Source organism: Narcine bancroftii, chromosome 7 (genome assembly GCF_036971445.1).
Source record: "Narcine bancroftii isolate sNarBan1 chromosome 7, sNarBan1.hap1, whole genome shotgun sequence".
Taxonomy (NCBI): domain Eukaryota; kingdom Metazoa; phylum Chordata; class Chondrichthyes; order Torpediniformes; family Narcinidae; genus Narcine; species Narcine bancroftii.
In genome coordinates this window covers 87,570,137-87,642,225 of record NC_091475.1, presented here as the reverse complement: position 1 = coordinate 87,642,225, position 72,089 = coordinate 87,570,137, and positions in this window count along the sequence as shown.

The window sequence follows — 72,089 nt, the reverse complement described above, 5'->3', positions numbered from 1 at the left end:
AATTTATCTAGCAAAACACCTCTACATCCTCTGTCCCACCACAGCTTCAAAAGTTGATTATTAAATGTAAAAAGAAAAATCTTATTTTGAAACAGAGTTTTACCCAAAAGTTATAATTTATAATTAAATTTACTTGTAATTTCATTTTTTTCACTCCATAATTTCATTAAATGAATAAACACAGGTAAATTATAATTACTAAATAACTGAGAATTCCATCTATAAATAAACTGATCCAACTTCTCACCAATCTGAAATAATTCAATATTAGCCCATAAAGGTTTATTCACTTCAAACATCCTATTAATAAATTTCAACTGTGCTCATTCATAATAATTTTGAAAATCAGGAAGTTGCAAAGCACCTAATGCATACTTCCAAGTTAATTTCTGTAATGACACTCTTACCATTTTATCTTTCCATAAAAACCTCCTCAAAGTGTTTAGGTCTTTAAAAAAATTTTGAGGAATTTTGCAAGGAATAGATTGAAAAAGATATTAAATTCAAGGAAAGATATTCATTTTACTACAATTTAACACCTTATTAATGTTTATAGGTTTCCGCAAAACAGGCCGTCAAGCGCTGAAGAGCTGGCTCTGAATGGGCAACTAAAGCGGCATCATCTGCAAAGAGTAGTTCACGGACAAGTTTCTCCTATGTCTTGGTGTGAGCTTGCAGGCGCCTCAGATTGAAGAGACTGCCATCCGTGCGGTACCGGATGTAAACAGCATCTTCATTGTTGAGGTCTTTCATGGCTTGGTTCAGCATCATGCTGAAGAAGATTGAAAAGAGTGTTGGTGCGAGAACACAGCCTTGCTTCACGCCATTGTTAATAGAGAAGGGTTCAGAGAACTCATTGCTGTATCTGACCCGACCTTGTTGGTTTTCCTGCAGTTGGATAACCATGTTGAGGAACGTTGGGGGGCATCCGATGTGCTCTAGTATTTGCCAAAGCCCTTTCCTGCTCACGGTGTCGAAGGCTTTGGTGAGGTCAACAAAGGTGATGTAGAGTCCTTTGTTTTGTTCTCTGCACTTTTCTTGGAGCTGTCTGAGGGCAAAGACCATGTCAGTAGTTCCTCTGTTTGCGCGAAAGCCGCACTGTGATTCTGGGAGAATATTCTCGGCGACATTAGGTATTTAGAAGAATCCTAGCGAAGATTTTGCCTGCAATGGAGAGCAGCGTGATTCCCCTGTAGTTTAAGCAGTCTGATTTCTCGCCTTTGTTTTTGTACAGGGTGATGATGGTGGCATCACAAAGGTCCTGAGGCAGTTTTCCTTGGTCCCAACAAAGCTTGAAAAACTCATGCAGTTTGACATGCAGAGTTTTGCCGCCAGCCTTCCATACCTCTGGGGGGATTCCATCCATACCTGCTGTTTTGCCACTTTTCAGTTGTTCAATTGCCTTATAGGTCTCATCCTGGGTGAGGACCTCACCCAGCTCTAGCCTTAGGGGCTGTTGAGGGAGCTGGAGCAGGGCGGAATCTTGGACTGAGCGGTTGGCACTGAAAAGAGATTGGAAGTGTTCTGACCATCGGTTGAGGATGGAGATCTTGTCGCTGAGGAGGACTTTGCCGTCTGAGCTGCACAGCGGGCTTTGGACTTGGGGTGAGGGGCCGTACACAGCCTTTAGAGCCTCGTAGAAACCCCTGAAGTCGCCAATGTCCGCACTGAGCTGGGTTTGCTTGGCGAGGCTAGTCCACCACTCATTTTGGATCTCCCGGAGTTTGCGCTGAAGATGGCTGCATGCGCGACGGAAGGCTTGTTGCTTCTCTGGACAGGATGGCTTTTTAAGGTGAGCCTGGTGGGCAGCTCGCTTCTTTGCCAGAAGCTCCTGGATTTCCTGGCTGTTTTCGTCGAACCAGTCCTTGTTTTTCCTGGAGGAGAAGCCCAGTACCTCTTCAGTGGATTGCAGTATGGTAGTCTTCAGCTGATCCCAGAGGGTTTCAGGGGACGAGTCCGTGAGGCGGATTGCATCGTCGAGCTTTGTTTTGAGGTTTACCTGGAAGTTTCCTCTCACTTTGTCTGACTGCAGGTTTCCAACATTGAACCTCTTTCTGAGGGCTTTACTGTTCCTGGGCTTTGGCTTGAAGTGAAGGTTGAGCTTGCAGCGAACCAGCCGGTGGTCAGTGTGCCAAAATGTTTGGCCTGGAAGTCAGCCTGAAGAAAACTGAGGTCCTCCATCAGCCTGCTCCCCACCATGACTACCAGCCGCCCCACATCTCCATCGGGCACACAAGACTCAAAACGGTCAACCAGTTTACCTATCTCGGCTGCACCATTTCATCAGATGCAAGGATCGACAACGGGATAGACAACAGACTCGCCAAGGCAAACAGCGCCTTTGGAAGACAACACAAGAGTCTGGAAAAACAACCAACTGAAAAACCTCACAAAGATAAGCGTATACAGAGCCGTTGTCATACCCACACTCCTGTTTGGCTCCGAATCATGGGTCCTCTACCGGCATCACCTACAGCTCCTAGAACGCTTCCACCAGCATTGTCTCCGCTCCATCCTCAACATTCATTGGAGCGCTTTCATCCCTAACGTCGAAGTACTCAAGATGGCAGAGGTCGACAGCATCGAGTCCACGCTGCTGAAGATCCAGCTGCACTGGGTGGGTCACGTCTCCAGAATGGAGGACCATCGCCTTCCCAAGATCGTGTTATATGGTGAGCTCTCCACTGGCCACCGTGACAGAGGTGCACCAAAGAAAAGGTAGACTGACTAAAGAAATCTCTTGGTGCCTGCCACATTGACCACCGCCAGTGGGCTGATATTGCCTCAAACCGTGCATCTTGGCGCCTCACAGTTCAGCGGGCAGCAACCTCCTTTGAAGAAGACCGCAGAGCCCACCTCACTGACAAAAGGCAAAGGAGGAAAAACCCAACACCCAATCCCAACCAACCAATTTTCCCCTGCAACCACTGCAACCGTGTCTGCCTGTCCCGCATCGGACTTGTCAGCCACAAACGAGCCTGCAGCTGACGTGGACATTTACCCCCTCCATAAATCTTTGTCCGCGAAGCCAAGCCAAAGAAAAGAAGAATGTTATAGGTAAATCATATTTAATTTCAGACAGTAAAGGTAGGTAATTCAGTTCCAATAAATGAATATAATTACTATCTATCATAATACCTAAATACTTAATCCAATCCGACTACTTAAATTTCACAATATGCCTGAAGAGAGAATAATCCATTTTAGATAAAGACATTATCTCACTCTTTTCCCAATTAATTTTATAACTCGATATTTCACCATACTGCTCCAATCTATTGTGCAGACTCCCCAAAGATTTCAAAGGTTATGTTAAATATATCAGAACATCATCTGTAAACAAATTTATTTTATATTCATCCACTTTTCCTTAATACCTTTAATATTACTATTTTGTCTAATCGATCTAGTTAACATAAAAGGTGACGATACCTGTTCATTTGTCACAACTCGAGCAGGAGGTCTTTTATATAAAGCCTTAATGCAACCAATAAAAAAGGGCCCAAAATTGAATTTCTCCAAAACTTTAAATAAAGAACTCCAATCCACTCTATCAAAGGCCTTCTTTACATCAAAAATAATAACCATTGGTTGGTTAGATGGCACCCGAGAAGCATTAATTAAAGAAATAAATGTTACAATGGTGTCTGCTGAATATCAATTTTTTTATAAAACCTGCTTGGTCTAAATGAATTAAATCTGGTAAATATTTAGCTAAGCTATTAGCTAGAACCTTTGCAACAATTTTATATTCAACATTCAATAAGGAAATAGGTCTATAAGATCTTGCTTTTAATGGGTCCACATCCTTCTTAAGAATAACTATAATAATAGCATTAGGAAAAGAATCCAGAAAAGAACAAACCTCTGTCACCTGTTTCAATACATTCATCAACAAAGGAATTAATAAGTCCTAAAAATCTTTATAAAATTCAGAAGTAAATTCATCATCTCCTGGAGACTTCCCATAGGCATAGATCGAAGTGCTTTCATCACTTCTTTAATGGTAAAGGAAGCAACCATATCCTTAATATCCTTATTCTTCAAAAAAGGTAACAACAAATCAGATAAAACATTATCATTTTAGTTTCATCTCCTAATACTTCAGAAGCATACCATTTTTCATAAAATTTATGAAAAACATCATTAATTTCCTGAGGTTTATATGTAATCATTGAATCATATCTAATAGCATTTATTGTTCTAGAAACTTACTCCATTTTTAACTGCCAAACTAAGACCTTGAGCTCTCTCACCCAACTCATAATATTGCTGCCTTGTTCTCTGTAGTAATTTCTCAAATTTATGTTTGTAACAAATTATACCATAATTACATATTAACGAAGCATGTCTTCTTAACTTCCATAGAATTTTGTTGTAGATCCTTTTCCAAAGTTTCTATCTCCTGCTCCAATTTACTAACCTCAGCTGTTTTTTTCTTAATTTGAACAGTATAACTAATAATTTGTTCCCATAAATACGCTTTTAAGGCATCCCAAAAAAAAACAAATTTACTATCAACTGAACCTATATTTATTTTCAAAGAAAAGCTGTATTTGACACTTTATAAATTTACAAAATTTAGCATTTTTCCAACAGTAAAGAATTAAATCTCCAACATCAGACATTCTCAATGAACCAGTGCACATTATTAATAACAACAAATGATCAGACAAAATAAAATTCATATTCAGCCTCCAAATCTTGACCTTGTAATTGTGCTGATACTAAAAATAGATCTATTGTAGAGTAAGAGTCATGACAAAATGAATAAAATAAAAAATCTTTCACCTTAGGATTTAATTTTCTCCATATATCTTTAAATTAATGTCCTTCATTAACCCAATTAACTGTTCAGCCATTTTAGTTCTAATTACAAATTTTGGAGATTTATCTAATAATGGATCCAAACAACAATTAAAATCACCCCCTACCATAATTTTATCATGTGTCTGATTTAAATTAAAGAAACAGTCCAACATAAATTGCTCATCATCTATATTAGAATTTTAAATATTTGGAAATAAATTGTAATTAAAAATCAAGAGCCTACCAACAGACTCAAAATCTGATTCCAATTTAAAAGGTAACTTTTTATTCATCAAAATAGCAACTCCTCTTGCTTTTGAATTAAAAGAGGACACTAGAACCTGCCCAACCCAATCTCTTTATAATTTCTGATGCTCCTTTTCAGTCAAATGTGTCTCTTGCAAAAAAGCGACATCAACCTTCAATTTTTTTAGTATACACCAAAACCCTTTGTCTATTAATCAGATTATTAAGCCCATTAATGTAAAAAGCAGAAAAATTTTAATTAGCTATTAAGACATATCTATAAATACCCCACCAGGAATGGTGACACACTTTGCCAAGGCAACAGCACAAACAAAGCCAACGATCTCTTCAAAGAAATACCCAATAAAAACCCTCAAAAATAAAAAAATACTATAATAGCATTACCCACCTCAATTATACAGGCGTGAACAATGCCACAAGTTGGCTGATGACTTCAGAATGATCAGTAACTGAACCACCTCCCATGAACAGAACAGCAAAAAGTAATATATAAAAATCATTTCAAGCATGAAATGCTTCTTACAAATCTCAATTAACCTGATCATCAATTCCAATATCAATCAACTGTTGAGATTCCATTTCTCGCTTACCATTCTTCCCTTTTGGAACCAAAACAAGCTGTTGAGGAAACCTTTCTTGACTTTGCACCTGCTTATTATCAGGTAAAGATTTAGCAAATGTAAAAGCTTCAGTATCATCGCTAAAAAAAACTGAGATTGATAACAAAAAGTAAATTTGTATCCTTTCTTCCACAAAACATCTTTAACTGAATTAAATTCTTTACAGCTTCACTCGAATAAATATTTTTTAAAATTATATTTACCATTAATGGGCCCTGATTACTTCTCACATTTTGAACCACAAGTCTTAAAATGAACTCTCTATCTTGATAGAGCCAACATCTATTCAAAATAGAATATGGAGCTTGACCAGAAAGTGGTTTCCTTCTTATTGTTCTGTCCAGTTCCAGACCATTGGGAAATATTCTGTTCCCAAAACATCAGGAATCCACTTCTGAAAAAACTGAACCAGGTCCGGACCTTCAAAATCTTCCAGAAGACCAACAATTTTAACATTATTTCTCTGACTTTGATTCTCCAAAGCATCATTCTTCTCCATTAAATCACTTTTCTGTATTTCCCAGCAGTAAACAAATCCTCCACCTGCCCCATCGTTTCTTTACATTGATCCACATCATCTTTACAATCAATAAATTCTTATTCAATCTTCTTAAATTTATCCTGCTTTCAAACATTTTGATACATCCAATTTAATAGAAGATATTTCGCACCCCCCTCCCCCCCATATCTACAAGCATTTCCTTCATAGATGAAAATCCTTGACTCATCTGGATAGCCAAATTCTCCAACTGCTTGGATGAATCAATATATAAGGTTGGATATGACTGATGAGGATCGGACTTAAACTTTAAGGCCTGCTTCACCATGGGCCTACCTTTATATATGACAGTTAACTCCTCCTCTTTTTTAATTTGTTTAAAAATTCTCACACTGTGAACCATATCAACCAAAATATATACAAACGTTTCTAATTAAATATACACAATTACATTTTTCCCCTTTTCCCCCTTCCCACCCCCCTCCAAAACTAATAAATATTCAACATATACAATAAAACCATAAAACAACATCTTCACATAAGGGAAAAACAAACAAGAAAAATGTGTCATCTACTTTTACACACTAAATCTAATAGTTTTGTCTTCTTATCATTTTAGGGGATGGATGTCCGAGGCAAGGTCTCTCTGTTATGTTCCGTGTATGGTTCCAAAATTTGTTCAAACAATGTAACTTTATTTTTTAAATTTTGTTATTTTTTCCAATGGAATACATTTATTCATTTCCATGTACAATTGCTGTATTCTCAGGCTCGCTTCCATTTTCCAAGTTGACATTATATATTTTTTTGCTACTGCTAAGGCTATCATAATGAATCTTTTCTGCACTTTATCCAATTTGAGGCCTAATTCTTTACTTCTTGTGTTACTTAAAATAAAGATCTCTGAATTTTTTTTGATATGTTGTTTTTTGTGATTTTATTTAATATCTGATTTAGTTCTTCTCAAAATGTATTCACTTTTGTACATGCTCAAATTGCATGCATTGTTGTTCCCATTTCATTTTTACAGTGAAAACACCTATCCGATATTGTTGGATCCCATTCTTTTAATTTTTTAGGAGTGATTATATAACCTGTGTAACCAACTATACTGCATCATGCGTAACCTTGTGTTTATTGTATTCTTCATAGTTTCAGAACATAAATATAAAGATAAAGAATGAAACATGGGAAAAGCTAAGTCCTTTTCCTACTTTTGTTTGGGTTTATAGCTTATTTCATCATTTTCCTTACCTTGTAGCTTAAAGTACATATTTGTTATTAATCTTTTAATTATCATTGTATCTGTAATCACATATTCAAAGCTGCTTCCTTCTGATAATCTCAGTCTGTTTCCTATATTATCCTTTAAATAAGCTTTCACTTGATGGTATGCAAACACTGTACCATGAGTTATTCCATATTTGTCCTTCAACTGTTCAAATGTTAATAAATTATTTCCCAAAAAACAACTTTCTATTCTCTTGATTCATTTTCTCACCCATTCTCTAAAGGAAAGGTTATTTATTGTAAAAGTGATTAGTGGATTTTGCGTCAATAACAATTTTGGTATTTGGTAATTCATTTTTTTCTTTTCTACATGTATCTTCTTCCATATTTTAAGTAAATGATGCAATACTGGTGAGCTGTTATATTGCACCAGCTTTTCATCTCACTTATAAAGTATATGTTCTGATATCTTCTCTCCTATTTTATCTAGTTCTATCTTAGTCCAGTCTAGTTTTTCTCTCATCTGGTAAAAATCTGATAAATACCTCTATAATAATTTCTGAAGTTTGGTATCTGCAAAGCACTTGATTATGCCTCTCTGTTAATTTATCTAGTGCTACCCCTTGGTTTCCCCACTTTCCACAAGAATTTTCTTATTATTCTCTTTAGTTCAACAAAGAATTTCTCTTTTTAGGGAATTGGTAATGTTTGAAGTAAGTATTGAATCCTTGGGAACACATTCATTTTAATGCAGTTCACCTGCCTTATCAATGTTAGCAGTAATTCTTTCCAATGTTCTAAGTCTTCCTATAATTTCTTTATTAATGGCTGATAATTTGGTTTGTACAAGTGCCTTAAGTTATTGTCTAACCTGATACCTAGGTTTGCCATTTAAATGGTGATTCTTTTATAAGTTCTGTATAATCCGCATTACTCATTGGCATCACTTTACTTGTATTAGCGTTGACCTTAAACCCTGATATTTCTCCATATTCCTTCAATTTCTTATGTAGTTCTTTTATTGATATCTCTGGTTCTGTTAGGTATACTATGATGTCATCTGCAAATAAACTGATTTTATATTCCTTCTCCTTTATTTTTATCCCTTTTATTTTATTTTCTATTCTTATCAGCTCTGCCAATGGCTCTTTTGCTAAGGCAAACAATGAGGTGGACATCCCTGTCTAGTTGATCTACTTAATTTGAATTGGTTCGATACATATCTATTTACTACTACCTTTGCTAACAGTCCATTATATAATGCTTTAATCCAGTTAATATATTTTTCTGGCAGATTGAACTTCTGTAATACTTGAAATAAGTAGTTCCACTCTACCCTGTCAATGGTTTTTTTTCTGCGTCTAAGGCAACTGCCACCATTGTTTTTTTTTACTTCCTTGAGCTGCATGAATTAAATTAGTAAGTTTACAGACATTATCCGCTGTTCGTCTTTTCTTAATGAATCCAGTATGATCTTGTTTTACTATTTTTGGTACACAGTTGGCCAACCTGTTTACTAATAATTTCACTATTATATTATAAACTAGGTTAAGTATGGATATTGGTCTATATGATGCTGATGTTAATGGATCCTTCCCAGTCTTTGGTATTACTGTAATTATTGCTGTCTTATAAGAGTCTGGTAAGTTTTGTATTTCTTCTACCAGTTTCAATACTTCCAGGAGAGGAGGAATAAATAACTTTTTTAATGTTTTATAAAATTCTATTGGAAATCCATCCTCTCCAGGTGTTTTATTGTTCGGCAGCTTTTTTAATATATCCTGTACTTCCTCTATTTCAAATGGTTACATTTGTAATGTTTCATATTTTATTTTTTTGTCCACCAATTCTCTCTTTTTCTTTATATCATCTATTTTCCCTAGTTCCTTTTCTGTACTTGCTATCTCCATTTCCAGCTGCTATATTTCCCAATTGTATTCCTTTTTCATCTTATTTACATAAATTATCAGCCATTAGGGACAATGTCATCTATTCTTAATGCATTTAATTTTGATAAAATTTTGTAATCTGAATTCAAAAGGCTAAGGGGCCGATAAGTATATATTTGAAGGGTGTGGCGTGATGGCATCGGGAGAAGATGTGGGAAACTCCTCCCCCTGGTAGAACTACTCAAAACCCATTTTAAAGTTTAAAAAATATTTTTAGAAAGTTTAAAATATACTGTTGAAATATCCTAGAAGCAGCCATGAAGAAAACCAAAGCTCAACCAGCAGAGAGAACGGCTACTAAACAGTTACAACTACTGAAGAATTTGGGCCTACCTTGCAAGTGGAGCCCCTGGACTCTACTCCTTCTCTCCTTCATCCACAACGCCAGTCCACTGGTAGGATTCAGTCTACACTGGCACTGACTTCATGCAGCATTGTGGAAGATAATGCCGGTGCCCGACGTCATCCCCCTCTAGATCAAGAAGAACAATTGTGCATGTGCAGAACATTGCATGTATGGCCCAGGCTGCGGGTGTTCTCAACCTCCCTTGGTCCAGTAATCCTGAACTGATGGGAAAGGGTGTACGTACACTTAGTCGGGTGGAAGTGAACGCAATATCGATGGAGGAGGAAGAAGTGGAAGAACAAGGTATGGAGGAGGAAGAAACTTGTCGGCCCATGTTCAACGGAGAGTTAGGGAAACTAAGCATAAAGTTAGACTACTTTCAGTTCATTCACCCCTGTAATTAGCAATAGAACTGGAGGACATCCCACCGAGAACATATAGATGGAGGTTAAACCCCATGCTACTTAAAAGGCAGGAATTTAGAGAGTTAATTGAACACCAAATTAAAACATATTTTGAAATAAATACAGAATCGATTAAAGATAAATTTATACTATGGGATTAAATGCATTAAGAATAGATGACATTATCCCTAAAATTATTAATGCTGATCAGACAGGCTTTGCCAGATATCAATATGGATCTGACAATGTACAGAGACATTTTCCACATATGCAAAATGATCCCATGCTGATAATGTTGATGGATACGGAGAAGGCTTTCAACAGGATTGAACCTAGTTTCCTTTGGCAAACTCTTAAAGCAATGAATTTTGGAGAGAAATTTATTCAATACATTGAAACTTTTTTTTATATAAACTGGTCCTAAAGTTGAAATTCTAACTAATGGAGTCCTGTCGGTTGCCTCCTGCTATCCAGAGGCATCTGCCAAGGTTGCTCAGGTGCTCTGCTGCTGTTCTCAATAGCTACTGAGCCATTGGCTATTGATATTTTCTTCTAATCCCACTATTACCGGCATTAAATTTGGCACAAATGAACACAACTTAGCCCTTTATGCCGACAATCTTTTAATTTTCCTATTTGATCAAACAAAATCATTACCCTCCCTCTACAACCTAGTAAAATGCAAGTTAATTTCTATTTTTAAGGCATCAAAATAGAAAACTAAAGGAGCATTAAACTTTTCAGACCTATTTGCAGGAGACTGCTTAGTGTCTTTCAATCATTTGACCAAGGCAAATTTTCTAGATGTTGGCAAATTATGGACATTCTGCATACTTGACTTCCAACCTATCCTTTTACTCACCCATATAATATGATAGACACATTTTTTCAGGCATATCCACTTCAAAAATAGTTAATTGCTACAATATATAATTGGTGACTTAACTTGCAACCATTATCCAACAATAAAATTAAAGCTGTTTGGGAACTGGAATTCCACGAATTGCTTCTGGACGATCAGTAGATCACATTTTTCGACTACCAATTTTTGATTCAGTTCAAAGTGGTACATTGGGCACTTGTCTAAAAATAAGTTGGCCTGTATTTTTCCCCAATGAAAACCCTACTTGTGATGGGTGCAAGGCTGAGATAGCAACTTTAACTCGTATGTTCTGGTCATGTTCAAACCTAGATCATTTCTGGAAAGACATTTTTGAAACCACAATTTCGAGGATTAGAACTAAAACCAATTCTATTAATAACCAGCGGAGATCGCTTCTGCATAGTAAATAATTAGCTTTTCAACATTATTTGCTAGAAACACCATATTACTTAAATGAAAGGATTCTAACCCACCTACTGTACATTAATGACTCTCTGCTGTCATGTCATGTTTAAGTTTGGAGAAAATTAAGAGTTGGATGTTTGATGTGTCTTTTAAATTTGAAGTTTGGCGACTGTTTATTTAATATTTCAATATAGTTTAAGAATCATATTTTTATACTGGATTCTCTCCTAGTTCCTTATGGTAAATTAGGTTTTAACCAGAAAACCCTTGGTTTTCCTATTTTACTCTTGAAATGGACTGCCCAGACCCTCTTTTTTTTTAAAGATTACAGAAAGGGAATTTTGTCATAAAAATTATTTTTTCTCTCTTTTGGTTTTTACAAGAGAAGAATTTATGGTTAATACTAATTTGTTAAATACTAATATTGTAGCAGGCTGAACCACGCACACTGGCTCTTGGAAGTTTGAGTCAGCAAGAACAGGAAATAATGAAGTACTGAGTTTGCTGTCAATTGTCAGGGATGATGGCATTACTGGGCTGAGTGTCACGAAGGGCATCGGGAGTGCGAGTGTTTTTAAAAATGTGCATCAGTGTTGAGTAAGGCAGTTGTTCTCAACTCAACTGCAGTGACTGGTGAGTTTTGTTCACCACTAAACAACTACAGTGGTGATCCAGATGGACCCAAATGCTGATTTGGACTCAAGATGACCAAAGAAAATGTTCAGAATCTCTTTCTTTCTTTGGCTTGGCTTCGCGGACGAAGATTAATGGAGGAGTAATGTCCACATCAGCTGCAGGCTCGTTTGTGGCTGACAAGTTCGATGCGGGACAGGCAGACACGGTTGCAGCGTTTTCAAGGGAAAATTGGTTGGTTGGGGTTGAGTGTTGGGTTTTTCCTCCTTTGTCTTTTGTCAGTGAGGTGGGCTCTGTGGTCTTCTTCAAAGGAGGTTGCTGCCCGCCGAACTGTGAGGCACCAAGATGCACGGTTTGAGGCGTTATCAGCCCACTGGCGGTGGTCAATGTGGCAGGCACCAAGAGATTTCTTGAGGCAGTCCTTGTACCTCTTCTTTGGTGCACCTCTGTCTCGGTGGCCAGTGGAGAGCTCGCCATATAACACGATCTTGGGAAGGTGATGGTCCTCCATTCTGGAGACATGACCTACCCAGAATGCAGTACCCCTTAAACTGCCTACCTTTTGGACCTCACAACCGGTGGTCTTTTTCAACAAACACTAGAGACCTCCAGAGCAAAAGTACAGAGTGTTTGGCAGGGAGCTCCTGGGCATTACTTGGCAATCCACCATTTCAGGTGCATTCTCGAAGGAAGTGATTTTGTTGTATTAACAGACCACAAGCCCCTGATGTTTACCTGTACTAAGGTTTCGTACCCATGGTCAGCGAGGCAACAGAGGCATCTCTCTTTTATTTCAGAATATACCACATCCATTCAACATATTGTTGGAATCACATGGCGGATGCGTTATCTCGCACATCAGTTCATTCAGTTCACGCATGGACTCTGGGTATAGACTATATAGCTCTTGCAGCAGTACAACTGGAGGACGAGGACATAGGGGTCTAACCCTACTGAAGTATCCGATCTCAAGGTGGAGGACTTGAGGTTTGGACCTTCAGCGTCTACAATGCTCTGCAATATGTCCACAGGGAAATCCCAACCAGTTATTCCTGTTGCTTGGAGACACTGAATACCCAATGCAGTTAATGTTGGTGCACCCTTCCATTCCAGCCTCCGTGCAGCTAGTAGCAGGAAAATTTGTATGGCATGGCCTACTAAAACAGATTGGACACTGGGCCAGAACTTGTGGACAAAATCCAACCTTAAAAACACAGTGGCATGCAAAAGCAGAGCTCTAATCTTTTCTCCTCATAAGTGTTTTGGCCACATGCATAGAGACATCATGGGGCCACTGCCACCATGACAAGGTGCCAGATCCTTCTGTCAATGGTCAATAGGTTTATAAGATGGCCGAAAGCTGTCCCACTCTAAGACACCTTCACCACATTGTGCGCCAGAGCATTTATCATGAACTGGGTGGCTAGTTTTGGATTGCCAGTGGATATGGCCTTAGACAGGGAGGAACAATTCACATCAACATTGTAGACAGCACTAGCCCAGCTACACTGCACGCAGTTGCATCACACCACTGTGTACCATCTACAATCCAACAGCCTTGTGGAGAGATTCCACTGCCATTTGAAGTTGGCCCTCATGGCGCACCTCAAAGGCCCTGATTGGAGGGATATGTTATCTTGCGTGATGCTAGGCATTTGTATGGCACCAAAAGAGGATCTGGCCATGTCTTCTGCTGAGCTGGTGTGTGGCGTGCCACTTACTGTTCCAGGGAGTTCATGCCCGTGGCAAGAGGACAGACGGATTCACCCGTGGTACTCCTAACACAGCTATGTGTGAAAGTCAGCACATTGGCACCTGTTCCTACCTCAATGCATGGTTCAACCACTTTATATATCCCAAAAGACCATACAACAGGGCATGCATCATAGTCCTCTTGCATACCATATGAGGGTCCGTTCAGACTGATTTGGCACAATGGTGTAATGTGTGTATTGGACATTGAAGGCAGGCAAGAGACGATCCAATTAACTGCCTCAAGCCAGCACACATGGACTTGCAGCAACCGGTTATGGGTACATGTGCACCATGGAGAGGTTGCCCATCTAAGCAGCCAGACTGGGTATATATTATGGGATCATCACCTTTTAACACCGGTTCTGGTGGGTGAGGTTCCTGTAGCAGGTAGAACCACCCTATACAATGAACTGGCTCATGGAGGTTTGAGTCAGGAAGAATAGGAATCCCTGAAGTATTGGGTTTGCTGTCAATTGTCAGGAATGACAATTTCTGGGCCAAGCGTCACGAAGATTGCCAGGAGCGAAGGTGTTTTATAAATGTACATCATTGTTGATTAAGGCAGTTGGTCTTAATTCAACTGCAGCGACTGGTATGTTCAGTTTGCCACTAAACAACTACACTATGTTTTTCCTTATACAGTTGTAAATGCATGAATGTAATGCAACTCTCCTCTTGTATATACATTCAATATAACTCAATAAACAGATTGAAAAAGAAAGAAGAGGGAGGAATGGGACAGATAGGGTTGGTTGCACTTCTGGGAGCCAGCATGGACCTCTCGGGCCTAATAGCCTTGGCCTACATCACAGCAAGTAAATATTCCAGTGTAGTGATGGTTATGTATCTTCTAATCATCATTTAATTGTAATCAATTTGCAGTTTGTGGGAGCTTGTTAGACATTAATTGGCTGCTGAATCTCATAGAGTATCGCAATCACTGTACTTCAAAAGTATTTCATTAGCTATAAAGTACTTCAGGAAGATGTCAACTTTAATTCAGTGATTCACTTTTACCATGTTTATTTCTGTAAACTATACTATGCAAATCCTGCTCATGAAGTATCGATCCAGGTGACCTTCAGCCATCCATTAGTTTTGTTCAGTGCAATACTTTACCATTAAGAAAAAAATAAATTTTGAAATCAGGAAAGGCTTGATTTACCTTCTGGGCTTTGCTGTTAGTACCAACATTTGGCCATTAAAGAAATGGTTAAAATGATTATAAAATAATTACACCAATAAAGAATAACACACTTTAAAACTTTCCAAAATTGAAATTCCTTATTAATGTGCCAACAACAAAAACACCAACATTAAAAACTGTTTCATTTGATGAAAATCAAATTGAACTGTAGACATTGAGTGATGTTATACTGCCTAAGAGCTCAGATCGCTGCCTATGTGGGTGACATATAGCATTGCTTAGATTCTCCTTATTAAAGCAATAGCACTCAGTGGCATGTTGTTAGCTCCAGGACCATATGCCTAGGGGTATGCTGATTTTTGGTTCAATAACCTCAAATGGAGTCACAGACTAATGGAGTTGCTGTATGGAAACAAGGTCTTCATGTCAACATCAACTCACACTAGTCCCATGTGCCTACATTTGGCCCAAATCCCTTGTAACAGCACTGATTTACCACAGCTTACAAGTAAATAAATAATATACTCACTTGTTTCTTTCAGGACACCGTGAGTCATCTTTATTATTCACTAGACATAACATGGCATTCTTCAACTCTCCAAACACCACCCATTTAAACTCCTTTGACCTTCCCATTGGCTCACTGCCATACTATTGATCTTGATGCTCTCACTCTCCTCTTGGATCTGAGATTCATCACCCGTATACTGATGCTTAACCCAATCGTGCAAGCGCATTATTACTCACGCACATCGCATCGCTTACTCAGCGGCCAGCACTGCTCATGATGAAGGTATGTACTCGACCGCGACAGTCCTCCACCAGCCTTCCAGCCATGTAAAGAGGCGACTGATTATAAAGGTCTGGAAGGTTAACAGCTTGGCCTGACATCGTATGATGATGCAGGACAGAGGATGCATGGTCTAATTGGCAATGGTACGACTGGTCCTCAGATTCCAATACAAAACATGGACCTTCAATATATGCTGGCTTTGACCTGTTGATAGAAACCATGTCAGCTTTACCATTCCTGTCAATTACAAGTCTTCAGGTGGCATCATAAGACCTGAAATTGACCATCGTAACTGTGCTGAAGTGGTTTGCGAAAAGCATCGTGCTGGAAGAACACAAGTACAGTGTTGTAAATCATTCGGCAGCGTCACTGCAGGTGATGCCTGCTGCTTAGGAATAGGTGGAGTAATCTCATGTTTTCACAGAGATAATCAACTTAACTAACCAGATCTCAGACCACTGTGTTTGGATTTTGTTCCACAAACTTGCCTGGCAAGGATAACATAATTCCATCTATTAGCTCTGCCACTAAACCTCCAATGTCTGCCTTAAAAACAGTACGCACGCCAAGGAGAACCATGGTCCAACATTCACTCCACTCAACATTCATCACCACCTACTGTTAATGCTGCCTTCAATTATTGATGGAAATGCTCAATGAGGTCGTTGGGCTGTGGATGGTAAGCCATAGTGTGAATATGGGTAGTGCCCAGAAGATCAGTGGGAGCAGAACAATGCCAATTTGAACTGAAACCTTTGATCCATTGTAATACTGACCGGAAAACTGAAAGATGGAATCCAATGATACACGAAAGCCCTAGCCACTATCTCTGCAGAGATGTCAGTGATAGGAATGGCCTCTGCCACCTGATAGTCCTGTCTTCAAACATGAGTACTTAAGGATATTTCCAAGATAGCAGAAGTGGAGCTACCAACTCTAGGTGAATGTGCTGGGAACAGGAATCCAGAACAACAAAATCCCCCAGCTTGGATTTTGTATGTCTAGAGACTTTAAACATTGACACAACAAGCAGGTGTTTCCCCATAATCCAACATCCCATTTAACACGAGGCCAGGTAAAACATTTTGGAACTAGTTTGACTGATGCTCTTCCACCATGATGCGATAGATTGTGAAAAGACTCAAAAATCTCCCGCCTCATATCTGCCGGCACAAAAGGCCTAGACTTTCCAGTGGAAAAATTGCAGGCTAACCTTTCACCCGATTCATCCAGGCTCACCTCTTGAACATGAAGACCAGAGTTGATCCAGTGAAATCAGATGAGATTGGGATCGGCATGCATTGCATGAACCATGGCGGTGAAATCAATGGCAGGAGTTGTATGTAAGGCATCAATGTCGTGCTGAGACAATGTGTCATCCATGGCATTTGCTTTTCCCTGGATGTACCCTTTGTCCAATGAAAATTGTAAGATGAAGTCCAAGTGCCGAATCGCTCTGGGTGAGTAGAGATGTGTGCTTGCATTCACGATAGCATAAGAAGCTGATGGTCTATTAATGGTGAAAGGATGACCTTCCAATAAGAAGTGGAAATGTTTCACTGTGGGATAGATGGCCAAGAGTTCTCAACCAAACTTATTATGCATTTCCTGAGCTAGTGACAGCTTGGTTTAAAAAAACGAGAGGTTCCAATTGCCCACGGACTAGTTGTTCTTACACTGTTCCCACAGCACTGACAGACACATCTGGTGATAAGAGAGAGCAAGGCATTGGTCTTTTGATATACAAGCACCATGGCATTCGCAAGCACAGTGTTCACATTGTTGAAAGCACACACAGCATCGTCTCCCAAAGTTAATGTTCTTTTGGACATGAACTTATTGGATCCTTTTAGTGGTTCAGTAAGGGGTAATCGAGATGCTTCAGCATCCCCGATAAAAATTCATCATGCCTAAAAATTGTTGCAACTGTCCAAATATAACAGGTGTAGAAAATTCTTGAATCTCTTGCACTTTCAATTCTTTGGGTAAAGTACCATGTTGCGTAACTCTATGTCCCAAAAACACAAGATCAGTAGTGCCAAAAACAACATTTACTGGGATTGATCACAATACCAAACTCATCAGGCCTCTGAAATAGTGAGATAAAGTGGAGCTTGTGCTACTCTTCATCCACACCTGCGTCCAGAATGTCGAAGTAAACAAATGCAAAATCAAGGCCAGCAAGTACGTGGTTCATAAGCCAGTGGAATGTATAATTAATAAAAGGGGGGGGGATTCTTAGTTCGACCTCCCCAGCTGCTCCTATAAGGGACTTACCCTCATCACTATCCATTTCAAATTAGAAGTTACTGTGAACATGGAGGTCACAGCTTACAAATAAAGAATACACTCAACAGTTCTTTCTTCAATTCCCCAAACACCACCCAGCCAAACTCCTCTGACCTTCTCATTGACTCCCAATCCTGACACTCTCACTCTCCTCCTCCTGCATCTGAGATCCATCACCCCTATACTGACACTTAACACACCCGCGCATGTGCGCTTTTAGACACACGCGTCACATCACTTACATCATCAGTGGCGACTGGCACTGCTCCCGGTGAAGGCAAGTAGGTGACTGCAACCCTGCTCTAGCTTTCCTATCTGTGTACCTGTCTAAATGTCTTTAAAATATTCCAATTGATCCCATCTCGACAACTTCCTCTGGCAGCTGGTTCCTTGGGGTGAGTCAGGATTGTGAGGAGCAACATTTGGTTCCTTCAACCTGGAGATATGGTTCATTGTGTCTACAACATCTGTGAGTGAAAGCCCATTCAGGGGATAAAAATAAAGATATTTCATGAATTATTGAGGACTCATCTGAAAGAGATAAGTTATGAAAATATTTTACATAAAATTAATATACCAATGACCATAGATTTTAATTGAAAGAAACAAATTTAGGCATTGAAAGATACTGTACAGGTCTCATTGTTTACTATGTGGGTGAAGTACAACCATTGCAGAGATCATCTTTTTTCACACTATACCATTCAGTCCCAAATTGTTTAAACTGAAAAAAAAAAGTGTGGCAGTTCACCCAGTGATGGACGGGGAGGCTGAAGACATTATTGAATCATTTAAAAAGTTTCAACTGAAGTGCAATTTAGCATTCAAGAGCTACTTTAAAAATGCAACAGCAGAGAAGAAGGTCAATTATATACTTCTCTGGAGAGGGGAGTGAGGCCTTGACTTATTTACTAGCTGGGAGCTTACAGAGATGGAGAAAAATTATCCAGAGCAGATATTTGCAAAGTTTGCTTCTCACCTTGAACCCAGGTCTAATCACAGAATGAAATGCTACGAATGTCAAGGCTTAATGCAAAAAACTGATGAAACTGTTCATAAATTCCTCACTAGACTAAACATTATTGCTGCAAAATGCAGAATTAAGGATATAGAGAAAAGATTAGTTGGTCAACTAACATAGGGGAGTGCCCATCCCAAAGTGCAAATTTCTTTTATAGGAAAGGATAGCTTGAAGCTGGGTGAAGCTACAGACCCAGCCAGAGCCTTCGAAGCCACGAGGATGCAAATGATATCCCTATCTATGGAAGCCCACCCACAGCAAAAGAAGGCTTGATGCTATAAAGAACACAAATCAGAAAGGTACAAACCACCCCCCCGCCCCCCCCCCCAAAGACCTACAGAAATTGCGGCAGACAACACTCCTTCCATAACTGAAACAAATGCCCCGCATATGGTTCTGAATGTTAAGCCTGTTGTAAAGCAAACCACTGGGCAAAAATGTGCATGTCTCGTATGAATAAAGAAGACAAGAATATCCACCACATAAAAGGAAACAACAACGAGGACTCCAACACCCAGATACTGGACATAGAATCATTACACCTTAACAAGATGTAGGGTGAGATGAAAGGAGGAAGTGTGTTGCACACAAGGATCCAAATACAAAGGACAATCCAGAAGAAGGCTACGATATTTAACCTAAAGGTGAAACTGGATATTGGATCGCAAACTAATGTCCTTCCACTCAGACTCTACTGCCGGATGTTCCCAGAGAACATAATAAAAGGGGATCCAAAAGATGGTGCATTGGAAACAGCAAATGTCACATTAACAACCTATGGTGGACCCATGATCAAGCAGCTAGGGAGAGCCAAGATCGATGGCTGCCATCAGGGAAAAAACATCCTTTGCATCTTCTATGTGGTAGTTGCAGGTGGACCAGCAATTCAAGGTCTGGATAGCTGCCGGGAGTTACAATTTATCTCTGCCCATTATAAGATCCAGATGAAGACATCCCAAAGGATCACCAGAGACACTCCATTGGAGAACCGACCTCCAGATGCAAACAAGGCTGAGCTCATGAGCATGTAACATGAATACTTTGATGATTCAGTTGGATGTTTTGGAGATATTGAACATCCCATCATCATGGATCCAAATGGCAAACCAGTCATCCAGGATTCAAGGAAAGTCCCACTAGAGCTAAAGAAGCTGGAGCAAGAACTAAAGGACATGGAAAAGATCAAAGTCAGAGCCAAAGTGACTGAGCTGAGCTGACTGACAGGTTAAATTCCATAGTGGTCAAAGAAAGACCAAATGCCTGCTTGAGAATACCTCTGGACCCTAAAGACTTGAATCAAGCAATAAAAAAAGGGGTCACTATCCAACACCTTTAAGGGCTGATGTGAAGTACCCAGCAGAACTTTAAATGGCAGGAGATATAATACAACTCTGCCAGGCAAAATACACCCTCCAGAAGACCAGGAGGAAACCAGAAGACTGGTTGACACACAAGAAGGACACCAGCATTACAACAAACATGTACAAACATTGCCAGAACTCTTCAGAGGGCAGCATGTGCATATTCAAGAGCCGATGTTGAAAACAGCATACTGCCACCAGTGCAATAGCAATAAGAACTATTTAAAAGTAGTTGGATAAATAAACTAGTTTACAAGTTCAGTTACTTAAGTTGCACTGGAAAGAAACTGATAACGAACACTAAATATTTATTTATCTGGAGAAGGAGGCATGTTATATAGTCAGGATCATGGTAACTATTTTGTAACCACACAAGAATATACCCTTCTCACTGTAGTAACTGAAATGCACTACTGTGGGGTGTATGTTTATGTAAAAGTGTGTGAACAATTTCCTAAGATGGTGGAAGACATCAATAAGTAAAATAGTCTTCTGATATTTTAATCTTGCAGCTAAGTTATTTAAGAAGCCTCTCAAGTAACTCCAGAGAAATAACAAAGTGTAATATTGGCTCTTACACTTAAGAGTTGTTTTGGTGACCCCTTGAATTGTGAAAGCATAGAGGTTATGGACTGAGTTCTGGTAATTGGAATAAGAGTACATGGGTCATTGATGGCTCAACCTCCAAGGAGAGTAACCCCTGAATCTCCAGCAACCCTGCAATTCAAATCCCACTTGCTCAGAACCATTCGAGCAACTCTTTCTGCAATCCATTCAGGACCTTTACAGATGAAGGCAGAACTCTAGGACGGCTTCTGATTTAATGGTCAGCATCACTGATTCAGATTTTTGCTAATAATTTGTCCATGCTCTGAATGATCAGAAGGTGCAAAAGTGGCTTTAACAAAAAATGAACAGGTAGGTTTTATGTATTATCTCTGGACAAAATCTATTTGGAATATTGAGGTTTTTTGCTAATTGTATTTTTAAAATTCAGAAGTGCATGTACATAACCATTCACATCCACCTCCATCTACAAATGCACACACACAAAATTACTCAAAATCATACATAGTTTCATGAATTTTTGAAGTATTGTATTTAGAAATACAATAATGATCTATCAAATCAACTTGTCCTTCTGGAAGAATACAGCAAGTTATATTAAATGAACTGAATAAACCAAGAGTCAACGAAAACAGATGAAACGCAAGGACTGGAGTCATACCCCATCTACTGATCTCCTTAAGCAATTGTTGCTAAAATGATTGCATATCGATTCATACAATTCTGTGTTCTATGGTTAACAGCTGAATCCATATTCACATTGCTTTTCCAATTTGTTAAAATATTCATTATGTCCTGAACCAATCTTTTTTAAAAAAGTTTTATTTTATTTTTGTTGTGATACGTTGTGAGAGATCTACTCTGTTTGTTTATGGCAAAATTATTTCAGAAATTATTCAGCTTCTGTGATGTCAACTAGTTAGAGTAATTTTATCAAAACTCAACATAGTTGATTGGTTTGTTGTATCTTGTGCATCGAGGTGTAAATAGATTTCAGTGTATGAGATAGAGGATTATATTTTACGGAGAAAAAAATATTAAATCTAAAAGCAAAATTCTGCAGATATTGTGCTCTGAAACATACGAGGTCAGGGAGCATCTGTGGAGAGAAACACTGATAATCAAGATGAAATGTTAACTCTCTCTTACTGAGTATTTCCAGCATGTTCAGTTTTTTTTTAGATTTCAAACATTTGCATTTTTTTTATTTCTTATTATTGGATTCTATTTTATAATTTAGGGTTTCAGAAACACAAAAATTTTGAGAAATTCTGAAACAAAGCCCTTCAGCTACTATTGCAGTATTGCCATTTGAAGTCAGTTTACCACTTCCACACTTTAATTGTTCTGTTTGCCAGAATATATATATATATATTTTTTTTAAAGGAAATAGCTCAGTCCACAGAGAAGTTCCAGAATTGAGCAAGAATGTTCAGAATGCAATGTTGGGCTACCTGGTTAAGTGGCTCAGGTGGTATTGAAGCTTATCCACCAGGCAGGAAAGACTTCATGCTCTACATCCCTGGACAGACCAGAATGTGACTATGTATTGTTCTTCTCAATCCTTCAATCAACAATTGCAAGAACCAGAGATGATGAAGCAAAATTTCACCAAAAAAAATATCAGTGGTCCTTCTTGTCAGGACTGTCACTCGATCCTTCACGGGATAAAGTAAACTGATGGAGAGTCCAATGGTTATTTCCTTCCTCTGTGTCACTTTGAGATGCATGTAATTAAACAACCACTTTAGCTTGCAGGGAACTCATTAAGAATGTCAGAAATAAACTGAGATCCATTATGCCACATTAACTGTGATAATCAAAGTGTTTATTTATGGATTTTTTTTTCCTTTCGGGTTATAGTATCAATTCAGAACATGAATGATGATCATGAGGCCTCGAAATTAGTAACAAGTATCTCATAAGTTGTGATAGTACAGATCTATCACCAATGTACATAGTGTATATAGTTACTGTATCTAGACTGTGCTTACAGCAATTGGCTGAGAGCTAAGCCACACCTATTGTCTGGGCCTTAAAGAGTTGTGTCCCTAGCCAGGTCGGATCATTCCGGACTGGTTGGCCACCTGTGAAGAGCTCCGGTCTTTTGCTAATAAAAGCCTTGGTTTGGATCAACAAGTCTTTGGTTCTTTCGACGAGCTCTACATAAGTAAAATAAAATTTCCAGTCACTTGAAATTTGAAACAAAGAGAGAAACTGCTGGAAACATTCACAGATCACCCAGCATCTGTGGAAAGAGAAATAGAATTAATATTTTAGGTTAAAGTCCTTTCATCAGCAATTAATGTGATAAGGTTTGGTAGCATTATGAACCGGTAAATGTTTTTTTTTAAAATGGATTGTTTAATTGCTTGAAATAAACTTTATGCTAATTTTAATGGGCTATAGAGAAAATAACAGAAGAACTGATTTTCAAGCACTCCTTCTCAAAGTTTCTGGAAGGAAAGAACTTTGACATTGTGATCCTGTTCAATCCCGAGTGTCATGAAAAAGGCCAAGATGATCCTTGGAATCTCCATTTCCTCTATTGATGTCATTTACTGGGAGTGTTGCTTAAATGGGGCTCAAAGAATAATTGTAAACACTTTCCATCCAGAACACAGTACAATCAAGGAGGAGAATCAAAATCAGGATTGCCAGTCTGGGAAATAGCTTCTTCTCACAGGATGGGAGATTGACAAACAGGATCCTATAACCGAGTGAAACATCCCAAAATATTTTATATATTTTAAATTATATCCTTATGTCTATCTGGGATTGTCATGTGCTATGTATGTGTATGCACCATGGTCCAGTGAAGTGCTGTTTTGTATTGTTGCTTATGAACAGTCAGATGATAATAAACGGACATGATTAGATCCCCTCTGTTCTTCACCGTAGTACGACTACAAGTTGGATGTGACTCGGAATAGAACGGCACGCATCTATCTTGTTGGAAGAATTTACTTCACAAGATATTCTACTTGTCTTCATTCGTGGAGACCACCCATCACACCATTTAGGAGATGATGAAGAATTTACTGGGAAAGGATTAAAGGAGTCTTTAATGCTACAGCAGATGAAGTGTGCGACGATTCGAAGGCAAGTTTCAACCTCTAGCCAGCCAGTGTACCATTACAAGCAACACAGATGTGCTGATGTTAGACAAAGGATCAAGACCAGATAGAGAGTTATTCATCCATCACTGTCAGATAGAGGACCGCCCCAAATGTGCATTCAGCACAATGTATGAAAATGAGCGACAGTCTTCATTTGTACGACTCATTTGCTTCATGTTAAAATTTGACAGAATTAGGTTAAAATCACTTTAATAGGAACAAACAAAAAAAAATCATAATTCACAGGCTCAGATGACATTATCCCTTCTTTATGATATAGTGACTGCTTTAGTCATCCAGCCCCTCATGGATGTTCTGCTATTGTTCTGGTTGGTCTTCTGCTTCCCTTTACTATCCCTACACACTCCTCCTTAATACCAAAAATATATTTCCATTCCTGTCTTGAATGTACACAGCAACTCAGCCTCCACAGCCCTACTGAATCGAGAATTACAGCCAGAGGAAAATTCAACAAGCCAGGCATCTAAGTATTGCTTATGCAGTTTTAACATTTTGTACTGACTGTGACTTGCTTAATCAATAAGAAGGTATCAGGTATGAGCTGACACAGTTATTGTCAGTCATTCCTGAATGCACACAACAATAGTGACTGCAAGATTACATCGTAACATGGTATTCGTTACTTGTCTGCTGGGTTTAAGTCACCTCGGGCATTGTCTTTCAATTACAGCTGGGCAATGCACGAAAGAATGTCAATGATGTCTGCAGGGAGTTGCCTGCATAGCCACGATATCAGTAATTTGCAGTGATTTAATCAGTGAGATTGAAAACAAATTCTATCTTTCTATGAGATTACTAAAACTTGAGCTAAAGAGATTGCTGTTCAATATTGTTGACTAAAATTGAACCTTGCATCTGGGTTATGTTTTTTTTTTATCTTTTGAAATGTCATTACATCAGTTAATACATGGTTCACACCTTCTTGCTTATTGCTAGACTCCGAGGATTCCATACACTTTGTTAATCAATGATGTTATCTCAAACTACAACAAATACCAAAGTAGAAGTTATCATATCTAATCATATTAAAATTTTGGTCATGGTTCTTTATATCCACATTGATATGGTACATTTTGTTGGCATTAAATTTTATTTTATTTTTTTTATTTTGACATACAACACAGTAACAGGTCACTTTGGCCCACGAGTCCGTACCGCCCAATTAATCTACACCCCGGTACGTTTGAATGGTGGGAGGAAACTCGAGGCCCAGGAGAAAATCCACATAGATACAGTGGAATGTACAAATTCCTTACAGACAGTGCAGGATTCTATCACACTAGTCCCATAAAGGTATTGCGCTAACCATTATGCCAACCATACCACCCTATCCTCACCCTTATAGTGGTGCTGACAGAGCCACTGCAGACCCATGGGGAGCAACGAAGCAGAGATTCAGCCACCCAATTGACTGCCATGGTCTGAGCAGGGTTTAAACAGCCCATTAAGGCAGCCAACAAGTGTATTTATTTGAAATTTCACAACCACAGGTCTGCACCCAAGATGGCGGCACCTATTAATCGGCAGCAGCCACAAGGGGATGCAGACTCCAGGGAAGGGAAGGGACTGGAGCAGGGCACCAGAGGATGAAAAGTTCATTCCCCCCCCCCCATCTGAGAAGGAGAAGTGGAGGAGATGACCTGCAGGGATGGTGACCATGGCAGCTGACCAGTGAGGGAGTTCTGCAGCTGAGGGACCAGTGCGTGCGGTGGGCTGCTGGAGACTAGAGGTGAGGAACCCACAAAAACTGAGGGGTGGAGACGGCTGTTGGGAGACTCACTCCGGACTGTAGACTGCTGGAGACTGACTTGAACTGCCTGGAGGGGTACCAGGTATGGGAACCGGGATGCAAGGTGGTGGAGGTTCAGAACTGGAGTTCGGGTTGCCAATGGTTTGGACTGGCCCATGTGTGGCTGTGGGAGCACCAGAGGTCGATCTACAGACACTCAGTCACTGACGGGGGAGGGGTGGGGTGGACAGACTCTCTTTTGCTTTTCTCTCTGACTTCAAGAGACACTTAAGCAATTCCTGCCAGTGGCAAATCTATCTGCCTTGAAACAGGCATAAAATTTCATGTAATATGAATGTGTTTTATTACTATAACAATAAATTGAATCCTGAATCTTTAATGAAGATACGTTTATGATGCACATTAAAGAGACCTTGAGATTAATTTTGAAAAAAAAAACAAATATTTCTATCTTTTATTTACTGTTTTCCTCCTGAAATCATTAATGCAATTGTTAGTCTTTAAACATTATGAAGTCCATAGCCTAAGATCAAATGATTACCCATTTCTCCAGATCCTTTGCTTTTCATTAATGATCATAAAACGACCTAAATATATGGGCAAGTAAAGATTGAAATCACCAACTGGGTTTCAGCATTTTGCAATTCACATGTCACATTGTCTCAGTAGAGGATTTGGCTTATACATGTGTTGATCTATGGTGGCAGTTAACTCTCTGGATCAGTATTTCTCAAGTTGTGGTCTATGTATTTTTTTTTAAATATAGGAGGCCCCCATTGACTTGGTGAAGACAACCCAATGTTAAGACCACCAAAGGACCTCTGCCTTACTGAATCAGTACTTTTTGCACTACAAAATAACTGATGATTATGTTGTTACTATATACAGGTATTATTTATTTTCTTTTAGATTATATTTTCTTTTTCATCTTATGTACTGTTAAGTGTCCAGTATACAGTAAAGCCCTTAGTATCCAGCCCCTATGGGGATAAGTAGATGCCATTCAAGTGTATTTTTCGGTTGCTTGAGATTTATTGTTACAATGCCTAACCAATACACCTGCATTAAGAATAAACAGTTTAAAAGACAAATAGTATACTGTACATACACTGAACAAACTTCACTTGCACGAATATACAGCATAAACCTTAAAGCATTTTACTTTATTTTCAATCACATTATTTGAAAACATTTAACCATCGCTCCCCCACCATGGAGCCGCTCAAAAGACAAACAATAACATTAGAGATAATTAAACATCCATCCTCCCAAGTTTGCAGATAAAGCCTCTGACTGGGACAACTCTTACTAAGCAGGGATAAGGAGACACTTCAAGTTAGTTACACCAACTGTAATGCACATCAACCAGCTCTTTATCCTGGGAAAAAGTCCTTTACTGTCACAAACAACTTTATTTAAAAAAAATAACTGACACTTAAAGCACAATGAAAATACTTTGCTGGCTCCCATCTTCAAAGTTTTGTGCTGTAATGGATTTGTGTTAACCTTTAATTTAATCTTATATTATACTTTATTAAAAATCTCTTAGTAAAGTAAATTATAGAGTTAAAATTTTTCATCTGTATTCTTAGCCAGTTAGCTGTGGGTTGATACACGGTCATACGCAGGTCACAGCGCATTTCTAGAGAACCATTGTTTTCTGAGAAGAGTGCTCAGAGTTGACGCATCTTGGACAGACAAAGCTAATGGATTTCAAATGGATCGTAATTATTCAAGAACTGCTGAGGAAACCATCTGTTTTTAAATCAAAGCCACTTTTGTATGGAGATGAACTCCGAGGTTATTATGGATTATGGAATGGTTTTGAAAAAGGAACAGAATGTTGATAGAATTATAACTGATGGTCATGTGGTTTGCAAGAATTTGGACACACCTTGATGATGTAACTGTCACAAGATTTGGAGAAATATATTACAGAATTCAGACATATTGGAAAATCGAGTTTGGAGAGTACAGAAGTCAAAACCCCCAAGATACAGGGGTTGAAACCGTGTGAAAGACAGGTCTGAGTTACAGTAACCAGAATTGGTGTTGTTGGGTGTGTTACTCCTGAGAAAAGGGAAACACAGAATCAGTGGGATTTTTTTTTAAATAAGGAAGTCCACTTCTTTGGAAAAGAGGACAGATTTCTACTGGGTCTATTTTTGTATGACCACTTTGTTTAACCCATGTCTGGGTTTGTGAATTCATCATGGAAGGAAAATTGTAAGTTAAAGAAGGTCTGAAGATAAAATGTTTAAATGTGCTTTATAATCATTTCTGAACTGAAAAATTTAGGACCTTCAAGCAAGACTAACTTACATATTTTAAACATGTTATTTTTATTCTAATTTATTTTAATTTTTAAATTTATTTCACTCAATTTTTTGCTGGTTGTTTGAGGCTGTCAGTTGTTTGAATTCTCAATACCAGCAGTTTTACAGTATCTGGGAAGATGCAGCAAGTCAGATGTTTATTACATCTGTAAATTGTACTTGTATAGATAATAAACATCAGTCCTTCAATCATTCATTCAATAAATGTATGTAAAACAAGGTTGTAAATTTGATGACAAAACAAAAATCAAGAATATTTTCCCCACAAGAAAAAAAATTGCATCAGTGGTCTGATGTCACAATGCCACAAGCACTTCCTTTCCAACTGATGGTCTGTGGGACTGTAATAGAGAGTTCACGGTAAGCAAAGAAAAACTTAGCTAATCGACAGGTGAAAAAAAAGGCCGAGAACCATTGATCTCAATAATACTACTGTGGGATTGTAATCACCTGGTTCATCTAAGTTTCTCTTCTAATGTTATAAAGAACCTTTGGCTAACAGAATACCACAGGGTCAGTGTGTTTGTGACTTCTATACTTGTCCACTGAAGCACAGAAGTGAGGAATGTTCTGGAGTTCAAATGCCAGTGCATCTGATGGAATCAGCATCACCTCTGGCTACAATTCACATCACCCCTTAGCTTTATCCAAGAGATATGTGATGGATTAAGAGGGGGCATATCTATATGATTAATGGTCCAAACCTGAATGAAAAAGGAATGGTATCAACATGTTTTGCTTTAATTTGAATTCATGTATATTTTATTTAATTAGATTCTCACTAAATATCATTTTAAATGAATATTCTTTAAAAAGAACAGTTGAAATAGACAGATTTGTCCCTGATAGATACATTTGGAAACAGTTGAAGAAGCCTTTGGTATTAGGAGCTTTCAGAATGCTATTGGGGATGGTATATGTCTATCAGGCTGGAGGACTCCTTAGGTTCAATTTAGTTATTTGGGTTTCACTGATAACTGGAGATCACTCTGAGGCAGCAAAACTTCAAACACATTTGCTCCTGATAGGCTTTTAATGATTAGTGCAGTCACAAGCTTGGTGCACAGCACAGGTCAATGTTAATGAATAAACGTATCTCAACATAAATGCCACTAAGATTGCAGAAGTCACATGAATATGCCAATGAACCCAAATCAGCACCTGTCCTCACTTATGATTCCACTCATCACTTCCTTCTTATTAGACTTCAACTTCTGCAACCTCATGGGTCTTCAATTATTACCTAACTTTACATTTTCCCCCACACCTGGCTTCATCTGCCCCTTTTTCTTTCTCCTTATTTGTTTGCAACACTTCCCCATTCTCAGCTGTCTCCATTTGCTCTTCATCCCCCTCCTCACCCTATTACTGTTGGTTCGTTCTATCACCTGCCAACTTCTGCCTCACCCTTTCCCCTCACCTTTTTTATGGTTACCCCAGATAACTAACTTGAGCCTAAGGAGTCCTCCACCCTGATAGACATATACCATCCCCAGATGCAGGTTTTAAAACCCAAAACATTGACTACCCTTCTGCTTGTACCGATGATGTTAGACTCACTAAGATCTTAACAGCAGTTTGTCCTTTGCTCCAAATTATAGCATCTGCAGTCTTGTGTTTCCTTAAATCTGCTCTTTTGTTAGATTCAAGGCTTCTGACACCTTTGAGATGCTTGGAGTCTATAAACCTCAGTGAAAAATGCTTTAGCAATGATAAGAGAAGAAACATTTTTACCTCAGGGCTCTTATCTATACTGATAGAGAATGTTCAAGCTTCCTTTTATTATCAAGAATATGAAAAATACATGATCTACTTCAACTTTGTCTGCCCATATGACAACAAAGAGTCACCATTGGATATTGCCTGGTGCCTCTGACAATAAGAGGAGGAGAACCAAAGGAGTCCCTTCATAGACACTGAGAGTCCATGGATTCATCTTTAGCACTTTTGCAGCCTCTGTGGTTGCAGACCCCTGTCAAACCATTGGCAATCAGAGCTCCAGATCCAAACCTCCAATACAAACAGGAAGCATCCGGCAGCCCTTCTTGCCGTCAGCACCGCTCGAATTCCAATTCCAATGCCTAGTTCCGATGAGCCAGTCTCTGGCAGCCCACAGCCTGTGTGTGTTCTTCAGCTGCTGAGCCCCTCACTGGTCCACTGCCATGATCACCTTCCTTGTAGGGTCATTTCCCATACTTCTTTTATCAGGGCAGTGTTCTCCCCATTTCTGCTACCCTGTGCCAGCCTGCTGCCTCCCCCAGGGTCTGCAAACTCACTGCCCTTTTCAAGTGCTGCCATCTTGGGCACACAAGCCACGGTTGCAGGATTTGAAATAAACACAGTCGGCTCCTTTAACAGGCAGTTTAAAGCCTACGTGGAGCCATTAGCATCAGGACCCGGCAATAGGACTGCTAATTTCACTTCTGCTTCGTGGTATCAAAAACTGAACTCGGAGCCAAAACCCACATTTCTCGACTTTTCTACTCCCCTCATTCACATTGAATTTGCAGTAATCTGCTCGTAAATTACCAATCCTCATGCTGTCATCATATCTGTTGACAAATTGGTGCAGTTATACAATAGGTGAGCAAACTAACTTTTATTTCATAAAAAGCCAAACATCAGCTCTCAGAGACATTCTCATACTTTCCAGTGAACCACACTCCCACCATCTACAAGTTGCCAGTAATGACCATATTTTCCCTTTACTGCTTCCAAACTTGTGGCACCTCAGGAGAAACAAGTCACTTTTTTTCCTTAATCTACTTTTCTGAATGCTATGTTTCATAATGGAGTCTTTTTTACACATGAGGAACTAAATAGAGAAGGAGTAATCACTTTGTGGAACACCTGTGCTAGTCCTCAAGCATGAACCTAACCGTTCAGTTGCCTGTCTCTTTAATGCCCCATCCCACTCCCTCTCCGACCTATCAATAAGGTCCAATCCAAACTTGTAGAAACATCTGTCTTGGCATGGTGCAGTCTGCAAGACTCAATATAGAGTCCTCCAACTTTAGGGGTTACTCTTAGTTTTTGTCTGCAGATTTTTGCATGTTTTTGCATTCAGAATTTTGGGCACAGTCTCCCTTTTAATATAGCCTGACCTGCTAGACCTGTCCAACAACCCTGCTTTGAGCAACACTTTTGTTGAATGATAGTCATTCATTCATTTGATCCCAGTTAAGATATTGCCTTTAAACTACTCAACCCTCATCCACCTTCTTTTTCCCAGTCCAGACCTGAAACATTAATTATCTCTCCACAGATGCTGCATGACAGGCCGACTCTTCTCTCCCACCCCCCACCACCGTCCATCAATTTCTACTTTTATTTCAAATTCCAACATAAAAACCATAAAATATTGTAGCACAGAAAGAGGACTTTCAGCCCATCCATTCTGTAGGTTTAATGTTGATTTTCATTTCTTGTTCTTCCATCTATAACTTTCTTCAGTTTTTGGGAAAATGATCAGATGCGGACATGTTTATAATTTAAACTGAAAATCAATATACATGTAGGACACAAAACACTGATGCAATATTTGATAAATAACATTTAAAATTGAGAATGGAATAAATTGTCCCTTCACTGGTGTGATCTGATTATTAACCTTTATTAATGATATGCTGCCTTGGGATATGTTATTCTTGGTATAATTATGCATAACATTGAAATTCATGGAACTAAACCAAAATCCCACAGGGAAATGGAGCAGAATATTCTTAACTTTGTATGACTCCATCAAAACAAGGAGCAGACCAACTTCTTTAATCAATGCTGATGACTTGCAAACAACAAAAATCTGCAAAGGATGAGATTTCAACATCAGGAATAAATAAAAATATACTTGGAGTTACATGGCACCTTCCTGAATCAACATTGCAAATTTCCTTACCCAATAAAATACTGTATACATTAATAAGAATAACACATCCAAAGTTGCATAGTAAGCTTCTGTGCACAGGAATGAAATAATCACGAACATCTTATTACCACTGAGCCTTGATCCCCAAAGCTTCTTCAAGACAGAGATATGGGATTTTATGTCTCACCAAGGGACAGAAAACTCCAGTTTATCATCACACCTGAAAGGCAGTGCATACAACAAAGCAACACCACTCACACCGTGGTCAAGTCTCCAGGGTGAAGGAGTCAAAAAGAAGTGCATGAATCTCCACGTATATATCCATCTCCTGCCATTTCCACCTGGAAACGGTCTCCCCTTTATGTACTTCCATCTATAATTCCCTCCATAATATTTGGGACAAATACTTTTTTTCTTCATTTATTTGCACCTGCGCTCCACAGTTTTAATTTTTAATCAAACAATTGACCTTGCATTAAAGTGAACATTACAGATTAGTTTGGCGGGCAGCAGCCTCCTTTGAAGAAGACCGCAGAGCCCACCTCACTGACAAAAGGCAAAGGAGGAAAAACCCAACACCCAACCCCAACCAACCAATTTTCCCTTGCAACCGCTGCAATCGTGTCTGCCTGTCCCGCATCGGACTGGTCAGCCACAAACGAGCCTGCAGCTGACGTGGACTTTTTACCCCCCTCCATAAATCTTCGTCCGCGAAGCCAAGCCAAAGAAGACAGATTTTATCCACTGTTATTTGTACACATGTTGTTTTGACTGTGTAGAAATTACAGCACTTTTTTAAAATTCATGCTTTCCATTCAGGGCACCATGGCATTTGCTTTCACAGGTCATTGTGATAACAGGATTCCTCCATTGCATATAGTTATCATTGTCGGTTGCATATATGGAACTGGCCCGCCCACTGATAACTCATACCCTATGATTCCTTCCCCCATGATCTTGGGCCATAAAGGTCGAGCCACCTCTCCCTTCCCTCCATTTCTATACCTGGATCTAGGCCAGCAAGGCTCTTCTGTACATTAAACCTATCGTTCCCTGAGCCTAACCTTGGTGGTTACTGAGAGGGCGCTACACTTAGATATGTTTAATTGCTTTATGGGTGCAAGTATAAAAGAGCTAGGCTTGCTTCTAAGCTTTTAAATCATGTCTAGACTCTGTAGTTGCCATTTTTCAACATGAGGACCAGAGTTGTGTCAATAAAAGTCAAGGAAGCCATTATGGAGCTGAAAAACCAAGAATAAAACAAGTAAGAAACCTCATCCAAATGATAGGACTACAAAAAAAAAACATTTTGGAACATTCTTAAGAAGAAAGATTGCACTAGTGTGCTCAGTAATCACAAAAGGATTGATATTCCAAGGAAGACCTCCACAGCTGATGAAAGAAGAATTCTTATCATAATGAATATGGTCCATCAGATCAAAAACACTTTTGAGGTGGACATCATCTTTATTGATGATGTAACTGCTGATGGCAGCAGCTAATTATGAAAGGCACAGAAATGTTTTCTGCTCGAGATCAAGCAAATACCTCCAAACTTATTAGATGGTGTTTAATCCCAGAGGAAGATTCATGATCCCAAACATACTGTTAAAGCTACAAAGAAGTTTTTCAAAGTTAAAAACTGGAAAATTCATGAATGGCCAAGTCAGTCACCTGAAATAAGGAGGACGATGTACAAAAAGTGCTGTGATTTCTACATGCTCCAACCACAATGTATACAAATAACCTTGAATAAAAACTGAAATGTGCATTTTCTTCCTTCCTTACACACTGGCTCCTTTCACCCCATCATAGCTCTATTTCCCTTTTATTCCTTATTTATGTGCTTCCAGCCATCATTTTTCCCCATGTTTCCCAACCAACTGGCATACTCCTCCACTAGTATCAGCTCTCAATCATCTCGCATCACACCCCACCCATCACTTATTTTTTTTTATATATAAATACTGCACGTCTTCCATCTCCATTCTCTCCTTGAAGCAAGAGTTTGTGGGTTTTTTTGCTCTTGATTCCTGCACCAGGTTATCTCTTGTGTCACTTCTGTATCTACAGAAATTCTGGAATGGAAACAATGCTGCACAAATAACAAAACATCAAAAAACTGAAATAAAACAAAACTCCATAGATGACCTCAGAGCAAATCAACTAGCATTCATATATCAGTCTTTAATTTCTATATTAAATGGGATAATGGACTCTGCCTCATTTTTTTCAGTTAGTTGAAAATATTCTAGGAGGAGGAGTGTTAACCCCAATATTTTGGTCAATGATTTTCCTTTAAATATTAAAGTATAAACTGATTCTTATCCAGACATCATCACAATGTTGTTTGTGGGAGTTTTTCTATATGTAAAATGGCTGCACCATGCACATTTGAAAAGACACTCAGAAAGGAACATGGATAGGAAAGGTTTAGAGAGATAGGAGCCAAACGCAAACAAATTAGACAAGCTCAGGTGATCAATTGGGTTGGCATGGACAAATCGAGCTGAGGACCCAATTTCTCTGCTGCATTACTTTGACTGTTTCGTAAATTACAATGGAGGCTACACTACAAAGTTAGTGGTTAGTGATACCAAAAGACAAGCAAGACATTTTGCTAAAGAAGGAAGCACTTGCTTTTTATATAATCCTTTCATAATTGTAAACACCTTAATTAAGTCTCCCCTCCACCATTATTGTTTCAAGTAAAACATTCTGGTTTGTCCAGTCTTTCTCCATATTTCTGGTAACATAAATTTTCTCTGCATCCTCTCTTATGCAATCAGTTTCCAGGAATGTATGCTGTACTCGTCTGACCAACATAATACACAGTTCCAGCTAAATCTCTTTGCTCTTATGTTCTATGGCTAATAAAGGAAATCTTACAGTACTCAGCATTAAATTGTTTTGTCCAGTGCAATTGTTAATTGATGCCAGCACATACCCATGCAAATGTCAGCAAAGGTTGGTAGCAACTATACCTGATTAAGGAATTCCAAATGTTCTATTAAAGTTTTGATGCTGGATTTGTTCCAAAGCTCAACCACTATATCCTGCAACTAAACCCTTATGTTGCTGGAGTTATGTTGATCTCAGAACAATTAGACAATTGAATTGGGATCTTACAGGTACTTGAAGGACAAGCCCAAATTAGATCTTTGATAATTATCCCTAAAAGTAATCAGTTAAAAGTAATTTTCAGCTACAAACCTACAATATTGTTGGTGGATCTAATTTTATTGCTCTTCAGTTTAATTTTTGTTTTGTTTATTACAAAGCACAATGCAGAAGGCAGTATGGATGTCCAGTTAAATTCTGTCCCATTGATTGGAAATCCCAACGGTCTTGTATTTGGCACAGTGGGTGCTAATATTTGGGTCCTTTTAACACATCATGACCCCAGTTCTCATACTCCCTTTAATTAATTGAATCCCCATTTCCTGTGCTCCTTCAAACATGCTTCCTTTAAACAACTTAACAAGTGTTAATTAGAAATATGTTAAACTGTTAACATCCAATTGTCCATTAAATTTGAATTAACAGCACTGCCAAAATTCTAAGATGTCACTTTAATGGATGTGCACTCTACAGGTAGATTGCTCCTAATGCAATCATGAAACCATCGGTAGTTGTCCTGTAAGGAAATATACACGGCACCAGAGTCTATAACAATCTCCTTCAGAACAGAAAACATACACAAGTTATAAATGTTCATTGTAGCTCAACTTACTTAAGGGAAAAAAAGTGGAAACATTTGAGAACTTTCCAAATGAAAGAGAGGAGTCTCTGTTGAATTTCCAGAAGAGTTTATTTGGCTGGCTGATAGCATTGAAAATAAAGGTCGGCAAATGCTTATTTTACAGCAGGGAATACAAAAGTCACTGTCACATTATTAGCAAACCAGGCAGTTGACATTTACCAGTGACCTTTAAATAGGCTGAATATTGAATATACAGAGTAAAATTATGAAATTGTACTTTTTACTGAGAGAATAACAGATCATTAAGCAACTAATGCAAGGGTGGTCTGAAGGGAGTGACTACAGTCATTATTCAACTTTCTGCTCTCATTACCAGTTTCTTTATCTGATATGATTGTGGGTCATTAAAACAATCATTTTAAAATTCAATTTTTTTCCTTTACAGTTCACATAGCCATGCATTTTTATACAGATTTATGCAGCATTGATATGCGAATAAGTTTGTCCCAGTACTATTATGTGATGATTAAAAAAGAACTGTAATGTATTATGGGTCTGCAAGATCAGGTTCCAATCTTCCAAAGCTGTGACATATTTGATGGATCCAGCTTGTGGTTCCCCTCCTCCTCACAATTATCTCAGACAGATGCAGAGGGTTAATCAAGCCGAGCTTTACACCTGATGAGGAGCCTGGAATGAATACTGGAGGCCCTGCCTCCAGAAAGCAGAGATGGAAGCTGAAGAAAACTGTTCAAACTGCTGTTAATATTTTTGAGGGTGACACAGTTAGCAGAGCAGTTGGAGCAATGCTGTTAAAGGGCTAGTGACCTGGGTTTGAATCTGGCACTGTCTGTAAGGGGTTTGTACGTTCTCCCCGTGCCTGCACGAGTTTCCTCCAGGTGCTCCAGTTTCCTCTATTCTTTAAAATGTATGGGGCTTGTAGGTTAATTGGGCAGGAAGGGACTGTTACCATGGTGTATGACTAAATTTTATTAAAGCAAAATCAAAACAAAGAAATAAATAATTAAAAGTACAAATATGCAGCAAAATAATTGAAGTTAACATTTTTTTCATCTATTCTACAGAACCAGGGATCTTCATTCAAGTGAAGGGATTCTGAGACTTGTCAGCTCTGGCTGATTTAGGATCAAAGAGATCGATTCATGTTTGAAATACTGCCATGTTCAATGGTTAACAAAAATTCATCTCTAGAATTAGAATTCACATTTGACAATTTTCATTTCAGGAAGATATTTCCACTAGGTTTTATCTGTAGGACAAACAAAATGAAGAGTTTGCACTTCTCTATTAACTTTCCCCACCATTCAGCAAGATTTTGTACCTTTTCCTGTACCAACCCGAAACATCTTCACAAAATACAAGCACAAAAGTAGGCCCATCGAGTCTGCTCTGCCATTCAAATCACGAGCTGATCCATCCTCCCACTAAAACCCACTCCCTGCCCTGACTAATCAAATATGTGTCTCTGCCTTGTATATACTCAACAACCTCGCTTCCACAGCCACCTGTGGCAACAAATTCCACAGCATCATGATCCTCTGACTAAAGGAAATTTCTTCACGTCGGTTTTAAATTGACAACTTTTTATTCTGAAGTTATAGAATCCTAGAATTTCCTACCATTGGAAACATCCTTGTCACATATACTCTGCCCAAGCATTTGAAATGCCTCTATGGAGGTTCCCCCTCATTCTTCAGTACTCCAACAAGGAGCTGACGATTATTCCGCATATGCTAACCCTTTCATTCCTGGTATCATTCTAGTAAATCTTCTCTGAACCCTCTCCAGTGCCAGCATGTCTTTTTTTCAAATAAGATACCCAAAACTGCACGCAGTACTCTGTCAGGTCTCACCAGTGCTTTATAGATTCTTAACATTACATCCCTGCTCTTCTATGCTATTCCTCTGGAAATGAATGCAAACATTGCATTTGCCTTCACCACTGACTCAACCTTGAGATTACAAGCACACAATGCTGGAGAAACTCAGCAAGTCAAACTATGTCATTTCAGGCAAAGTTAAAAATACACAACCGATGTTTCAGACTTGAGCATTTCATCAAGGTATGGAAAAATGTCGGGAGGCATCCGAGCAAGAGTAAGAGGGAAGTGGTGTGGTCACAAAGACAGGAGGTGATGGGTGGAGAAGACAGTGGGGACAGCAATGATCAAGGGGAGGATAGATGGCTGGCTGGGTGAAGGGAAGGGGGAAGAACTAGAAAGGGGGAGGTGAGAAGGGAGGGGGGAAAGAGAAGAGCAGGTTAGCAGAAGCAGGAATAGTTAATGTTGATGTCATTTGGCTAGAGAGTGCCCAGTCAGAAAATTAAGTGTTGTTCCTCCAGTTTGTAGGTGGTCTTGGTGGGACCATGCACAAGGCCATGGACAGACATGTGAATGAGGAAGTGGGACAAAGAACTGAAATGGTTGGTTACTGGGAGGCTTCTCACTCCCACATTCACATGTCTGTCCATGGCCTTGTGCATGGTCCCACCAAGACCACCCACAAATTGGAGGAACAACACCTGACTGGGCACCCTCCAGCAACTATTCCAGTTTCTGTTAACCTGCTCTCCTCTTCCACTCCCTTCTCCCCTTTTCTGTTCATCTCATACCCCTCCCTTCACCAACCCATCCCTCCTCCCCTTAGTCACTGCTGACCGCTCTCTCCCTTCTCCACCTATCACCTGCCTTTGTGACCACCCCTCCTTCCTCACTTTTTTGCTCAGATGCCTCCCGACATTTTTCAAGTACCTTGAAGGGCTCAAGCCCAAAACATTGGTTGCATATTTTTATCTTTGCTTTTTAAAAGGACACTGCTTGGCCTGCTGAGTTTCTCCAGCATTGTGGGTTTTTACTTCAACCATCGTGTCTACAGATTTTTTGTCTTTTAATATTTAACCTTTAGAGGATCCTGCAAGAGGACTCTCAAGTCCCTTTGCACCTCCAAATTTTGAATGTTCTCCCCATCTAAATAATAGTCTGCTGATTTCTTCTACCAAAATGCATGACCATACATTTTTTAACATTGTATTTCATCTGTCACCTCTTTACCCATTCTCCTAATCTACTGAAGTCTCTACAGTCTTTCAGTATCCTTAGCACCACCCACTGGAATTGGCCAGGCAGAATTCCAATGCCATCTATAAGCTCAATCATCTTCAGAATCACAACCAGCAATGAGGAAGCGAACAGGAGGTTGAATGATGTACCAACAACAATGTTGTGCTTAACGCCAACATAACCAAAGAGAGGATTGTGGACTTCAGGAGAAACTCAGGGGAACATCATCATTGAGGGTTCAGTCATGAAGAGGGTCTATAACTTCACATTCCTGGGTGTCAACGTCTGAGGATCTGTCCTGGAGCCTCAATGTAAAACTCACAAAGGTGGTTCAGAATGTCACCAAGGACTCTCGAAAACATCTACAGGTGTACCGTGCATCATTGCCTGGTATAGAGGCACCAACTCTCAGGACTAGAATAAACTCCAGAGGGTTGTTAACTCTGCCTGCGACATCACAGGGACCAGACTTCACTCCATCAAGGACATGTACATGAGGTGATGTCTTGAAAAACTAAAGCAGCCTCTATCCACTACCAAGCCAAGCCTTCTCTCTGCTACCATTGGGAAAAAGGTACAGGAGCCTAAAGGTGAGCCCTCAGCAGCACTGGGAGAGCTTTTCCCCACTGCCATCAGACTCCTGAATAATCAATGAACCAAAGACACTGCCTGACTTTTTGTGCATGACTTTTTTTTAATAGTAATGGTGTAAAATGGTTCATACTATGCTCTATGATGCTGTAAAACACCGTATTTTATGACCTGTTCATGACAATAAATTTTGATTCTGATTCCTACCACCCATTTTGATATCATTGTAAATTTAGACAAAAAGCCATTTATTCAATTACCCAAATTATTTATATACAATATAAAAATAACCAGTAACCAAACAGAATAGGATCCCTTTATTCCTATTCTATTTGTTTCCTTTATCCTCACTCTGTGTCCTGCTGATCACCCAAAGCTCTTCCCATCCTAGTAATTCAATGGGTTCTTATTTTGTTTAGCAGTCTTGTGTGTAGAACCTTGAAGGACTTTTGAAAGTCCAAATACACAGCATCCACTGCATCTCCCCTGTCTATCCTACTTGTAATTTCTTCCCAAAAAAATTGCAATAGGTCTGTTGGGCATGTTTTTTTTTAAAGGAAAACATGGTGACTTGGGCCTATCTTTTCATAAACCTCCTGGTATTCTGTAACCTCACACTTGAGAATGAACTGCAACAGCTTGCCAACCACTGATGTCAGGCTAATAGGTCTATAACTTTTTTCTGCTGCCTTGCTCCCCTCTTAAATAGGGGGACATTCACAATCCTCCAGTCCACAGGAGCTATTCTAGAATCCATTGATTCCTGAAAGATCATTACCAATGCCTCCACAGTCTACCTCCTTCAGAATCCAAGGCTATATTCCATCCATTCTGGAAGACTTTTCTACCCTTCCACCATTTAGCTTCCTAAGCATCTTCTCTCTCATCATCTCAACTGTACTCACTTCTCTTGTGAGAGAGCCATGAAAGTCCAGCATTCTCCTAATGTCTTCCACAGTAATGACTGATCCAAAACATTCAAGTTCTTGTGCTATCTCCTCATCTTCCATTACAATTTCTCCAGTGTTATTTTCTATTGGTCCTATGTCTTTTTTGTCTCTTTTACTCTTTATTAAATACATCTTTTGGTATCCTCATTGATATTATTTGCCAACATCGTTTCCTTCTTAAATCACCTGCTTAGTTTTCTTTAAGTTTTTGAAAGTTTCCTGGTCCACTATATTCCTTCTTTGTCTGATCTCTCTTTTGCTTTTATTTAGGCTTCAATTTCCCTCATCAAACACAATTGTCTCATTTTCCATTCAAAACTTAATTTTTTTTTGTGCCCATCCTGCACTTTCCTCATTTCTCTGAAACTCCAGCCATTGCCGATCTTCTGTCTTTCCCGTAAGTGAACTTCTCCCAATCAACTTTGGCCCGTTCCTCTCTCATGCAACTATAACTTCCCTTACTCCACTGAAATACTGACACATTGGACTGGGCTTCACCTTTTCAAATTTCAAAATGAACTTACTATTGTGATCACTGCCTCCTAAAGGGTCCTTTACTTTGAACTCTTTAATCACCCCAGTCCCGTACAAGGCACAGCCCCCAGTCCCGTACAAGGCACAGCCCCCAGTCCCGTACAAGGCACAGCCCCCAGTCCCGTACAAGGCACAGCCCCCAGTCCCGTACAAGGCACAGCCCCCAGTCCCGTACAAGGCACAGCCCCCAGTCCCGTACAAGGCACAGCCCCCAGTCCCGTACAAGGCACAGCCTCCAGTCCCGTACAAGGCACAGCCCCCAGTCCCGTACAAGGCACAGCCCCCAGTCCCGTACAAGGCACAGCCCCCAGTCCCGTACAAGGCACAGCCCCCAGTCCCGTACAAGGCACAGCCCCCAGTCCCGTACAAGGCACAGCCCCCAGTCCCGTACAAGGCACAGCCCCCAGTCCCGTACAAGGTACAGCCCACCCCTGATGGGCTCACACACAAGCTGCTCCAAAAGCTATTCTACAAACTCTCTCCCCTGAGATCCTGTACTGACCTGACTTTCCCAATCTGCTTTAATGTTAAAATCTCCATCATATCATTGTGCTTCTGACATGCCTTATCTATTTCCACTTTTATTTTGTAGTTGGCTCCTGTTTTGTGGCCTGTATATTCACTAATTGCCATTGGTTTCCTTTTACCTTTATCATTCCTTATCTCAACCCATAAGTATTCTACTTCTAATCCTATGTCCCTTCTTTCCAATGATTTAATATTGTAGATTACCAGCAGAGCCACACCATCCCCTCTACCTACCTGTATATCCTTGCAATACACCACGCATCCTTGGATGTTCAGCTCCCAATGACATCCATACTTTAGCCACGATTCAGTAATAGCCACAACATTGTACCTTCAGACCAGTTTTTGAAAGTATTGTGTCTCTGTCATCCTTTCAGCTATCATCTCATCACCCAACTGCCATCCTTACTGCACACTATCTTTACTTTACTGCTGTTTCCCCTTCTCCCGCCCCAGAACTCTGATTCCCATCCCCCTGCCAAATTAGTTTAAAGCTTCCCTAGGAGCTAAATTAAACCTGCCCGTCAGGATAGTGGTTCCTTTGGGTTCATATGGAACCTATCCTTTTTGTATAGGTCATACCTTCCCCAAAAAGAGATCCCAATGATCTAAGAATTTGAAATCATGATCCCTGCATTAGTTTCTCAGTCACACATTTATCTGTTTTTGCTCTCACTAGCACATAGCACAGGCAGCAATTCTGAGATTACTATGCTAGACATCTTGCTTCTCTGTTTCCTCTCTAATTCCCTGTATTCCCTCTTCAGGACCTCCTGGCATTTTACATGTGTCATTGGTACCAACATATACCAAGACTTCTGGGTGTCCAGACTCTCCACTCAGGATATTCTGGACCCAATTGGAGACACACTATGCACTGGCAACAACAAACCATACAGGTATCTTTATCGGCCTCACAGAATTTTTGCCTGTTCTCCTCATAATGGAATCTCCTATCACTATTGCATGCCTCTTCATCTTCTCAGCTACAGAGCCATGTTCAGTACCAGAGACCCCGTCACCATGGTCATACTCTGTCAGGTCATCCTCTCCAATGCTATCCAGAATGATAAATTGGTTGCTGAGGGGATGGGCACAGAGAGGTTCTCAACATACTCCAATCTATCCCTCCCTCTCCCTAATGAGCCATAGGACGTAAAGCTGCAGCTCCAGTTCCTTATCACAGTCTCTTAGGAGCTGCAACTCAGTGCATCTGCCACAGATGTTGGCATCAGACCAATAATTTCTTAGATAGCTTAATCACACACTGCACCCATGTACATTTCTTACTTCCAATTACGCAAATCCATGTAAAGAACATGCATCATCTCTGTCCATTTCACAACTTATGTTTCTTCTTTAAATGCTTGTTTTTGCTGTTATGGATTGTAGATAGAGACTTTTTTTCCCCCTAAGATGGAAATGTTAGAAAACTTGAGGATGCACATTTAAGTTGAGAGGGGGAAGGCTTCAGGAGGTTTGTCAGACAAGTAAATCTATGTACACTGTGTGTGGTAGGTGCATGGAATTTGCTGCTAAGAAGGTGGTTGTGCAGATATGATGGGAACATTTAAGAGGCATTTAGAGAGGCACGTGAACAGGCAGGAGACTGATGTATACATACTAGATGCAGGCACTTGGGATTAGTTCAGTTTAGCATCATGGCTGGCACTGACCTGGAGGTTGATAGGCATGCTCCTTTGCTGCACCATGTTTAAGTGCTAGTTTGGCTAGCATGGCAGTTTTATTGCTTATCCCAAAGAGCCTGTGAGAAGAAGGTGGGAAGATGCCTTCTTGAGTTGCTGGGAATGCTAACATCTCTGGTGTTCCTTGGTAGAGAGTTTCAGGATTAAAACCCAGTGATAATGAAGGATGAGAACTAGATTTGGTAAGAAACATAAGAAATCAGAGCAGGAGATGGCCATTCAATAGGATCATGGCTAATGTGGCTGTGATCTCAGCTCCACTTACTACCATTTCCCTTAACACATGATTCCACTATTCTTCAGAAAAAAAAATCTGTGCTTTAAATATATTTAATGATGCAGAAGAGAAATCACATACTGACTATTTTCTTGGAAACACTGTTCCTGCTCATTTCACTATTCATTTCCAAGTTAGGAAAGGGATCCATCAAGTGGTTATGTCCTGTCTGTCTGTTCTCTTGTCTTTCTTCATGGTAGAGGTGCTATTGGAGAATCCTGAATGCATAACTACAATGGTTGTTGGAGCTGATATGCAGCATACTCCCTATACTCCAGGGAGGGAGGAAGGGACAGTGTGCTATTCACACTGTGCTTGTTTCTCCTGGATGTGTCAATTTTATCAAATATATCCTTAATGTTACTGATACATATATTCTCGTCCCACTGACAAGCACCCATTTCATATCCCTTCATACCCCTCCCATCCATGCCCACATCTAAATGCTTTCTGCAGCTAAGCCATTTCTGAATCCACACATCCATAGATCCCAAGCCTTATAACTGAGTCTGTGGATCCTATCAAATGCCTCACTAAAATGCAGACAAACCTCATCCTCTGCCAAACCTCCATCCATTCCTTTTAGTAACACTTGATGGTTGAGGCCAGGGGTCCCCAAACTGGTCAGACCATTGACCGCCCTCATAGCATCCCTGATCCTTCATCAACCCCCAGGCCTGGAATCCTGGTGCTGGATGGGGTGGGGGAAACATCACTGCTGCATCTACTCGAGGAACAGTTGATCCTGTGGAAAGTGTTCTTTTCTCATTTTTGGACCTTAATAATTCCAGGGCATCTGGCACTAGAATAACCAGAATAATCCTCTCTTTCTCAATTGATATGGCGATGATAGATTTCAGCTGGCAAAGTAACATTGACAAGACTCAGGGGAGATCAAGTAGTGATGTACAAAATTGAGGAAGGCAAGCTGTGGTCATTAGTAAATGGTTCAAGAATCAGAAGGCAGAGGGGCAGAAGATACAAGCAAGATGTTGGGGGGGGCGGAATCATTCTTCTGTGCAAAGAGGAAAGATGGACAAAATAAAAATTGTTTCAAAAAGATATCCAGAAGCAATTTGAGCAAAAATATTTTTTGGCAAGAAATATGCTCATGAGTCAGATTGGATTTCTCTATTAGGGGCTAGCACAGACAAAATGGACTGAGTGTTCTCATTCTTTGTTGAAACTATTCAATCTTGATTTCATTTTCAGATGTTCAAATTATTACTCTTCTATTTTTTTTTAAATTGTGAACTACCTCTATTTTTTTCCTTTGAGCCTTCAACCCCTTTGAATATAAGGATACCCAATACATCTATTCTTATTGAATATTTCACCATTAGTTAGGCTTTCTAGGTGCTTGGCATCTGATACAGGTGCACTGCCAACATTTAATAGCTTAATCTTCTTCTTAACATATGCTTTACAACCTCTGCATATATTATTAATTCCTGAGCCAACATGACTGAAATTGGAATGTGTCCACAGCGTAATGAGAAATATTAACTTTGCACCTCTGCCATTTTCTTATCTCGCAAAATATTTTTATCTGCCGCATAGCTTGAAAAAGAGCAACACAGCCAAAACTTTTCTGAAGGAAAGGACATGTAATCCGTGATGTTTAATTGAAATGGGTTTTGTTTTGCAAATGTGAATTGTGTTAGGTTAATTGTCAAATTTTCACACGGTATTCACTTTACGTGAACATGCTGTATTTCTGTACTTATTTATTAATGCTATATAGAAGCAGGCTATTCAGGCCATCAAACTGTTGCCAGCATCCAGCCAGAGCCATCCCATCTCTCATTCCTCTGACCTTATTTTTCTCTTGTGTCTAACATCTCCCCTTTGATCTTCATTACCCTTATCAACTCAAAGAGCAACATGCAAGGGTCAGTAGCCTATAGCATTTGTGACGTGGGAAGAAATCAGTTCACCTGGTAGATATGCATATGCAAACTCCACACAGACACCACTTGAGTTTAGGCGTGAACCTGAGTCAGTGAAGCCGTGAGGCATCATTTCTTTTCAACATTTTCACAAGATTTAATCTCAACTGTGATTAGAGATGATACCAGAATCAGTGTTATAATGGGCATCTTAGATTGATATCTAAGTTTACAACTGAATCTAGCTCAATTGGGAAGATGGGGCAAGGAATGGCAAATGGAAATTAATTCTGACAACGTTGGTACGTGTGGTGCGATCAATGACCACGTGCAGACACGAAGCAAGAGTAAATGGCTTTATTTATCAGAAATCCCAGGCATGCCTCTACTTGCTGCTGGCTTACATTCAAGGCAGGTATGAGGGAGGAGACAAGGGCTCTCAGCCTTTATTAGGGGATCTTATGGGGATGAATTACAGGTACAGAAGGCGGGCCAGCCTGCCCAACCCAGTGAGGACATGCCTGGCCATGCCTACAGCACCATGTTCTATCACATTCACCCCTCATTTTTTTGAATGAAGTCCGGTGGAGTGGTGCAGGGCAATGTCCATCGGCATGGGTCCTGTAGTCCATACAGTTCAAATGTTCAGTCACAATGGCGGTTTTATTCTGCGCTGAAATCTCAGAAGTACTGCTGGCTGTATCCTTGGTTCCAGCAGAACGGTGGCTCAGCTGGGTGTTGGAAGGATGAACAGTGTTTGTGTCTATGAGATCTGTAGGGGTGAGGAATGTTTTTGTAACAGTGGGGGGGTAACACTCTAGTGGGGTGGGGTGGGAAACACTCGGGGAGCCGTGTTAGAGGTTGGATCACTATTTAGTCTGTCAGGGTGATCCCTGGGGTCAACTGGTCGCTGCCCGGGGATATCAGGTGCACCTCCCATGCCAGGGCCCTTGCTCATGCCAGGTCCTGGATGACACTGTGTTGTTCTGTCCGTCTGGGTACCTTATCAGCGCATACTGGAGGTGCACTTACACAACCAGTGTATCCGCCTTGTGCATTCTAGCACTCTTCCGGAGATGCACTGGCCCTGAGGTCATCAGCAAGCAGCATGGTTCCCAACGCCAACCTCCCAGGGAAGGAAATCAATTTTTCATGTGGTGTTGCGTTAGTTGCCATGCAAAGTAGGGACCTATTGGCACGCAGCAGTTCTGGAAGGACCTCTTGCCACTGGGATATGGGCATCCCTTTCGACTTGAAGGCCAAAAGGTCTGCCTTCCAGATTGTACCATTTTCCCTCTCCACTTGCCCATTCCAGCAGGGGTTGTAGCTGGTGGTTCTGCTCATAGCTATGCCCCTGGAAAGGAAGTATTGTCACAACTCTTTACCCATGAAGGTGGATCCCCGGTCACTATGAACATAACTGGGGTACGTGAACAGAGTGAATACTGTGCAGAGTGGTTTAATGACCGTGATGTGGTCATGTTGGGGCAGGAGATGGCAAATGGGAAACATGAGTACTCGTCCACCATGCTCAGGAAGTAGATGTTCCAATTCATGAACGGGAGGGCCCCTTGAAGTCCATGATGAGACGTTCAAAGGGGCGAGTGGCCTTGATGAGTTGGACTCTCTCCGGTATGTAAAATTACAACTTGCATTCTGCACAGACCAGGCAATTGCGAGTCAGCTCCCTGACTTCCTCCACTGAGTTGGGGAGGTTACGGACCCTCACAAAATGGTAGAACCTTGTGACCCCGAGGTGGCAGAGGCTATCATGTAGGGCATGGAGGTGATCAACACAAGTTGATCACAGGTGCCACTGGACAGGGTGGCTCATTGAGTTTGCCCGGCCGGTACAAGATCTCACGATTGTAGGTGGACAGCTCAATCCTCCACCTAATGATCTTATCATTTTCAATTTTATCCCTGCCATTTATTGTTAAACATAAAAGAAACCTCTCTGGTCTGTCAGCAGGGTGAATGGACTTCTGGTCAAGTAGTGCCTCGAATGGCACCCTCCACTATAGCTTGTTTCTCCTTCTCGATGGCACTTGGAGGGAGCGGGAAAAAATGCCATTGGCCTGCCGGCTTGGTTCAGTGTGATGGCCAGAGCAAAGTCAGAGGCACCACTTTTCACTTGGAACAGGACAAATTCATCAATGGTGTGCATCCCCTCCTTGACAATCTCATCCCTGATGTCCTCGAAACCTTTATGGGCCTCCACTGACAGGGGAGAGGTCGTGGTTTTTTACTAGGGGTTGGGCCTTGTCTGCATAGTTGGGTATAATATGAGAAGAACTCCAGGCACCTTTTAAAGCCTTGGAGTTCTGTGGCAGAAGTAATTCTAGAAGGGGCCATGTGATAGTACAGATTCTATCACCAATGTGTATATGTGCAGATTGTGGTGTAGGATAACTGTGATTGGCTGAGAGTGTAGCCACACCTACTGGCAGGTCTTAAAGGATTGCTCCTAGCCAGACCAGGTCATTCTGAACTGGTCGACCTACTTATGATATGCTCCAGTCTTTTAGATAATAAAAGCCTTGGTTTGGATCAACAAGTCTTTGGTTCTTTCGACGCACACTACAGGCCACGTGCACTTGAGGTCAGAGGCAATAACACCATGCTCCACCATGTACCCCAGGATTGCCAGCCACTCGGTGCAAAACACGCACTTTTTCTTATTATATGTGAGATTGAGGGCCTTTGCGGTAGCCAGGAACCTCTGCAGGTTTTTGTCATGTTCCTTCTGCTCATAGCCACAGATGGTGACATTGTCCAGATATGGATACATAGCCTTTAGTTCATTGTCATCCACCATGTGGTCCACTTCCCTTTGGAACACCAACACCCCATTTATGAGACCGAATGGGACCTGTAGGAAATGGTAGAGTCAGCCATTGGCCTCAAACGTCATGTACAGCTTGTCTTTTGGATGAATCAGGATTTGGTAGTGTGCCGATTTGAGGTTGATGGTAGAGAAGACCCTATATTTGGTGATCTTGTTCACCATATCAGGTATGGGGCCAAAAGGTAAGGTGAACTGGTGATGGTCTGACTGCAGTCTATCACTAGTATCACTGTCCAGTACTTCTCCTCACTCTTCACCATCACTACTTGAGGCCTCCAGGGACTATTCCTCAGTTTTGTTATGCCCTCCTCCAGCAGCCGCTTCACCTCTTACTTAATTAATTCCCTGTCCTCAGGGCTATATCACCTGCTCTTAGTGGCCACACATTTGCAGTCTGGGGTGAGGTTTTAGAACAGCGGAGGCAGAAGGACCCAGAGGATGGCCAGTCCACAGGTTGGGGGCTCGGCCCGGCGTTGGCGAGTTTTTGGGCCTCTTCGAGGGGAGGAGAGGGCTCTCCAAGAATTGGTTATTACTGACGGGGGAGGAATGTGGGCCGTCAAACTGCATCACCACACCCTTATGCTGGCACTAGAAATACAGGGTGTGCAGAGGTGGGGCATCACCAGCAGTCTATTTGGTGCCCCCCATGATTAGAATCATGGTGCATTTCCCACAGATTTCCACAGAGGCTACCTTGCATTTGGCTGGGGACACAGTCAGGGATAACATTCACCTGTGCCTGGGTGGATGAAGCTCTCAGTTTTTCCCATGTTGAACAGGCAGCCAGTGGTGTGACTATTTACCTCAATATCCATCATCAATTGTCCCATCTGGTGTGGTCTACTCTGGCCCAGTACAATGGAAGCCAACATTAGCTCAATGTCCGTGCCATGTCACTGAATTAGCTGCTGCCAAGATAGCTGCTTGGGAGATCATGAAGATGGTCGCCTCCATGGATCACACACAGTGAAATCTGGAAGTGAAGCCGGATGTGACGTCCCTCCGTGTCATCATGCTCTTGACCAGGAAATGGGTCAGCCCAAGATGGCGATGCGGGTCACAGTCTACACACTGCACTGCTAGAGAGGGGCTTAGAAATGACATACCCGGGCATAGTGTCCTTTCCTCTGGCAATTCCAGCAGGTCGCACTATGTGCCAGGCAGTACTTTCGTGATTGTTTGCTTTGGCTGCAGTAGTTGCACCTCATGTGCCTGCCAGTGGCAGCAGCTGTCAGTGGTCCCATGTCCCAAGATGGCGGCGCCCATTCTCCCCACCTGGTGGCCACATGGCCTGTTGAGCAGGCGTCCGCGTGCTTTTGAGCAGTCTCCATCGCTCGAGCCATCTACACCACTTCCTGTAGTGACTGATCATCTTTCTCCAGGAGTCATTCCCATATTTGATTGGAGCGCAATCCAGCGACTAGCCCGTCGTGGATGAGCTCCTCCTGGTAGGTTGCCACAGTCACATCCCAGCATCTGCAGCCTCGTCTCAGCTCCTGCATGGCCTTCACAAAATCATCGACCAACTAACCTGGACCGTGGTGTCTGGAGCCAAGCTGAAAGCATGTGTACATCGTGTTCCTTTGGACTCCATGCTGCTGACAGAGGAGGGCCATTGCCTCTTCTCATCCAGTGCAGTCGCAAATTATTTGGTATGCTCAGTGGCTCACAACTGTGAAGAGCAGGTCGTACCAGCTGTGATTTTGTGGTGCCACAGGTAGACCTTCAAACAGCGTAGCCACATATCAAATTTTACGGAGGCCTCTGGATCCTTTGGACAATCTCAAGTTGGATAGCCTTGCCAATGGCACTTGAAAATTCTGATCAATGAATTGTGCCACGATTAATGACTACCCATAGACACAAAGCAAGAGTCAAAGGCTTTATTGATCAGAAGACCCAGACATGCCTCTACATGCTGCTGGCTCAAATCCAAGACAGGTATGAGGGAGGAGACTAGGGCCCTTAGCCTTTATTAGCGGATCTTATGGGGAGCAGCTACAGCTACAGAAGGCAGGCCAGCCAGCCCAGCCCAGTGTGGACTTGCCCGGAAATGCCCACAGTAAGTTAAACCAGGATAAATGACATGGCCTTGGCAAGTATTGAAGAACAGAGATCCCCCAGGGATATAGATACATAGCTCATGTAAGTGACAACTCAGGCAACAAAAAAAATGGTGCAGAAAGCATTTGTCACATTTCCTTTCACTGGGCAGGGTATTGAGCATAGAAACTAGGACTTCATGATAAAGATGTACAAGGTGTTGGAGTACTGTGTACAGTCCTGTTCATCCAGCCAGAGGAAGGATATCAATATGTTAGAATGACTGCAGAGGAGAATCACTGGCATGCTGATGGAACTAGACGGCGTGAGTTACTAGGAGAGGTTGGATTAGCTGGGTCTTTTACCCCCCCCCCCAGCCCCAAGGGCATAGGAGGCTGAGGGATGAACTAATAGAGATACAGTAAAATCCCTGGTATCTGGCACCTATGGTTGTGGTAGATATCGGATAAGTGTATTTTACAGTGCTTGAGACATAATATTACAATGTCTTAATAATACACCTGTATTAAAAATAAACTATTTCAAAGTTGTATTACTTTAGAAGAAAAAAAATACTTACAATTTGAGGAGTAAATATTCTTTATTCCTACAAATTTGGAGCCCGTGTATGAGGTTAAAATTATAATTTATTTGATTTTTAAAATTCTCCTGTCCAGTGAAGCTTTCCCTGAAAGATTAACAATTTTATGTTAGATGGGCCCCTTGAGTGCCATCTGATGCCATCTGAATTAATTATTATGTAGTTATGATATCATGTATTTTAACTATCGAATTAGATTAGGTCTGGGGGGGGTCTGGATGAGTTTTTTTTTGTTTTTTGATTTTTCTGTATATTTTCAGCATATATTTATTAACATTGTATTATGGTTAGTTATCATTGTTAGTTATTATGATCCTCTATATGTTGATTAAATAAAATATTCAATAAAAATAAGAATAAACAGTTTAAAAATCAAAACTACTACACTGAACGAACTTCACTTGCATGAATAGTTCTTAAAGTGTTTTACTTTAGTTTCAGTCACATTCTTTGAAAACATTTAAACATTGTTGCATCTGCAAGTTCCTCCCACTCTGCGGAAGATGAAAGATGAACAATAACATTATAGATTATTAACCCATCCCAAAGTTTACAGAAAAGCCTCTGACCGGGGTGACTCTTACTAAGCATGGATAAAGAGACACTTTAAGAAAGTCACCATGACGGCAAGTGGCATTAACCAGCTCTACATCCTGGGCAATGTCATTGCTGTTCCACACAACTTTATTTAAACAGCTGCCACGAGCAAAGCACGACCAAGGTACTCCGCTGGTTGAATATTTGCTCCCATCTTCACCAAAACTTGTATATTTTACCTGTTATTTGGTTCTCATTTATTTAATTATATTTTCCTCAATGTTTTTGCCAGTTGCTTGCTTGCTTTAATTCCAGATGCCAGTGATTTTAATGTGCGTAATCATGAAGGACAAAAAGAATGCTCACTGTCTATTTACCAGGTAAACAAATTTAGAATGACTAAACAAAGGTTTAAAGTGAGAGGCAGAGATTTAAGAGGGATCTCAGGGGGTAACATTTTCACTCAAGGTGCCAGAGGAAACTATATAAATGGATAAATTCATAATGTATTTGGACATGTATATGGATAGGAAGGGCTTGGAAGGACATGGTCCAAATGCAGGGAAATCGGCTAGAATGCCACCTTGGTTGGCCTCGATGAGTTGCATTGAAGAATCTGTTCTGTGTTGTATGACTCCATGCCTCTGCAAGATGCAAACCATAGCAAAGGTGGTATGTTTTGATTCTTGGGCAGTTCCTTTACGCCTCTTAACTTTGCTCTTGCCATTATTCTGATACAGGTTAATCTTAGTCTTATCTGTCTAGAAAATGTTTCTCCAGAATTCTGCTGGCTCTTTTAAATACTGGCCATCCTTTCTGTGGCTTGGCATCCTGCGGTGTAACCTTAGTATTTCTTCTGAGGAAGCAGCTGTTGACATTTCCACACCTGCCTCGCAAAGAGTCTTTCTGATCTTTTGGGCATATGTTTATGATGAGAATTCTTCTGTTATCAGCAGAATTGATCTTCCTTGGATTAGCAGTCCCTTTCTGATTACTGAACTCACCAGTACACTCTTTCTTCTCAATGATGTTTCAAACTATTGATTCTGGTAATCCTTAGGTCTGGGCGATGTCTCTTACTATTTTGTTCTTATTTTACAGCCTCATAATGGCTTCTTTGACTTTCATTGGCTCAACTCTGGATCTCGTAGAAAAATGGCAACTACAGACTCCAAAGGTAATCAAAAGCTTCGAAGCAAGACAAGCTCACGTGTACCTGCACCAATGAAGTAAATAAACATTCATGAGTACTCACAAATACCTGTGAAGCCAAATGTTCCAAACATGGTGCCTTGAAATGAAGGGACTATGTATAAAAAGTGCTGTAATTTCAAACCGAAATGAATACAAATAATCTTGAATAAAATCTGGAATGTGCACTTCAATCACCCATGAATTGTTTAATTATAAATGTAAAGCTGTGGAGCACAGGAGCAAAGGAAAAAAAGTGTCGGGGGTGTGTGTGTATATATAAAACTCAGTACTGGGAGGCATAAATTTAAAACAAAAAAAATCAATATCTGGCATCTTTCAACTTCAAAGGCATTCAAGGAAATGGTCCAGACATTAAGGACATGACAGCTGTTTGTGAAACAACCCAGCTAGTCTCACTTAGAACATAAACACAAGTAGGAGCAGGAGTGGGCCATCCAGCCCATCAAGTCTGCGTTGCCATTCAATAAGATCATGACTGATCTGATCATTGACTCAACTCCACCTACCTGCCTTTTCCCCATATCCTTTAATTCTTTTTTTAAGTGAAAATCTATCTAACTGAAACTTAAATATGTTTAATGAAGTAGCGTCAACCATTTCCCTGGGTAGAGAATTCCACAGTTTCACTACTCTCTGGGAAAAATAGTTTTTCCTCATCTCCATCTTCAATCTACTCCTCTGAATCTTGAGGCTGTGTCCCCTTGTTCTAGTCTCACCTACCAATGAAAACAATTTTCCTGCCTCCATCTTATCTATCCATTTCATAATTTTATATGCTTCTATATCTCCTCTTATTCTTCTGAACAAGTGAGTATAATCCCAGGTGATTCAGTTTTTCCTTGTAGGCCAACCCCTTCATCTCTGGGATCAAACTGGTGAACCTCCTCTGGACTACCTCCAAGGCCGGTATATCCTTCCTCTAATACAAATCATTTTAACCCTACGAATAAATGTTCTTTCAATGGTACTTCCTGATCAAAAATAAAAAAAAGAAAATCTGTGGCTGAAGTAAAAACACAATTCTGGAGAAACTCAGCTGCAAAGCATGTCCTTTATATATCAATGGTAAAAATACCTTACTGATATTTTGGGCTTCATCAAGGAATGGAAGATGTTGGCAGGCATCCAAGCAAAAGAGTAAAGGGGGGTGGGAGTGTGATTGCAAAGGCAGGAGGTGATAGGGAGAGAAGGGAGGGAGGGTCAGCAGTGATCAAGGGGAGAGGGTTGGATAGCTAAAGGGAGCAGGAAGGGAGCAAGGAGAACTGGAAAGGAGATGGGAAGGAGGGGGAGGGATAAAGGAGAGCAGGTTAGGAGAAAATAGAAGAGCCAACGTTAATGCCATCTGGTTGGAGAGGGCCCAGATGGAAGATCATGTGCTGTTCCTCCAATTTGCAAGTGGTCTTGGTGGGATAGTACAGAAGGCCATAGACAGAGATGTGAGCATGGGAGTGTAACACAGAACTAAAATGGTTGGCTACTGGGAGTTCTCTGTCACTGGTGAGAAGGTCAGTGGAGAGAAGGTGCTCAGCGAATCAATCTCCCAATCTGCGCCCAGTCACTCCAATGCAGAGAAGGCCACAAAGGGATCATCAGATGTAGTAAATTAATCCTTAGAATGTACAAGTGAAGCGTTGCTTCACTTGAAAGGCTTGGTTGGGCCCCTGGACTGTGGTGAGGGACGAGGTATGGGCACAAGTGTGGCACCTCCTGTGGCCACAAGGGAAGGTGTCGGGGGGGGATGGGAGATTGGTGGGGAAGGATGAGTGCAAGAGGGAGTCATTGAGGGAACAGTCCCTACAGAAGGGAGAGAGGGGAAGATGTGTCTGGTAGTGAGATTCCTTTGGAAATTCCGGAGGATAATATGTTGGATGTGGTGGCTGGTGGGGTGGTAGATTAAGATATGAGGGACTCTATGTTTGTTGCATCTGGGGGTGGGGGGGGGGGGGGGCAGGGCAGATGAGCAGAAAATGGAGGAGATGTGGGTGAGGGCTGAGTTGATGGTGGTGGAGGGGAAGCCACATTTGTGGAAGGTGGCAGACATTTCAGAAGGTCTGGACTGGAAACAGTCTTGGAAACAGATGCAATGGAGACAGAGAAATTGAGAGAAGGGGATAGAATCCTTGCAAGGGACAGGGTGAGAGGAAATGTAGTCAAGGTAGTTTTGGGAGTTAGATGGTTTGTAATATATGTCGTTGTCGAGAGCTTGTCTCCCAAGATGGAAACAGAGAGATCCAGGAAGGGGAGTATGTTGGCAGAAATGGATCAGGTGAGTTTGAGATTGGAGTGGAAGTTAGCTGCCAAGTGGTTGAAATTGATAAGCTCATCAAAGGTGCATGAGGTAGCCCTGATGTAGTTGTTGATATACCAGAGGAAGAGTTGGTGGGGGGGTGGGGGGGGTCATGCCTGTGTTGGTTTGCAGCATGGATTGCTTTATAATGTTCACAAACAGGCAGGTGTAGCTGGGACCCATGCAGGTACCCATGCCTTCTTATTTATTTAGAAGAAGTGAGATGAGTTAAAGGAGAAGTTGTTTAAAGTGAGGACAAGTTCTGCCAGGTAGAGGAGGGTTGTGGTGGATAGTGACTGGTTGGGTCTCTAGTCCAGAAAGGATCGATGTTTAAGACCTTCTGTATGGGAAATGAAGGTATAAAGGGACTGGACGTCCATTGTCAAGATGAGGCGGTCCTGTTCAAGGAATCTGAATTCATTGAAGGTCATGTGAGGTATCACAGATTTAGGATTGGGGTGGACACATCTTTCCTGATCAATTGTGTTTCACCACCCCCCTTACTATAAGTGATTTCCTAATCATGAACACTCACTTCATTTTTTGAATATTTTATTTACATTTTTAAAGCTAAAAATGCAATCAACTTGAAGAAAAAGACAATATTTAAATGCAGAAAAGTGATACATGATAACTATAACCCCTCATCCCACCCACCCTCACCTTCCCCAAAGAAAGGAAAAGAGAAGTAAAGAAAGAAAGAAGAATTGTTGGGGATTTGTTATCAACTCCACAGGCTTTGAATTTCCATGAGCACATCAGATTCAATGGGCTGAATGTCTGCAGAAATCTCTGAGGGCAACCTGTGGTATGTATCCGTTAGTCTAGTTTTTTTTTTCTCTTCACTGTGAAATCATGTGAATAGATGAGGCAAATTTAAGGAGTCATCGAAACTTTCAGCGCAATAGGAAATCATTTGCCTGATCATGCCATCTCTGAAAGGTGCTGTTAATAATATGTTTAACCAAATGATTGCTTCTTTAAAGCTAGTGTTTGTGTGTGTGTACCATTGCATGTGAGTATGTGTATATTTATTGTGTATATGCATGTATGTCTGTGCATGTGTGTACATATGCACGATTCCTTGGTTACCAACAGCACTCCAAAAGACAGTTTAAGAATTTAAACAACAGATTTCATTCAGTATATCTTTCTTTTTTCTTTGGCTTGGCTTCGCGGATGAAGATTTATGGAGGGGGTAAATGTCCACGTCAGATGCAGGCTCGTTTGTGGCTGACAAGTCCGATGCGGGACAGGCAGGCACGGTTGCAGCGGTTGCAAGGGAAAATTGGTTGGTTGGGGTTGGGTGTTGGGTTTTTCCTCCTTTGCCTTTTGTCAGTGAGGTGGGCTCTGCGGTCTTCTTCAAAGGAGGTTGCTGCCCGCCGAACTGTGAGGCGCCAAGATGCACGGTTTGAGGTGAGATCAGCCCACTGGCGGTGGTCAATGTGGCAGGCACCAAGAGATTTCTTTAGGCAGTCCTTGTACCTTTTCTTTGGTGCACCTCTGTCACGGTATATATGACATTCAGTATATATGACATCCGTAAATGGTCATATTGTTTAAAAACTCTTAGACTGTGGTCACTTAAGTACATCCTATATTTAGGAAAAGAGGAATATTCCCATACCATCACAACATAGACCACTTTAATCTGTGAACTTATTCTTGCTCCTATGCAAGTTTGCTTCAACTGGAGTCATTTCACTTTTAATTACAATGACATTAAATTGTTTATTTTGCAGCTGTAGGGTATTTTAATGATCCAAGGTAACCTTATCCTTTAGTCATGTACCCTTCACTATTAATAATCCAATTGTGGACCCATAGTCACAGAATATATTAATAGCTTATTCACAAAATGAGATTTTGTTTATTATGTCACTTCACTGAAGCCTCCTAATTATCTCTAATGAGATTTATATGAAAATAAATTGCTTTATTTTTAATGTTGTCTGAATTGAGCAGCACTTCGAATACTTTTGGTACTTATTTTCAATGATTAAGTTTGTTTAATCACGGGTTTCTTTCATACATAGAGGACTCTGCGAGAACCCATAAAGCAACTGAAAAGACAATTTGATTTAACTGTTAAGAATTTAGAGATGAAATTTAACTAGTCCAAACTCCCAAACCATTGAATATACCCGAGTAGTGTTCAATATCTCAAGAGAAATTGTGCCTCTGACAGCAGGATACGCCTACAGCCATGCATTACGGTATTGAGCTGGTTTATGTGCTGTTGGTCTGATCCCAAAGGGAAAGGTAGGGAAACATATTACAGGGAGAAGCTGGGTTCAAGTTCAAACTTACATGAGACAAGAAAGGAATCCAGCTAGTCAATGCATCCAAACGTAGTACAGCAATGAAAACACAGTAGAGTGCAGAACTACAAAGAGTAATCTTGGAAGTTTTTGACTGGAGGGATAGGAGTGTCGGACCATTGTGGAGCTAATGAGAAGATCTGCTGCGAATAACTTGCAAAATGTCACTTGGCTCCTGCATCTCATTGATTTCTGGTGTTAATTTGTTTCTTAGAAGTCAGAAATCATAAATCATAACCTGAGATGTGTGCACAAATGTCTGGTGAGTAGAGTGATAGAGACCATCATGGAATTCACTGATAGCTGCACACAGACCAGATCAGTCATGGTGCAGTCCAACACATAATGCCAATTGGGTGCCTTGGTGCCAATTTTTGAAAGCACATTCCAACCAAATACCTTTTTTAATGCGATGTGAGGGAGGGAAGGGTTAGATTGATCATGGAATAGGCTCTCGTTTAGTCTGTACAACATTATGGGTCCAAAGGCTGATATTGTGCTGTACTGCTCCATGTTTTATGCTTATAATTACTTGGCATATATTCCGTGGTATGGAAGACTCCTACCAATTTAATTTACAGATAAATATGTTAGTTTCTGGGTTATTTATCCTGACAGTTATGAGATTCTACATGCCCTCAAAGCATATTCAATCCTTCAGGTAGTGGACCCCTGACGTTGGTCATTTGAGGTTTCAGCTGAGAAGACCCAGCATTTGATATACAGTGGCAACCAAGCATGGGCTGTGGAGTCTGAGTTGCCTGTTAATGGAGGGGAAGGGCCGGGAAGAATTCATTCTGCATGTGCGCAGCAGGTTTGTGCAGCATTCAGCCACTCCCCCAGTGTCTGTTCATTTGTGTCCAGTGTGTCTTACCCTTCAATGTCATGGCCACTAAACTGTATCAGGTCATGGCTGTCAGTGCGAAATTAAGTTACAGTGTCTTACCACTGCCTGGATAGTATTCATTTCTTGGATATATAAAAATTAACAAAGGTAGGCTGAGGTAAAGGAAAGAAGGAAGAAGTGGATCTCCTAGTACTGATGCCTCACAGAGAGAAGAGAATGAGAGGTGTGTCATGTGAGAGAACTTCAATTAGAGTCACTTATGTTCCCATCATCAGTCATACTGATTACCTTACAGTATTTTCAAAAACACAAACTACTGGAGGAACTCAGTAAGGCGGGTAGTATCTGTGGAGGCAAATTTTGGGTCAAGACTCTGTATCAGAACTAGGTCTAAAATGCTAGGTACCTCTTTGACTCCACAAATCCCGCCTGGCACATTGAGATTCTCCAGCAGCTTTTTTTTTGCTCCAGATTCCAGCCTCTGTGGCCTTTTATGTCTCCAAGTCTTCTTGGCCACTGCTACTGTGATAAACGCTTTTCACAAGGCCTTTCCAATGAAAGAAATTCCAAATGGCATTCAAGAATGTAACATCACCTCTTCCATAAAACATACAGGGAACTTGCCGTTCTCCTGTTTAATGATATTGCCTGCTATTTCACGTCATCTTCCCCTGAAAAAAAAACATGGATCTCATAACTATCTAAAATGTTTAACATAGAACACTACACCACAGTACAGGCCCTTCAGCCCTCGATATTGTGCTGACCCATATATTCCTTAAAAAATGTACTAAACCCTCCCTACTCCCTACCACTTTTCCTCTATCCATGTGCCTGTCTAAGAGCCTCTTAAATGCCTCTAATGTTTGAGCCTCTGCCACCATTGCTGGCAAGGCATTCCAGGCACCCACAACTCTGCATTAAAAAAACATACCAGGTTAATGCAAAACAGCAATAATTACAGTAATACCAAAGACGGGGAAAGATCCACTAACACCAGCATCGTATAGACCAATATCTCTACTTAACACAAATTATAAGATAATAGCTAAACTATTAGCAAACAAATTGGCCGACTCTGTACCAAAAATAGTAAAACTAGATCAAACTGGATTTATTAAAAAAAAGACGAACAACGGACAATATTTGTAAATTCATTAACTTAATCCATGCAGTACAACTCTGCATTAAAAAAACTTACCCCTGGTGTCTTCCCTAAACTTCCCTCACTTAACTTTATACAAATGTCCTCTGACATTTGCTATTCCTGCCCTGGAAAACAGGTGCTGGCTCTCCGTCCGATTATGCCTCTCGTAATCTGTAGACTTCTATTAAGTCTCCTCTCATCCTTCTATGGTCCATAAAGAAAAGTCCCAACTCTGCTAACCTTGCCTCATAAGACTTGTTTTCCAATCTAGGCAACATCCTAGTAAATCTCCTCTGCACCCTCTCCATAGCTTCCACATCATTCCAATAATAAGGTAACTAGAACTGAACATAATATTCTGAAGTGAGATCTCACCAGAGATTTGTAGAGTTGCGACATGACCTTCTGAGCTAAATCCCCCTATTAATGAAGCCCAGTATCCCATAGGCCTTCTTAATTATCCAATCAATCTGTGTGGCGACTTTGAGGGATGTATGGATTTGAACCACACATTTAAGTAACTGTATTCAGTTTTCTGGTTTGTCCTTCCAAAATGCATAACCTCACACTTATCTGTCTCCACCTGCCATTTTTCCATCCATCTCTGCATCATGGCTATATCCTCTTGTTACCTTCGACAACCTTCATTTCCATCCACAACTCCTCCAACCTTCATGTCACCTACAAACTTACTGACCCATCCTTCTTCCCCCCCTCCCCCTTCATCCAGGTCATTTATAAAAACCAAAGAGAGCAAGAGTCCCAGAACAAATCCTTGCAGAACTGGACTAGTTACCAACCTCCAGGCAGAATACTTTCTTTCCACTACTACTCTCTGCTTTCTTCCTGAAAGCCAATTGTTTATCCACACAGCGAAGGTTCCACTGATCCCCTGCCTCATGACTTTCTGGATGACTCTCTCAGATTTCATATTTTTAGATCTCAAAATTATTGTCAGAGTAGATATATGAAATCACATACAATGCTGAGATTCCTGTTTCCTGTAGGCACAACATTATTACCATTAATTGGTAGTGCAAAAATAAACTGTACACAGCAAAAACATAAATAAAAGAACAGATAATGAATGTAAACAAAATGACAGAGAACAAACAAAACAATAAAGTACACAAATAAGAGTCCTTACACGAGTCTTTGATTGAGTTTGTCGTTGAGGAGTCTCATGATGGAAGGGGGTCGCAACTGTTCCTGAGTCTTGTGGCACCACTTTCCTGATGCCAGCAGGAAGAACAGAGTGTGTGCTGGGTGGTGTGGGTCTTTGATGATTGCTTCTGTCCTCTGAAGGACATGTTCTCTGCAGATGTACTCATTAGTGGAGAGGGTTATGTCTGTGATGTCTTGGGCTGTGTCCACTATCTTTTGGAGGGCTTTTCACTCAGGAGTATTGGTGTTCCCATACAAGACCATGACGCAGCCAGTCAGCACCCTTTCCACCACACCCCTGTATAAATTTGCCAGGGTTTCTGCTGTCATTCCAAAACTTCCACAAGCAGAGGGGCTAAGATGCTTTCTTCATGATGCCATTAGAATGTTGGGTCCAGGAAAGATCCTCTGAGATAGTGACTCCTGAGAACTTAAACTTACTCACCCTCTCCACCTCTGATCCCCCAATGATCACTGAATTGTTTACCTCTGGCTTTCCTTTCCTGAAGTCAACAATCAGCTCCTTAGTTTTGGTGACATTCAGTGCAAGGTTGTAATTGTGCACCATTCAGCCAAGTTTTCAATCTCCCTCCTACTGTGGTTTCGTCGGCAAATTTGTAGTTGGTGTTAGTGTTGTTCTGAGCTACACAGTCGTAGGTGTAAATTGAGTAGAGCAGAGTGCTAATAACACAGCCCTTTGGTACTCTGGTAATGATGGAGATTGTGAAGGAGAGGGGAAATAATATGACGGGGAGGACGTACGAAGTGGGATCCTAAAACTCCCGGGAAAATAGAAGAAAATAATTATTTAGCTAAAGTAAACAGAGATTAAAATATGAAGGAAGAATATAAGAATAGTCCATTTACTTTGTAAAATGCCTTTGAAGAAAGAAACTGTTGTTGTTGGAGCTGATGAAGGTGTTGTTCCTGTATATGAAAAGTAGTCTTTGACACAGAGAAGTCAGAGACCTCGAAAGACAACTTAGCCCATCAGGGAGTTGAGTTGCTGGGAACAGCAGCGTTTGTAACCAGCCTTTCGTATGGCGAAGATGGCGTCAGGCCAAAGATAACAGATTCTTTAAGCAAGGTCAGGGAATCTAATTTGAATGAAAAGATTGATTTCAGTGGTAAATTGGCAAGTGTTGTCGAACAAGTATAGATAAGGTTTGGAGAGATTCTTTCAACTTGTGAAGATTTTATACGTTAAAGATAAAACTGTGGCTATTAAAAAAAGGATAAAAAGAACTCTGATGGTGAATTGAAATGGTTTGGAAATGTGGGATTATATTAAAAGGATGTGGGAAGAAATAGATTATTTAAAATCTGAGGTTAAAGAAAAATACGAGCAGTTATCTACAAATGTGACGGAAGTACAAGAACAACAGAATGTGAAAAATCAGAATATTATGAAGGCTTATGAGAAGGATAAAGGAGAAAGGAGAAGCTGAAAAATTTGGAGCCTAAAGGTAAGGAAGAAATTATTGAGAGGAAGATAAATTCTGAAAAAATTGATAAAATGGAAAATTTTACTAGGAGAAACAACATTAAGGTTGTTGGCTTGGAGGAAGGTGAAACATGATATGATTCAGTTTCTCCACGGATGGATATGTATGGTTCTGGGGGTAAATCATTTTGAAGATCCAATTGAAGTTTACATCAAGTTATCCAGCGACAATTAAGAATGTATACTGGATGGCAAAAATAATTTTTTTATTGGTTACAAACAGGCATCAGATTTTGTGGAAACTTTACTTTCTAATAAGCTGAGAAAATTTGAAAGAATTATTTGCAATGAGAAAATTGACAAGTAAACTAGAGTCTCTGTTTTGATGTAATACCTGGGAGGTGAAGAGTGATGGAGTCCATCGGCTGCTGTTCATAGTCTCGTTTGTGGCAATGAGCCACATCCCATATGGGGTGGTGGGGGGGAGGGGGGTTGATGCTTTTTTTATTTAGTCGGGGGAGGGGTTTCTATTATATATATAGGAACATAGGAACATAGGAAGTAGGAACAGGAGTAGGCCAAAAATGGCCGATCGAGCCTGCTCCGCCATTCAATAAGATCATGGCTGATCTCATTTATGACCTAACTCCACCTACCTGCCTTCTCCCCATATCCCCTAATTCCTCTATCATGTAAAAATTTATCTAACCAAATTTTAAATATGTTTAATGAGGCAGCCTCATCCATATCTATGAATGGAGTTGTATTGTTTTAGAGAACTATTTCAATATTGAATTTAAATTGGATGTTGGAGAGATGTGAGACTTTTATTGGATATATGATTAATTAGGATCGTTGTTAGATATTTTGGAATTCAACCTTAACATCATAGAGGGAGATCTATTATTATTAAATATATCTTTATGAATGGAGTTATATCGATTGCATTGATGTTTTATTTTAGAGAAATGATTTAACATAGAATTTAAATAGGATGATGTAAGAGGTATGAGATTCTTAATAGATATATGATTAATTAGGAGTAATATTAGATATATTGAAATTTAGCATTTAGAATGGATTTAAAACACAAGATTTACATATTTAGAAATGTTATAAATATGTTGGTTTACCTCACTGACAAAAGGCAAAGGAGGAAAAACCCAACACCCAACCCCAACCAACCAATTTTCCCCTGCAACCGCTGCAACCGTGTCTGCCTGTCCCGCATCAGACTTGTCAGCCACAAACGAGCCTGCAGCTGACGTGGACTTTTTACCCCCTCCATAAATCTTCGTCCGCGAAGCCAAGCCAAAGAAGAAAGAGAAATATGTTGGTTTATGTAATCTTTTTTTAAAAATTCTCTGCATTTTCTTCTTTTGTGCTTTTTTTTTCCTTTGTTTTCTTTCTTTTTGAGGGGTAGGGGGATAAAAACAAAATTATGTATCATTTTGCATTGAATTTCTATTGTAATGTATTGTTCAAGATGAAGAAATATATTTATGTTTGATGCAAATGGAAAATAAAAAAAATTAAAATTAAAAGAGGTTGGAAGGACATCGACCCTACCTTCATCAAATTCTTTTGTTACCTTCCCAAAAAACTCAGTTTGGCCCATGAGGCACCACTTTCCCTTCACAAATCCATGCTGACTATCCTTGAGTGGACTACCCTCCTCCAAATGCTCATAGATCCTATCCTTGAGAATATTCTTCAAAAAATACTCACTGGTCTATAATTCCCAGCATTCTCACTATTACATTTTTTTAAAATAAGGGAACTACATTTTCCAATCCTCCGGCACCTCCCCTATGTCTAAAGAGGACTCAAAGATCATAGCTATTGCCCCAGCTATCCCTTCTCTCACTTCCTACTGAAATCTGGGATATATCGCGTCTAGCCCTGGTGACTTATCGATCTTGATATTTTTAATAAGGTCCAGCATTTCCTCTTCCTTCATCTCTATACTGTCCAGTACATGATGATTGAATGGCTCTCAGCTTGTGCAAGTTGGGGGATGTGGCAATAAATGTGGCAACTCATTCTAGATTTGAAAAGTGACCTAAACAATTTAGTTTTAGTTGTTAACTGATAGAGCTGTGGTGGGATTTTTCAAAGTGAGCATTGATTTGGCTTGTGGTGGAATAGGTGGATGTCACTGGCATCCACGAGGGGGGGTCAGACTGTGCCGGGAGAAACCATCAGAGAGGCTAACACTGTAATATTTTTGTGCAGTGTTCAACAGAAATTTATTATTTTTTGATATAAAAATATCCCTGTCGTTAGTTATAACATTTTTCATAAGTCCAGCTTGTATGCATCAATATATCTACAAGGCTGAAACTCTGGTAATTTACTTTATGAATCTTTTAATGCACTCTGGTAAAAGCTGTCATTATTACCAATTACAACGGCACTTCGATGGTCATGGTAATAGGGATTCATAATTCCCTGAAAGTGGTGACACAGTGGATAGTGTTGTAAAAATAACTTTTGGCATATTGGTCTTCATAAATCAAAATATTGAGTATAAGAGTTGGGAAGTTATGGTAAAGTTATACAAGACATTGGTGAGGCCATATTTGGAGCATTGAGTGCAGTTTTGGTCACCTAACTACAGGAAATATATCAATAAAATAGAAAGAGTGTAAAGATGTTGCCCAGACTTCAGGAACTGAGTTACAGAGAAAAGATAAACAGGTTAAGACTTTATTCCCTAGAACACACATGTCAAACTCACGCCCGCGGGCCAAATTTGGCCCATGATATAATATTTGGCCCGCAAGATCATATCAAATATGTATTAGAGCTGGCCCGCTGGCCGCCATGCCAGTATAGCGCATGCACAGCTAATACTACAAATCCCAAAATGCTTTGCAAATGGGTTGGCGCTGGCCCATCAGCCCGCTAATCGCCCCCACCTCCTCTGTTTACTTTCATTAGCATCTGCGACCTGTCGCCTAACTCACATGTAATAAACCCCTTACGAAAAATGGCCAAACGAAAGACAGAAAACAGGACCTTTCAAGACAAGTGGGAGGCAGATTATATGTTCATCATTTTAAAAGACAAACCTGTTTGTCATTGAAGCAAGTTGTTATTTTTTTGACTAGTTGGCTTGTGAAAAAAAATACATTTAAAAGGAGCTTAAAGGCTATAGAGAAATATTATTTATTGAATATTTTATTTCTCATTTGTTAATGCTTCTTCTGGAAAGAGTTTAACCAAAACTATTATTAAACATTTATTTTAATAAGAAAAAGTTTAACATTACATATGTTGAAAGAAGAGAAAACATGCAGATGCTGTTGAAAATTTTCAATAAATATTTAGTTTGGCCCACGATTTAGTCCAAGTTTTTAATTTTGGCCCTCTGTGAATTTGAGTTTGACACCCCTGCCCTAGCACATAGGGCTAGTTATAGAATTGGGGGTACATTTCACATCTCCCAGATAAACCTTTTGTCATTTTACAAAAAGTAATAAAACTGTCTTCGGTCCCGATTCATACCTTCTACTTGAATTAACATGAAAAAATTAAGTCTAATTTTCATTTATTTGTGCTTACTCTACTAAAAGTTATAAAATCAATTGCATATATTTTCTGTATCATATCTAATTTCAGTAATAAGAATATTTAATTTGTGTCTGTTCCTATGTTCCGTTCAACTCTGTTACCTCTGTTATAAAACTGCATAAAAATCTCCCAAGCATTCATATAAAAAGCTTGTGATCCACATCCAGTGATGTAATTTCTCTGGCCAGAAAACTGTTTAAAAAAATAATAATGATGAAATCCATAAAATTCTGTTTTTAAACATGCCAAGTAGTGTCTTGTTTGAGGTTAGCACATAGAACACAAAATGGTGGAAAATGTCAACTCTGTTACCTTCAATTCTGTCAAACAATTTAAGGATAATAGATTTAACAATGAGTAACAGAGTCAAATGTTACCAATCAACATTTATAATGGATTCTGCTGGGACATTTTACTGTAAAAAGTATATTTCTGGTATAACATTCCATGTTATGGACACTGAATCATTTCTGTTCTAAGTTGGTGAAGCAAAGGTAATGGACGTGCAGAGCATGGCAAAATACAGATCCTGTAAGGAAGGCAGAAAATTTGCAAAAAGAGATGGCACAAAAAAAGAGAAAATGCAGGTCAGGCAAGCACAGTGGCCAATCTGGTTGAAAGGGAACTAAGGTGCTAGCGCAGGTATTAGAGAGAGGCACAGTGTAGGGCAAGATGACAGAGATTTGTATGATGACATCACCATAAAGTTATGAACCAGCCCCTGAACCATGGACATCCAGGTTAGATAAGGGCATAGGTCTAGGAGACTATAATTATATAGAGTAATTGTGCAGTAAATCATAGGTAGATTGAGAAAAGTATGGGTCTTTGATTGTTAGGATTGTCCACATAGTAGATGAATTGTTTCTTCTAAGGTGTTTTTTCTTAAAAGTACACTCCATAATTTATGCATGGCTTGTTTACACATTTTAATTAAAGATGCATGATGTAACATTTTTTAGTAACAATTTTGGTTATATACTATATTCAGACAAAGGAGATCAGGACAAAGACAAATAAAACAGGAGAACTCCAAATTATACAGAGAAATTGCAAAATTAAAAATATTGCTGAAAAAGAAAATGACAATTTTCCAAAAATACCATAAATGCATCCAGAGACTGACACGTGTGTCTGAATCCCCTCAATCAAAAAAGCAGAAGCAGATAGGAAGACATAAAGTTCCTGCAGAGATTCAAAGAACTCTCTTTTTTACATAATGCGCTGATAAATAATATCAGACTAAAGTACCAAGACACTAATGCATCAGATGATATGATGAATTGTGTCAGGAAGGATCATTAAAAATTTCAAACTACAGAAAACAACAAAGACCTCACTTGGTTTTTAAAGAAAGTGGTTTGGCAAGAGAAATCAAAATGACCTGCCTTTTCAAAGAAGAAAATGTCGATCAACACGAGGCAATCTTCAAAAGAAGATACAGGAATAATTTTTGAAAGGTGGTGTCAGCCACTTGATTGCAGGAAAAAAAAGGGGGAAAAAAATCAAATATGCAGAAAAGGTTTCTAAATGATACAGTAAAATAAATCTTCATTGCAAATTCCTTCTTGAGCATCCATCAAGTCAGCTGTCATATGCATTTTTTCTGTTGCATGCATCCTATCTGGGTCGTCCAACCACCCATATCTGACATGAAATCTGTCTCTGTAAAGTTCATGAAAACTTATCCTTCCTTGTGCAGAAGCTTCATGCACTCCAACTTCTTGGGACAACTGACTTGGAAATTATAGCACATTCAATATGCTGTGACCCTGCAAGCAAAGAATGCTTGTATGGAGAATGCACCAAATGCAGAAGCAAAGTCTATCCGCTCAGTATGACACTGAGGCACCAGTGAGATTTATTCAATGGACAACTGGACTGGGAGAAAGGAGGAAGAAAAACAAAGAAAGTTAGAAAGAATCACAACCAGTCCAAATGACTGTGAGAAAGGAGATGGAGAGTTCTCAGAGATATGACTGATAAGTTCCAAAACCAGCTGAGAGTTTTCGCAAGGCATCAACTCAATATTAAAATGTGATATATCCACTGCCGTGAGCTTACATAAAACATGAAATCTGATGAGTGTTTGATTCACATTGTTTTTTCTGAAAATTATGGATGCAAATTGTCAGTGGAGATTCAGGCAATTCACTTTGCATCCTCTTACCAGCAGGCCATTCTGCATATGGGAATCCGTCATGTAGGTGGAGTAGACAAACATTTGTGCTTCACAACCATCTCAGCATCAGAAGGGAAAAGTACATGGACACACCTGCCTGCTGTTCTAGATCATGTAAAAACCCACCATCAGTAAAATTGGTTCATTTTGTTTTAAGCAGAGCTTCTTTGAAGCAAGCCACAGAAAATGTGTTCCAGATCGAATGGGTGGGGTTTTTAAATGAACACCAGGTAGACTGGTCAGTGAAGGAAAAGACTATCCAAATGCCAAGCTATTGTATCACTGTCTACTGAATGCCCAGATCTTTATACTGCTGTTCCACATTGATGGGTAAGCTGTGGACAAGGCTAACCAGAAGATGCCAAAATAACTTCCGGTGGTCCCTTCAACAATGCGGCTCCATCATATAATCACTCTCACATCAGGAAAGGTTATCTACAGGGATGTCAGCTGTTTCTGCTCAACTAGGCAGATTCTTGAACGTACATATCGCCACAAACAAAGGTTTAAATTTGATGCTCAGCCCATCCTATCTGACACCACCGAAGAGAAACATGTAGACAAGAGATGAAATCAAGTGGGAAAGCAAAGATATAATTGGACAGTGGTGTGTCATTAAATATGATGATGAAATTTATCCTGGGACCATTTCTCGAGGTCATTGAGATACATGTAAATGTCCCATGCATGCACAAAGAGGGGAGAAATTGCTTCTTCTAGTCAAACCATGAAGGTACTTTGTGGCATCTATTTGATGAGGTCCTCAGAATCATTCGACAACCAGTTACAGGATGTCATATAGAAATATGGACAGAAATTGCCAATGACTGATTCACATGTCCAGGGTGTGAGGGAGCTGGTATGGTAAAGGGACAGTATAATGACCATGGATGTGTAGAGTCTCTAGTCCTTGACTAATAGTTTGGAGTCTTTAGCTGACTGGTTAGTGTGCTTGCTTAAGGTCTGGGCAAGATGGGTTCAAATCCTAGATGCCCCTTAATATGCTACAATATGAATAACAGAGTCAAATGTCCCAATTGCATTTAAGTATTTATTGTGGATTCTGCTGGGTCATTTTACTGTATAGGGTACATTTCTGGTATAACATTCCATGTTAAGGAAACTGAATCATTTCTGTTCTAAGTTGGTGAAGCTGTCAGCAGCAGAAAGGAAATGGATATACAGGGTATGGCAAGATCCTGACCCTGTAAAGGCAGCATAAAATGTGCAAAAAGGCAAAATTATATGGCACAAAAAAAGAGGAGAAATGCAGGTCAGGCAAGTACAGTGGACAATCCAGGTGAAAGGGAGCTAAAGTAAAAGTGCAGGTATTGGAGGGAGGCACGGCAGAGGTACAGAGCAAGAAGGAAGAGACTTGTATGATGACATCACCCTAAAATTATGAACCAGACCCTGAACCATGGACATCCAGGTTAGATGAGTGCATAGGTCTGTGAGACTATAATTGTATTATATAGATTAATTGTGCAGTAAGTCATAGGTGGATTGAGAAAAGCGTAGTTCTTTGATTGTTAGGATTGTCAACATTATAACTGAACTGTTTCTTCTAAGGACTGCACCCCAAGTGGTTTTATTACCCCATAAAATGTTGCCAAAGCAAAGAAATCCAACCAGTCCTCACCCAGCAGATACCCACCTCACTGACAAAAGACAAAGGAGGAAAAACCCAACACCCAACCCTAACCAACCAATTTTCCCTTGCAACCGCTGGAACTGTGTCTGCCTGTCCCGCATCAGACTTGTCAGCCACAAACGAGCCTGCAGCTGATATGGACATTACCCCTCCATAAATCTTCGTCCGCGAAGCCAAGCCAAAGAAAGAAAGAAGAAAAGAAAAGAAACCTTAAAATTAATAATAGTCAATCAGCAAGTAGAAATTCACACTGGGAGTGATGTAGTGGGGAGACCATCAAGGTAGATCCAAGCTTCTTCAACCAAGTGCAGCCACTTCTTATGACCATTGGGAATTATAATGTGGAGATATGCGGGATACAAAAAGGCTTGGAATTTTGTTCGTACAGCTTCGACATTACTGCTCTGTATTCGGCACGCTGCTTCAAAAGTTCAGTACAGTAAACCTCTACAATCCTGATCTGCTGGCCAGGATATTTGTGTTTCCCTCTTGGACAAGCATCACAAATCAGAGAATCCTTTATTTGATAATGATGTAGCTGAAGAATGACTGAGTGTGGTCTCTGCTCTGGAGTGATGAGCTCAATCAAACTCCGGCAAAGATGGGAACAGCTCCTTCCCAAAAACCACGCAAAGCAACTCCAAAACATTGGTAAGTTGCCCACTTTCAGTAGATTCAGCCAAGCCCAGAATACATATATTTTGTCATCTGATCTTGCCTGCTAGGTCAATGACTTTCGTCGCTAACTTTCAATTGCTGTCACTTAATCTGGTGCGTATATTTTCTACTTTGTCAACGTGCTCGTACAAGTTTGTTCAATTTGAACTCCAAAGATGATAAATGTTCTCAGTGTTCCTAAGTTAATCTCCTGACTTGGTCAGGTTTAGTATTAATCTGACTTAAGATAATGACTGTCTATGCTGATTCAGTAGCTCAGAAATAGCCTCCACAGTCAGATTAGTTGGCACTTCATCTTTCTTCCCTGATTTAGCACTTTAATGCAAGTACAGGTGAAAGGAAGGAAAGACATATAATATGAAACATTTTGGTTGTAAAATGAAAAACCTAGTAGATGCAAAAAGTGTAACACATGCAAGAGCATCTGACTGCTGCTGTTACATCATGGTGCAGCCAACCAGAAGTCCTGTATTACATTTGTTGACTATATATGTTTGACCCAATTTGTCTATAACAGAATTGACCCCTTTTTTTTTGTTATTTCATTGATTTCAGAATAAATATTTGAAATCTGACAAATTTAAGTTCAGGAAATACTGAAAATGTTAAATTTAAAGTTTGTTCTGAGAATAAAATAAAAGTTAAATGGAAAAAAAAAATCCCATATTTGGTTTCCTTTCTATACTTGAAATGTATCCTCAATTCTGGAGTAAGCCATAGAAGAATGGAAGGAAGATTTGAGAGAAGTATTTAACATTATGAAGGGGATAGACAGAGTAAATGTAGATAGGCTTTTCCCACTAAGTGTAGGTGAGATACAAACCAGAGGACATGGGGGAAAGTATAGGAGAAATGTGAGGGGGTCTTCACACAGAGAATGGTGGAAGAGTGGAATAAGATGCCAGCTGAGGTGGGAAATACAGGCTCAATTTTAACGTTTAAGAAGAATTTGGACAGATACATAGATGGGAGAGGAATAGAGAGTCAAGGACTGGGTGCAGGTCAGTGGGACGAGAGAAAAACAATAGTTCAGCACAGACTAGACGTTCTGAAGTGGCCTTTTTCTGTGCTGTAATATTTTATGGATCAATGGTAGAATATATTAATTAAACATGAGATTACTCACTTTGGCAATTCTTGTGAACTCATTAAACTTCTTTCTGCATTTCATTCACAGTGACAGTTGACAGGGTCCATGACCTTCTCTCTGTCATTTAATTTTGAGTCGAGTTGGTCTCCACAGTAGAACATAATTTTCCATTCCATCTCTCCTGCTACATCATGAGAAAATCTTGGTGGATATGTTCCACACATACTGCCATAGTCCAATTTTCAGCGGCATACATTAATCTCTTAAGGAACTATCACCAGTTCCTTCAGTCGGAAGAAACATCACTTTTAAGTGTAAGTTTCCTTCAAGTTAAAACAGATGTCAGGCTTCCTACTAATGCACATCACCACTGGATACTGTAGTACATGTAACACTAATGTCATGTAGCACTTATTCAAAACAACAGCAGTGGTAGGATTTAATATTACCATCCACAGTGCAACGAATGAGCACTGTTTGATTGCACATCATGATGCTTTGAATTCACTTTCTGATCACTTTGCTCGTGTTTTAAAATATAAGAATAGATCTGTTGCCATTCTTTTTCTGTTTTAATGTATTTTGTGTTAACTTATCCATATACAGGCAAGTTAGAAAGGAGGTAAGAATGGGAACTATCAGGTCCCCCAAGCTTGCCCAGCCATTCAGTATGCTCATAGTTGGTCTCAACTCCTCTTCTACGCCAGTTCTCCATCATCTTCAATGCCTTGATTTCCAAAGAGTTATCTATCTCTATCTTAAATCTATCTGTCATCAGACTTCAACCATCCTTGGTTGCAGACAATTACAGAGATCTACTACCTTCTGTAAAATTAAATCTCCACACACCTCAGTTTTAAGGACCAGCTCCTGATTTGTAGTTATGTCCCCTGGTTTATGACTACCACCAGTGAAATCATTTCAATATTAACCCTATCAACCCTTCTCATGATGATAAGTTTGCAGAGAATCACCCCTCATTCTTCCAAGGAACATAGACCCAACTATCCCAGGAATCGGGCTGGTAAATGTCCTTTAGACTTATCTCCATGTTAAAATGTCCTAATTGAGGAAGTAATCAGGTGATTCATTCTCGCACCCCTACTAAATGTTAATCTGCCACTGAAA